The following is a 72089-nucleotide window of genomic DNA, read 5'->3' as shown; positions in this document are numbered from 1 at the left end:
TAATAGAATCTAATACAAAAGAAAATTAAGCCACAGTACTGTATATCTAAATCAATTAAAAAAAACATAACATTTGAGCAAAGAGCAAAAGACTTCACATCTACGATATATGTAATACACTATTATTAACACTTTTTTCTGTTATGTTGTGTTTTTTTTTTGTATATTTTTTTCTGAGAGTTTCTCTCTGATCCATCATGTTTGAATACAGCTTCAGGTAATATGTTAAAAAACATAGGCGATATATAAAAGACAGAACTAGACAGCTCTGGTGCTGAACAAGCAACTGAATTAGCTACTCTTGCCAAAAGCACATTTATTGAAAATGCGTCTGAAGGCAGAATAAGTATCCTTCCTTAGAACAGCAATATAAGATTATGCAATGAATATGAATAATACCACTATATAAGAGGAGATTCTGAATGAATTTGAACATATGGTTTATATAGTATATTTAACTGAACATTCATTAAAATAATAATCTGTGTAGCTTTTCTGCTAGTGACATACACTACATTTATGCTAAGTTTGCTGACCAATATTAAAGGCTTCACTTTCATCCATCTCAGACGTTGATGGCATAAAGACAAATGTATATGATAATTAGAAACAGAAAGATTATTTAAAAATAAACATGGATGGATGGATAGATAGATTGTCAGGGACACTCCCGTGACAGGTGCCAGAAGATCAGAGAGACTGGCAACACGTGGGTTAATCTGACTGGTTCCTTGTGGATCATTTGTGTCTGTGTTGCTTTGGTAATGACCACACCTCTTGCAGGTGTTGTTGGTTTGGTCATTTAGCTTCCCCTATTTATTACTGCTTTTGGGGGTGCGGCTTATAGCTTCAGTTTCTGGACTCTGGGCTAGCTGGTTGTTGGATCTTGGTTGAGCTCCTGGCGCTGCCTTTGCTCCAAGTGAAGTTAAGTGTCGTCTTCCCTAATTGTATTGTTTTTGTTGTATTTCCCTGTCTTATGTATCTAGGCCTGAGGGAGACTCCTGTTCATACTTCTGGTGGAGGAATAGGCTGTCTTAAGTCCTGTCACTATACCAGGGCTCTACAGGGTGTGTTAGTTCTCTAGGTTCCTGTATATGAACTTCCCTACCAACGAGGTCAGTTCATACTGATAGGTAACAAGGACTTGCAATAGGGTTGTTCTAGGAGGTGACCTTCTCCTTTAACCTAGTTTCCAGGCCTAGTTACTATCCCCTTTCCTCCACCCACACCGCATCTGTGACATTATAAACAAGACATTATAAACCGAATAAACGTCATATTTGTTTGTCTGTATCAGTTCAGCCATGGATGCTATCACTGCACTGGCCGAATAGCTGCAGGGGCTGTCTCTGGAGGTAGCTGACCTCCACACGACCATTTCACAGATTCAGAGACCACAGGCAGCTGATCCTAGTGGTGGTTACCAGGACTGTCCTGAAGCTAAGGTTGCCCTCCTGGATAGATTCTCGGCGGGGGGGGGGGGGAGTGGTAATTTCATTCGGTTCAGGGAAGCATGCAAATTGTATTTTTAACTATGTACAGTTGTGTTAAAAATTATTCAACCCCCAATGTTGTAAAGGGTTTTAGGGAATTTAGTGTACATTTGTAATTGTTTTCAGAATGAAATCTTACAAGGACTTTTTAAAGAACCAAATGCAACTAAAATGACATCAATTGTTTTTGTAATACAGTATTAAATGTTTTTTTGTGATTTCTTCATTGACACAATTATTCAACCCCTTAAAGACTACCACTCTTAAGAACGGAGGTTCATTCAAGTGTTTTCGATCAGGTATTGAAAACACCTGTGGATGTCAAGGAGCAGCAATCAAGCATAATAAGCACCAATTAGGCAGATTTAACCACTTAAGGGCCACAGGTTTATACCCCCCTAGTGACCAGGCCCTTTTTTACAAATCGGCACTCCACAACTTTAGCGGTTTAGTGCTCGGTCATGCAACTTACCACCCAAATGAATTTTACCTCCTTTTCTTCTCACTAATAGAGCTTTCATTTGGTGGTATTTCATTGCTGCTGACATTTTAACTTTTTTTGTTATTAATCGAAATTTAATGATTTTTTTGCAAAAAAATGAAATTTTTCACTTTCAGTTGTAAAATTTTGCAAAAAAAACGACATCCATATATAAATTTTTCTCAAAATTTATTGTTCTACATGTCTTTGATAAAAAAAAAAATGTTTGGGTAAAAAAAAAAATGGTTTGGGTAAAAGTTATAGCGTTTACAAACTATGGTACAAAAATGTGAATTTCCGCTTTTTGAAGCAGCTCTGACTTTCTGAGCACCTGTCATGTTTCCTGAGGTTCTACAATGGCCAGACAGTACAAACACCCCACAAATGACCCCATTTCGGAAAGTAGACACCCTAAGGTATTCACTGATGGGCATAGTGAGTTCATCAAACTTTTTATTTTTTGTCACAAGTTAGCGGAAAATGATGATTTTTTTTTTCTTACAAAGTCTCATATTCCACTAACTTGTGACAAAAAATAAAAACTTCTATGAACTCACTATGCCCATCAGCGAATACCTTGGGGTGTTTTCTTTCCAAAATGGGTTCACTTGTGGGGTAGTTATACTGCCCTGGCATTCTAGGGGCCCGAATGTGTGGTAAGTAGTTTGAAATCAAAATCTGTAAAAAATGGCCGGTGAAATCCGAAAGGTGCTCTTTGAAATGTGGGACCCTTTGCCCACCTAGGCTGCAAAAAAGTGTCACACATCTGGTATCTCCGTACTCAGGAGAAGTTGGGCAATGTGTTTTGGGGTATTATTTTACATATACCCATGCTGGGTGAGATAAATATCTTGGTCAAATGACAACTTTGTAAAAAAAAATGGGAAAAGTTGTCTTTTGCCAAGATATTTCTCTCACCCAGCATGGGTATATGTAAAATGACACCCCAAAACACATTGCCCAACTTCTCCTGAGTACGGAGATACCAGATGTGTGACACTTTTTTTGCAGCCTAGGTGGGCAAAGGGGCCCACATTCCAAAGAGCACCTTTCGGATTTCACCGGCCATTTTTTACAGATTTTGATTTCAAACTACTTACCACACATTTGGGCCCCTAGAATGCCAGGGCAGTATAACTACCCCACAAGTGACCACATTTTGGAAAGAAGACACCCCAAGGTATTCCGTGAGGGGCATGGCGAGTTCCTAGAATTTTTTATTTTTTGTCACAAGTTAGCGGAAAATGATGATTTTTTATTTTATTTATTTTTTCTTACAAAGTCTCATATTCCACTTTCAACTTGTGACAAAAAATAAAAACTTCCATGAACTCACTATGCCCATCACGAAATACCTTGGGGTGTCTTCTTTCCTAAATGGGGTCACTTGTGGGGTAGTTATACTGCCCTGGCATTTTAGGGGCCCAAATGCGTGCAAAGTAGTTTGAAATCAAAATCTGTAAAAAATGGCCGGTGAAATCCGAAAGGTGCTCTTTGGAATAAGGGGCCCCTTTGCCCACCTAGGCTGCAAAAAAGTGTCACACATCTGGTATTGACGTACTCAGGAGAAGTTGGGCAATGTGTTTTGGGGTGTCATTTTACATATACCCATGCTGGGTGAGATAAATATCTCGGTCAAATGCCAACTTTGTTTAAAAAATGGGAAAAGTTGTCTTTTGCCAAGATATTTCTCTCACCCAGCATGGGTATATGTAAAAAGACACCCCAAAACACATTGCCCAACTTCTCCTGAGTACGGGGATACCAGATGTGTGACACTTTTTTTCAGCCTAGGTGGGCAAAGGGGCCCACATTCCAAAGAGCACCTTTCAGATTTCACCAGCCATTTTTTACAGATTTTGATTTCAAACCATTTCTCACGCATTCGGCCCCTAAAATGCCAGGGCAGTATAACTACCCCACAAGTGACCCCATTTTGGAAAGAAGACACCCCCAGGTATTTCGTGATGGGCATAGTGAGTTCATGGAAGTTTTTATTTTTTGTCACAAGTTAGTGGAATATGAGACTTTGTAAGAAAAAAATAAAAATCATCATTTTCCGCTCATTTGTGACAAAAAATAAAAAATTCTAGGAACTTGCCAAGCCCCTCACGGAATACCTTGGGGTGTCTTCTTTCCAAAATCTGGTCACTTGTGGGGTAGTTATACTGCCCTGGCATTCTAGGGGCCCTAATGTGTGGTAAGTAGGTAAATGACCTGTGAAATCCGAAAGGTGCTCTTTGGAATGTAGGCCCCTTTGCCCACCTAGGCTGCAAAAAAGTGTCACACATCTGGTATCTCCGTATTCAGGAGAAGTTGGGCAATGTGTTTTGGGGTGTCTTTTTACATATACCCATGCTGGGTGAGATAAATATCTCGGCAAAAGACAACTTTTCCCATTTTTTATACAAAGTTGGCATTTGACCAAGATATTTCTCTCACCCAGCATGGGTATATGTAAAAAGACACCCCAAAACACATTGCCCAACTTCTCCTGAGTACGGCGATACCAGATGTGTGACACTTTTTTGCAGCCTAGATGCGCAAAGGGGCCCACATTTCTTTTATGAGGGCATTTTTAGACATTTGGATCCCAGACTTCTTCTCACGCTTTAGGGCCCCTAAAATGCCAGGTCAGTATAAATACCCCACATGTGACCCCATTTTGGAAAGAAGACACCCCAAGGTATTCAATGAGGGGCATGGCGAGTTCATAGAATTATTTTTTTTTTGGCACAAGTTACCGGAAATTGATAAAAAAAAAAATTTCTCACAAAGTCTCCCTTTCCGCTAACTTGGGACAAAAATTTCAATCTTTCATGGACTCAATATGCTTCTCAGTGAATACCTTGGGGTGTCTTCTTTCCGAAATAGGGTAACATGTGGGGTATTTATACTACCCTGGCATTCTAGGGGCCCTAAAGCGTGAGAAGAAGTCTGGAATATAAATGTCTAAAAAATTTTACGCATTTGGATTCCGTGAGGGGTATGGTGAGTTCATGTGAGATTTTATTTTTTGACACAAGTTAGTGGAATATGAGACTTTGTAAGAAAAATAAATAAATTTCCGCTAACTTGGGCCAAAAAAATGTCTGAATGGAGCCTTACAGGGGAGTGATCAATGACAGGGGGGTGATCAATGACAGGGGGGTGATCAGGGAGTCTATATGGGGTGATCACCCCCCTGTCATTGATCACCCCCCTGTCAGGCTCCATTCAGATGTCCGTATGTGTTTTGCGGATCCGATCCATGTATCCGTGGATCCGTAAAAAACATACGGACATCTGAATGCAGCCTTACAGGGGGGTGATCAATGACAGGGGGGTGATCAATGACAGGGGGGTGATCAGGGAGTCTATATGGGGTGATCACCCCCCTGTCATTGATCACCCCCCTGTCATTGATCACCCCCCTGTCAGGCTCCATTCAGATGTCCATATGTGTTTTGCAGATCCGATCCATGTATCCGTGGATCCGTAAAAAAACATACGGACATCTGAATGCAGCCTTACAGGGGGTTGATCAATGACAGGGGGGTGATCAATGACAGGGGGGTAATCAGGGAGTCTATATGGGGTGATCACCCCCCTGTCATTGATCACCCCCCTGTCATTGATCACCCCCCTGTCAGGCTCCATTCAGATGTCCGTATGTGTTTTGCGGATCCGATCCATGTATCCGTGGATACGTAAAAAACATACGGACATCTGAATGCAGCCTTACAGGGGGGTGATCAATGACAGGGGGGTGATCAATGACAAGGGGGTGATCAATGACAGGGGGTTGATCAGGGAGTCTATATGGGGTGATCACCCCCCTGTCATTGATCACCCCCCTATAAGGTTCTATTCAGATGTCCGTATGTGTTTTGCGGATCCGATCCATGTATCAGTGGATCCGTAAAAATCGAACGGACGTCTGAATGGAGCCTTACAAGGGGGTGCTCAATGACAGGGGGGTGATCAGGGAGTCTATATGGGGTGATCACCCCTGTCATTGATCACCCCCCTGTAAGGCTCCATTCAGACGTCTGTATGTGTTTTGCGGATCCCATCCATGTATCCGTGGATCCGTAAAAAACATACGGACATCTGAATGCAGCCTTACGGGGGGTGATCAATGACAGGGGGGTGATCAATGAAAGGGGGGTGATCAGGGAGTCTATATGGGGTGATCACCCCCTGTCATTGATCACCCCCCTGTAAGGCTCCATTCAGACGTCCGTATGTGTTTTGCGGATCCGATCCATGTATCAGTGGATCCGTAAAAATCATACGGACGTCTGAATGGAGCCTTACAGGGGGGTGATCAATGACAGGGGGGGGATCAGGGAGTCTATATGGGGTGATCACCCCCCTGTAAGGCTCCATTCAGACGTCTGTATGTGTTTTGCGGATCCGATCCATATATCCGTGGATCCGTAAAAAACATACGGACATCTGAATGCAGCCTTACAGGGGGGTGATCAATGACAGGGGGGTGATCAATGACATGGGGGTGATCAGGGAGTCTATATGGGGTGATCACCCCCGTCATTGATCACCCCCCTGTAAGGCTCCATTCAGACGTCCGTATGCGTTTTGCGGATCCGATCCATCTATCAGTGGATCCGTAAAAATCATGCGGATGTCTGAATGGAGCTTTACAGCGGGGTGATCAATGACAGGGGGGTGATCAATGACAGGGGGTGATCAGGGAGTCTATATGGGGTGATCAGGGGTGATCAGGGGCTAATAAGGGGTTAATAAGTGACAGGGGGGGTGTAGTGTAGTGTGGTGCTTGGTGCTACATATTGCTGAGCTACCTGTGTCCTCTGGTGGTCGATCCAAACAAAAGGGACCACCAGAGGACCAGGTAGCAGGTGTATTAGACGCTGTTATCAAAACAGCATCTAATATACCTGTTAGGGGTTAAAAAAAATCACATCTCCAGCCTGCCAGCGAACGATCGCCGCTGGCAGGCTGGAGATCCACTTGCTTACCTTCCGATCCTGTGAACGCGCGCGCCTGTGTGCGCGCGTTCACAGAAAATCTCGGCTCACGCGAGATGACGCCAATCGGCGTTAGCGTAGCATGGGAGAGCCGCCGCAATGACGCCTTTTGGCGTTAGCTTAGCGGTAAGTGGTTAAAAGGACTGTGATACTCAGCTCCTTCTAGACGTTTACTGGTGTGTTTACAAACATGGTGAAGTCAAGGGAATGGTCCAGGAAGACAACAGAAGAGGTGATTTCTCTTCGACAGGAAGGGCAATGGCTATAAGAAGATTGCAAAGATGCTAAACATACCAAGAGACACCATAGGAAGCATCATTCGCAAATTCAAGGCAAAGGGCACTGTTGAAACGCTACCTGGTCGTGGCAGAAAGAAGATGCTGACTTCGACTGCTGTGTGCTACCTGAAGCGCAAAGTGGAGAAAAGTCCCCGTGTGACTGCTGAGGAACTGAAAAAAGATTTGTCAGATGTGGGTACTGAAGTTTCAGCTCAGACAATAAGGCGCACACTGCATAATGAAGGCCTCCATGCCAGAACTCCCAGGCGCACCCCCTTGCTGTCTCCAAAGAATAAGAAGAGTCGACTGCAGTATGCCAAAAGTCATGTGGACAAACCACAAAAGTTTTGGGATAGTGTTCTGTGGACTGATGAAACAAAATTAGAACTGTTTGGGCCCATGGATCAACTCTATGTTTGGAGGAGGAAGAACAAGGCCTATGAAGAAAAGAACACCTTGCCTACTGTGAAGCATGGCGGGGGGGTCAATCATGCTTTGGGGCTGTTTTGCTTCTACAGGTACAGGGAAGCTTAAGCGTGTGCAAGGTACCATGAATTCTCTTCAGTACCAGGAGATATTGGATGAAAATGTGATGCAGTCCGTCACAAACCTGAGGCTTGGGAGACGTTGGATCTTTCAACAGGACAATGATCCCAAGCATACCTCCAAGTCCACTAGAGCATGGTTGCAGATTAAAGGCTGGAACATTTTGAAGTGGCCCTCGCAGTCACCAGACTTAAATCCGATTGAGAACCTCTGGTGGGACTTAAAGAAAGCAGTTGCAGCGCGCAAGCCTAAGAATGTGACTGAACTGGAGGCTTTTGCCCATGAAGAATGGGCGAAGATACCCGTAGATCGCTGCAAGACACTTGTGTCAAGCTATGCTTCACGTTTAAAAGCTGTTATAACTGGAAAAGGATGTTGTACTAAGTACTAAGATTGAATGTCATTTGGGGGTTGAATAAAACTGATAATGATGTGAACACAGAAAGTACATTTGTGGTTATTTCATTATAAATGTTATGTTATATTTGTCTGACTTACAAATGCCTCTTTGATTTAATTGTAAACAAGATGACTGAAATGATCAAAATCAATGTCAAACTGGCCAAAACACTCAATTTCAGTGGGGGTTGAATAATTTTGAACACAACTGTACACACTCATCTGGGGATGAGAGTCAGAGAGTGGGTGTGATTATTTTGTTACTTAACCCCTTAAGGACTTGAAAAAAAAATGGGTTAAGCAGCACTCCAGGTCCCAATCTGGGGACAGTTGTCAGTAGAAATATAGATTAGATGGTGCCCGCGGATGGGGATCCTGGCTGGGGGTCCCATAAGGTTACAAATAAATAGAAAATACACAGCACTCCTCAGTTCTGGTGAAAAAGCTGGTTACTTTATTGGTAACAGCAGCATATAGAAAGCAAAATTTCAACCATCTTTGGTCTTTCTCAAGCTATGTATCTCATAGCTTGATAAAGGCCAGAGATGGTTGAAATGTTGCTTTCTATATGCTGCTGTTACCAATAAAGTAACTGGCTTTTTCACCAGAACTGAGGAGACCCTAAGGACTTGGCCATTTTTTGCAAATCTGACCAGTGTCACTTTAAGTGCTGATAACTTTAAAACTAGGGATGAGCGAACCCGAACTGTATAGTAAAAGTCCGGGTTCGGGTTCGGTGTTCGGCGCTTTCTTGGCGCTTTTTGAAAGGCTGCAAAGCAGCCAATCAACAAGCGTCATACTACTTGCCCCAAGAGGCCATCACATCCATGCCTACTATTGGCATGGCTGTGATTGGCCAGTGCAGCATGTGACCCAGCCTCTATATAAACTTGGGTCACGTAGCGCTGCACGTCACTCTGCTGTTACAAGTGTAGGGAGAGGTTGCAGCTGCGACGTTAGGGCGAGATTAGGCAGTGATTAACTCCTCCAAAACACTTAAGATAGTGATCGATCTACAGCTGTGTATCATTGAACTGCTGCTATTCAATTGCTCACTGTTTTTAGGCTGCCCAGGCGTTTTTCAGTCACTTTTTTTCTGGGGTGATCGGCGGCCATTTTGTGGCTTGTGGTGCGCCAGCACAAGCTGCCACCAAGTCCATTTAACCATCAATAGTGTGGTTATTTTTTGCTATATCCTACATCAGGGGCAAGCTGTCACCAAGTCCATTTAACCATCAATAGTGTGGTTATTTTTTGGCTATATCCTACATCAAGGGCAAGCTGCCACCAAGTCCATTTAACCATCAATAGTGTGGTTATTTTTTGGCTATATCCTACATCAGGGGCAAGCTGCCACCAAGTCCATTTAACCATCAATAGTGTGGTTATTTTTTGGCTATATCCTACATCAGGGGCAAGCTGCCACCAAGTCCATTTAACCATCAATAGTGTGGTTATTTAAATCTATCCCTAAAAGGGTATATTAGATTCAAGGTGCTGATAGGGTCATTCTCAATAACTTCACACACACGCTACTGTGCATATCCAAGTCTAATTCTGTCCGTAAACGTATATCTGTCACCCAGCGCCTAAATAATAGGCCTAAAATTTATATTCAGCTAAATCTGTGGCTATTGCTGTAGCTGCTCAAGTTATTTTGTGTCCGTCAAAGCACAGTTTTTGTTCTGGGTTGAAATACAATTCCCAACCTAGCAATTTTCTAAAGTAGTGGTTTCTGCTGTATCAGGCCTACTATAAATCTATCCCTAAAAGGGTATATTAGATTCAAGGTGCTGATAGGGTCATTCTCAATAACTTCACACACACGCTACTGTGCATATCCAAGTCTAATTCTGTCCGTAAACGTATACCTGTCACCCAGCGCCTAAATAATAGGCCTCAAATTTATATTCAGCTAAATCTGTGGCTATTGCTGTAGCTGCTTAAGTTATTTTGTGTCCGTAAAAGCACAGTTTTTGTTCTGGTTTGAAATACAATTCCCAACCTAGCAATTTCCTAAATTAGTGGTTTCTGCTGTATCAGGCCTACTTTAAATCTATCCCTAAAAGGGTATTTTAGATTCAAGGTGCTGATAGGGTCATTCTCAAATCTCAATAACTTCACACACGCTACTGTGCATATCCAAGTCTAATTCTGTCCGTAAACGTATACCTGTCACCCAGCGCCTAAATAATAGGCCTCAAATTTATATTCAGCTAAATCTGTCATTACTGCTGTGCCTGTATTAGTGTAATACGGTACCTAAATAGATAGCCAGATAGTGTTAGGTGTCTGTAAAAAAAGGCCTGAAATTGGATTCAATACATTGGGCCAAAAAATATTTTTCTTATTGTGGTGAACGGTAACAATGAGGAAAACATCTAGTAAGGGACGCGGACGCGGACATGGTCGTGGTGGTGTTAGTGGACCCTCTGGTGCTGGGAGAGGACGTGGCCGTTCTGCCACAGCCACACGTCCTAGTGTACCAACTACCTCAGGTCCCAGTAGCCGCCAGAATTTAAAGGGATATTTGGTGGGGCCTAGTGTTGAGCGAACAGTTCGAGCATAGTTCGGGTCCGTACCGAATTTTGGGGTGTTCGTGACACGGACCCGAACCCGAACTTTTTCGTAAAAGTTCGGGTTCGGGTTCGTCGTTCGGCATGTATTTTGGCGCATTTTGAAAGGCTGCAAAGCAGCCAATCAACATGCATCATACTACTTGCCCTAAGATGCCATCGCAGCCATGCCTACTATTGGCAAGGCTGTGATTGGCCAAGTGCAGCATGTGACTCAGCCTCTTTATAAGCTTGTGCGCACGTCGGGACGTGCTCACTCCCGATGTGAATAGAACAGGGATAGACGCAGCTGATGCTAGGGCGAGAATAGGCAGGGATAATTGAATAACTGGAAGCTAATTTCTCTCCTCCACCTGTGATTCATCTGAACAACTGCAGCTGAGCTGCTTTTTTGATAGGGATTGGCTATTTTTAGAGTGGCCAGAGTGATTTTTCCATCCACATGTACCTGGGCTGACCGCCGGCCGCCATTTTGCGACTTGTAGTGCTGCAGCAGAAGCTGCCACAGTGTGCATTCCAAAGCTCCAAACAAGTCAGACATCTACACCTGGGATTCAGACCAATAGCGATTTAGCAGCACAGTCCAAGGCTATTTTTTTTAAAGGTTGTGCAGACCATTTTGTGGCACATGTTACTGGGCTGATAGGCGGCGGCCATCTTGGGACTAGTGCTGCAGCACAATCTCTCCCAACGTCCATTAATCACTTGTAATAGTGGTCTGTGCCATAGAAATCCTACATCAGGGACTTGGGTGTGCTTGTGTCACCCCTACTAATACCAGTCCACCTGTAATCCATACAGTGAAAAGCCATAAAGTATTCCAGTGAGGGAATTTTTTTTTTATTTAAAAAAGGCCAAGTTAGTTTATCTGGCGTTCAATATACTAGATACAGTTAGGCCTGCGTTTCATACATCTGGAATTAGCAAACTAATGTGCTGGGGTTGGGAAAACATATATGTACCCATACTAGAATCTGTCAAAGAAAGCGGTACTCACATATAACAGTCATTCCATCTGTAATCCATACAGTCAAAAGACTGAAAGTATTCCAGTGAGGGAATTTTTTTTATTTAAAAAAGGCCAAGTTAGTTTATCTGGCGTTCAATATACTAGATACAGTTAGGCCTGCGTTTCATACATCTGGAATTAGCAAACTAATGTGCTGGGGTTGGGAAAACATATATGTACCCATACTAGAATCTGTCAAAGAAAGCGGTACTCACATATAACAGTCATTCCATCTGTAATCCATACAGTCAAAAGACTGAAAGTATTCCAGTGAGGGAATTTTTTTTTTATTTAAAAAAGGCCAAGTTAGTTTATCTGGCGTTCAATATACTAGATACAGTTAGGCCTGCGTTTCATACATCTGGAATTAGCAAACTAATGTGCTGGGGTTGGGAAAACATATATGTACCCATACTAGAATCTATCAAAGGAAGCGGTACTCACATATAACAGTCATTCCATCTGTAATCCATACAGTCAAAAGACTGAAAGTATTCCAGTGAGGGGATTTTTTTTATTTAAAAAAGGCCAAGTTAGTTTATCTGGCGTTCAATATACTAGATACAGTTAGGCCTGCGTTTCATACATCTGGAATTAGCAAACTAATGTGCTGGGGTTGGGAAAACATATATGTACCCATACTAGAATCTGTCAAAGAAAGCGGTACTCACATATAACAGTCATTCCATCTGTAATCCATATAGTCAAAAGACTGAAAGTATTCCAGTGAGGGAATTTTTTTTTTATTTAAAAAAGGCCAAGTTAGTTTATCTGGCGTTCAATATACTAGATACAGTTAGGCCTGCGTTTCATACATCTGGAATTAGCAAACTAATGTGCTGGGGTTGGGAAAACATATATGTACCCATACTAGAATCTGTCAAAGAAAGCGGTACTCACATATAACAGTCATTCCATCTGTAATCCATACAGTCAAAAGACTGAAAGTATTCCAGTGAAGGAATTTTTTTTATTTAAAAAAGGCCAAGTTAGTTTATCTGGCGTTCAATATACTAGATACAGTTAGGCCTGCGTTTCATACATCTGGAATTAGCAAACTAATGTGCTGGGGTTGGGAAAACATATATGTACCCATACTAGAATCTGTCAAAGAAAGCGGTACTCACATATAACAGTCATTCCATCTGTAATCCATACAGTCAAAAGACTGAAAGTATTCCAGTGAGGGAATTTTTTTTTTATTTAAAAAAGGCCAAGTTAGTTTATCTGGCGTTCAATATACTAGATACAGTTAGGCCTGCGTTTCATACATCTGGAATTAGCAAACTAATGTGCTGGGGTTGGGAAAACATATATGTACCCATACTAGAATCTGTCAAAGAAAGCGGTACTCACATATAACAGTCATTCCATCTGTAATCCATACAGTCAAAAGACTGAAAGTATTCCAGTGAGGGAATTTTTTTTTTATTTAAAAAAGGCCAAGTTAGTTTATCTGGCGTTCAATATACTAGATACAGTTAGGCCTGCGTTTCATACATCTGGAATTAGCAAACTAATGTGCTGGGGTTGGGAAAACATATATGTACCCATACTAGAATCTGTCAAAGAAAGCGGTACTCACATATAACAGTCATTCCATCTGTAATCCATACAGTCAAAAGACTGAAAGTATTCCAGTGAGGGGATTTTGCTTATAAAAAATAATATATTTCATTGTGGTGCGAGTTGAATCGCAACAATGAAGAAAAATACTATTAAGGGACGAGGACGCGGTCGTGGTGGTGTCCGTGGAGCCTCTGTTGCTGGTAGAGGACGTGGCCGTTCGGCCCCAGGCGCACACAGTAGGGAACGAACTCCCTCAACTAGCCGGCAGAATGTACCGCAATATCTCGTGGGGCCCAATGCCGCTCTTAGGATGTTAAGGCCTGAGCAGGTACAGGCATTAATCGATTGGGTGGCCGACAGTGCTTCCAGCACGTTCACCACATGGTCTTCCACCCAGTCTTCTGCGGAAAGCGCACAGGTGGCACCTGAAAACCAAGCCCATCAGTCTGTCACATCACCCCCAAGCATATCAGGGAAACGGTCTGAGCCACAAGTTATGCAGCAGTCTCTTCTTCTGTTTGAAGACTCTGCTTCCAGGGTTTCCCAGGGGCGTCCACCTAGCCCTTCCCCAGTGGAGGAAGACATACCATGCACTGACGCACAACCACTTATGTCTCCAGATGAAGAGGACATGGGAATACCACCACAGCAGAGTCACCGACTCTCTGATGATGACGAAACACAGGTGCCCACTGCCGCGTCTTTTTGCAGTGTGCAGACTGAACAGGAGGAGGTCAGGGAGGGAGACTGGGTGGAAGACGATGCAGAGGACGATGAGGTCTTAGACCCCACATGGACTGAAGGTCGTGGCGATGACTTTCACAGTTCAGAGGAAGAGGTAGTGGTGAGACCGAGACAACAGCGAAGCCAAAGAGGGAGCAGGGGGCCAAAGCAGACGAGCCGCCGCCCCCAGAGTTCGCCTGCTACTGGACATCGCCAACAGGGACCCAGCCCCACAAAGGCAGCTTCAAAGAGTTCCCTGGCATGGCACTTCTTTAAACAATGTCCTACCGACAAGACCCGAGTGACTTGCACGCTCTGCCATCAGAGCCTGAGGCGAGGCATTAACGTTCTGAACCTCAGCACAACCTGCATGACCAGGCATCTACATGCAAAGCATGAACTGCAGTGGGGTACACACCTTTTAAACCAGGCACTCGCTGAGGCTCCCCCTGCTCCCTCTACCGCTGCTGCCTCGGCTTCCGCCTCGAGAGGAATGTTGCCACCTGCCGAGCAGCAAACAGAGGATGTGCCACCGACACCACCACCACCGCCACCGTCAACTAGCGTCTCCACTATATCACACAGCAGCGTTCAGCTCTCAATATCTCAAACCTTAGAGAGGAAGCGCAAATTCCCCCCGAGTCACCCTCGAGCCCTTGGCCTGAACGCCAGCATTTCTAAACTGCTGGCCTTTGAAATGCTGTCATTCCGGCTGGTGGACACAGACAGCTTCAAACAGCTGATGGCCATGGCTGTCCCGCAGTATGTGGTTCCCAGCCGCCACTACTTCTCCAAGACAGCCGTGCCTTCCCTGCACATGCAAGTGTCCGATAAAATCAAGTGTGCACTGCGCAACGCCATTTGTGGCAAGGTCCACCTAACCACAGATACGTGGACCAGTAAGCACGGCCAGGGACGCTATATCTCACTAACTGCACACTGGATGAATGTAGTGGCGGCTGGGCCCCCGGCGGACAGTTCCTTGGCGCACGTCCTTCCGCCCCCTAGGATCGCAGGGCATCATTCTCTGCCTCCTGTAGCCTCCTCCTCCTACTCGGCTTCCTCCTCCACTGCTTCCACCAGCTCATCCGGTCAGCCACACACCTTCACCACCAACTTCAGCACAGCCCGGGGTAAACGTCAGCAGGCCATTCTGAAACTCATATGTTTGGGGGACAGGCCCCACAGCGCAAAGGAGTTGTGGCGGGGTATTGAACAACAGACCGACGAGTGGTTTCTGCCGGTGGGCCTCAAGCCAGGCCTGGTGGTATGCGATAATGGGCGAAATCTCGTGGCAGCTCTGGGACTAGCCGGTTTGACGCACATCCCTTGCCTGGCGCATGTGCTGAACTTGGTGGTGCAGAGGTTCATTCACCACTACCCCAACATGTCAGAGCTGCTGCATAAAGTGCGGGCCGTCTGTGCGCGCTTCCGCCGTTCACATCCTGCCGCTGCTCGCCTGTCTGCGCTACAGCGGAACTTCGGCCTTCCCGCTCACCGCCTCATATGCGACGTGCCCACCCGGTGGAACTCCACCTTGCACATGCTGGAGAGACTGTGCGAGCAGCAGCAGGCCATAGTGGAGTTTCAGCTGCAGCACGCTCGCGTCAGTCGTACTGCCGAACAGCACCACTTCACCACCAATGATTGGGCCTCCATGCGAGACCTGTGTGCCCTGCTGCGCTGTTTCGAGTACTCCACCAACAAGGCCAGTGGCGATGACACTGTTATCAGCGTTACAATACCACTTCTATGTCTCCTTGAGAAAACACTTAGGGCAATGATGTTAGAGGAGGTGGCCCAGGTGGAGGAGGAGGAGGAGGATGAGGGCTCGTTTCTAACACTTTCGGGCCAGTCTGTTCGAAGTGGCTCAGAGGGAGGTTTGTTTAAGCAGCAGAGGACAGGTTCACAAGTCGCCAGCCAAGGCACTGTACTGGAGGACGAGGAGGATGAGGAGGAGGAGGTGGAGGGGGACGAGGATGACGCAAGTTCACAGCGGGGTGGCAGCCCAGGCCCATCACTGGTGCGTGGCTGGGGGGATACGGTGGACGATGACGATACGCCTCCCACAGAGGACAGCTTGTCCTTACCCATGGGTAGCCTGGCCCACATGAGCGAATATATGCTCCAATGCCTGCGCAACGACAGCAGAGTTGCCCACGTTTTAACGTGTGCAGACTACTGGGTGGCCACCCTGCTGGATCCCCGGTATAAAGACAATGTGCCCACTTTAATTCCTGAACTGGAGCGCGACCGTAAGATGCGCGAGTACAAGCGCACGCTGATAGAGGCGCTCTTGAGAGCATTCCCACATGTCACAGGGGAACAGGTGGAAGGTGAAGGCAGAGGAGTGGCAAGAGGTCGCCAACGCAGCTGTGTCACGGCCAGCTCATCTGAGGGCAGGGTTAGCATGGCAGAAATGTGGAAAAGTTTTGTCTCCACGCCACAGCTATCTGCACCGACACCTGATACGGAACGTGTTAGCAGGAGGCAGCATTTCACTAACATGGTTGAACAGTATGTCTGCACACCCCTCCACATCCTGACGGATGGTTCGGCCCCATTCAACTACTGGGTTTTGAAATTGTCCACGTGGCCAGAGTTAGCATGTTATGCCTTGGAGGTGCTTTCCTGCCCGGCGGCCAGCGTTTTATCTGAACGCGTATTCAGCACGGCAGGGGGCGTCATTACTGACAAGCGCAGCCGCCTGTCCACAGCCAACGTGGACAAGCTGACCTTCATAAAGATGAACCAGGCATGGATCCCACAGGACCTGTCCCTCCCTTGTGCAGAGTAGTCCTTATTAACTGCCTAAAACATGTCTTGTTGTGCTACGGGCCACTTCTTTATTTGATACAAATTTTATGAAACCCACAGTTGAATGAAACTCTTCTCTGTCTGGGCGCCGGGGCCTAACCAGATGAAAGTGGCCGGTTAAACTAACGGGTGACATGAAGCCATAACCTCTGCCATGCTACCTCTGTCTTCTGTCTGGGTGCTGAGGCCTAAGTCAAATAAAGCGGTCTTCTGCTGTGCTGGGGGATATGAAGCTAATCTCTGACCTCTCTCCTCTGTCTGGGTCCAAAGGCCTAAATCACTGAAAGAGGCCTTCTCCTGTGGTGTGTGATATGATGCCAGAATATGTGCTGTGGGGCCTCTCTCCTCTTCCTGGGTGCAGGGGTCAAATAAACTAAATTGTGGCCTACTCCTGTGGTGGTTGATATGATGCCTGATTCTCTGATGTGGAACCTCTCTCCTCTGTTTGGGTGAAGGGGTCAAAGTAACTAAATGGTGGCTTCTCCTGTGGTGGCTGATATGATGCCAGAATATGTGCTGTGGTGCCTCTCTCCTCTTCCTGGGTGCAGGGTTCAAAGTAACTAAATGGTGGCTTCTCCTGTGGTGGCTGATATGATGCCAGAATATGTGCTGTGGGGCCTCTCTCCTCTTCCTGGGTGCAGGGGTCAAAGTAACTCAATGGTGGCTTCTCCTGTGGTGGCTGATATGATGCCAGAATATGTGCTGTGGTGCCTCTCTCCTCTTCCTGGGTGCGGGGGTCAAAGTAACTCAATGGTGGCTTCTCCTGTGGTGGCTGATATGATGCCAGAATATGTGCTGTGGTGCCTCTCTCCTCTTCCTGGGTGCGGGGGTCAAAGTAACTCAATGGTGGCTTCTCCTGTGGTGGCTGATATGATGCCAGAATATGTGCTGTGGTGCCTCTCTCCTCTTCCTTTGTGCAGGGGTCAAAGTAACTAAATGGTGGCTTCTCCTGTGGTGGTTGATATGATGCCTGATTCTCTGCTGTGAAACCTCTCTCCTCCATCTGGGTGTAGGGGTCAAAGTCTTTCAAAGTCGCCTTCTCCTGTGCTGATTGATATAAAGCTGATGGTTGTGCCATCTGACATGGTTGCCAGGGTCTGATTCAATGGGGGCCTACTCCTGTGGTGGGTGATCTAAATGCCTGATTCTCTGCTGTGAAACCTCTCTCCTCCGTCTGGGTGTAGGGGTCAAAGTCTTTCAAAGTCGCCTTCTCCTGTGCTGATTGATATGAAGCTGATGGTTGTGCCATCTGACATGGTTGCCGGGGTCCCATTAAATTGGGGCCTACTCCTGTGGTGGGTGATCTAAATGCCTGATTCTCTGCTTTGAAACCTCTCTCCTCCGTCCGGGTGTAGGGGTCAAAGTCTGTCAAAGTCGCCTTCTCCTGTGCTGATTGATATAAAGCTTATGCTTGTGCCATCTGACATGGTTGCCGGGGTCTGATTCAATGGTGGCCTACTCCTGTGGTGGGTGATCTAAATGCCTGATTCTCTGCTGTGTAACCTCTCTCCTCCGTCTGGGTGTAGGGGTCAAAGTAACTAAATGGTGGCCTACTCCTGTGGTGGGTGATATGATGCCTGGTTCTCTGCTGTGGGACCTCTCTCCTTTGTCTGGGTGCTGTGGTCAAAATAATAGTAAGTGACCTTCTCCATTGGTGGGTGACTTGAAGCCTGATTCTGTGCTATGGGACCTCACTCCAATTAATATTGTTTAATTTTTATTTATTTTATGTTAACTCATCATTTCCCTATCTACATTTGTTTGCAGGGGATTTAACTACATTTTGCTGCCTTTTGCAGCCCTCTAGCCCTTTCCGGGTGTGTTTTACAGCCTTTTTAGTGCCCAAAAGTTCGGGTCCCCATTGACTTCTATGGGGTTCGGGTTCGGGATGAAGTTCGGGTCGAGTTCGGATCCCGAACCCGAACATTTTTCGAAAGTTCGGCCGAACTCGTCGAACCCGAACATCCAGGTGTTCGCTCAACTCTAGTGGGGCCCAATGCCGTTCTAAGGATGGTAAGGCCTGAGCAGGTACAGGCATTAGTCAATTGGGCGGCCGACAGTGGATCCAGCACGTTCACATTATATCCCACCCAGTCTTCTGCAGAAAGCGCACAGATGGCACCTGAAAACCAAGCCCATCAGTCTGTCACATCACCCCCATGCATATCAGGGAAACTGTCTGAGCCTCAAGTTATGCAGAGGTCTCTTATGCTGTTTGAAGACTCTGCTGGAAGGGTTTCCCAAGGGCATCCACCTAGCCCTTCCCCAGCGGTGGAAGACATAGAATGCACTAACGCACAACCACTTATGTTTCCTGATGATGAGGACATGGGAATACCACCTCAGCACGTCTCTGATGATGATGACGAAACACAGGTGCCAACTGCTGCGTCTTTCTGCAGTGTGCAGACTGAACAGGAGGTCAGGGATCAAGACTGGGTGGAAGACGATGCAGGGGACGATGAGGTCCTAGACCCCACATGGAATGAAGGTCGTGCCACTGACTTTCACAGTTCGGAGGAAGAGGCAGTGGTGAGACCGAGCCAACAGCGTAGCAAAAGAGGGAGCAGTGGGCAAAAGCAGAACACCCGCCGCCAATAGACTCCACCTGCTACTGACCGCCGCCATCTGGGACCGAGCACCCCAAAGGCAGCTTCAAGGAGTTCCCTGGCATGGCACTTCTTCAAACAATGTGCTGACGACAAGACCCGAGTGGTTTGCACGCTGTGCCATCAGAGCCTGAAGCGAGGCATTAACGTTCTGAACCTTAGCACAACCTGCATGACCAGGCACCTGCATGCAAAGCATGAACTGCAGTGGAGTAAACACCTTAAAAACAAGGAAGTCACTCAGGCTCCCCCTGCTACCTCTTCTGCTGCTGCCGCCTCGGCCTCTTCTGCTGCTGCCGCCTCGGCCTCTTCCTCCGCCTCTGGAGGAACGTTGGCACCTGCCGCCCAGCAAACATGGGATGTACCACCAACACCACCACCTGCGTCACCAAGCATCTCAACCATGTCACACAGCAGCGTTCAGCTCTCCATCTCACAAACATTTGAGAGAAAGCGTAAATTCCCACCTAGCCACCCTCGATCCCTGGCCCTGAATGCCAGCATTTCTAAACTACTAGCCTATGAAATGCTGTCATTTAAGCTGGTGGACACAGACAGCTTCAAACAGCTCATGTCGCTTGCTGTCCCACAGTATGTTGTTCCCAGCCGGAACTACTCCAAGAGAGCCGTGCCTTCCCGCTCACCGCCTCATATGCGACGTGCCCACCAGGTGGAACTCCACCTTGCACATGCTGGACAGACTGTGCGAGCAGCAGCAGGCCATAGTGGAGTTTCAGCTGCAGCACGCACGGGTCAGTCGCACTGCGGAACAGCACCACTTCACCACCAATGACTGGGCCTCCATGCGAGACCTGTGTGCCCTGTTGCGCTGTTTCGAGTACTCCACCAACATGGCCAGTGGCGATGACGCCGTTATCAGCGTTACAATACCAATTCTATGTCTCCTTGAGAAAACACTTAGGGCGATGATGTAAGAGGAGGAGGCCCAGGAGGAGGAGGAGGAAGAGGGGTCATTTTTAGCACTTTCAGGCCAGTCTCTTAGAAGTGACTCAGAGGGAGGTTTTTTGCAACAGCAGAGGCCAGGTACAAATGTGGCCAGACAGGGCCCACTACTGGAGGATGAGGAGGACGAGGATCAGGAGGAGGTGGAGGAGGATGAGGATGTAGCATGTTCACAGCGGGGTGGCACCCAACGCAGCTCGGGCCCATCACTGGTGTACCTGTGCACACCCCTCCACGTACTGACTGATGGTTCGGCCCCATTCAACTTCTGGGTCTCCAAATTGTCCACGTGGCCAGAGCTAGCCTTTTATGCCTTGGAGGTGCTGGCCTGCCCGGCGGCCAGCGTTTTGTCTGAACGTGTATTCAGCACGGTAGGGGGCGTCATTACAGACAAACGCAGCCGCCTGTCTACAGCCAATGTGGACAAGCTGACGTTTATAAAAATGAACCAGGCATGGATCCCACAGGACCTGTCCATCCCTTGTGCAGATTAGACATTAACTACCTCCCCTTAACCATATATTATTGTACTCCAGGGCACTTCCTCATTTAATCCTATTTTTTATTTTCATTTTACCATTATATTGCGGGGCAACCCAAAGTTGAATGAACCTCTCCTCTGTCTGGGTGCCGGGGCCTAAAAATATCTGACAGTGGCCTGTTCCAGTGGTGGGTGACATGAAGCCTGATTCTCTGCTATGACATGAAGACTGATTCTCTGCTGAGTCGCTGACATAAAGCCTGAATCTCTGTTATGGGACCTCTCTCCCCTGTCTGGGTGCCGGGGCCTAAATTATATGACAATGGACTGTTCCAATGTTGGGTGATGTGAAGCATGATTCTCTGCTATGACATGAAGACTGATTCTCTGCTGACATGAAGCCTGAATCTCTGTTATGGGACCTCTCTCCTCTGCCTGGGTGCCGGGGCCTAAATATCTGACAATGGACTGTTCCAATGTTGGGTGACGTGAAGCCTGATTCTCTGCTATGACATGAAGACTGATTCTCTGCTGACATGAAGCCAGATTCTCTGCTATGGGACCTCTATCCTCTGCCTGGGTGCCTGGGCCTAAATATGTGACAATGGACTGTTCCAGTGGTGGGTGACGTGAAGCATGATTCTCTGCTATGACATGAAGACTGATTCTCTGCTGAGATGAAGCCTGAATCTCTGTTATGGGACCTCTCTCCTTTGTCTGGGTGCCGGGGCCTATATTATATGACAATGGACTGTTCCAATGTTGGGTGACGTGAAGCATGATTCTCTGCTATGACATGAAGACTGATTCTCTGCTGACATGAAGCCAGATTCTATGTTATGGGACCTCTCTCCTCTGTCTGGGTGTCGGGGCCTAAAAATATCTGACAGTGGCCTGTTCCAGTGGTGGGTGACATGAAGCCTGATTCTCTGCTGACATGAAGCCAGATTCTATGTTATGGGACCTCTCTCCTCTGTCTGGGTGCCGGGGCCTAAATTATATGACAATGGACTGTTCCAATGTTGGGTGACGTGAAGCATGATTCTCTGTTATGACATGAAGACTAATTCTCTGCTGACATGAACCCTGAATCTCTGTTATGGGACCTCTCTCCTCTGCCTGGGTGCCGGGGCCTAAATATCTGAGAATGAACTGTATCAGTGGTGGGTGACGTGAAGCCTGATTCTCTGCTATGACATGAAGACTGATTCTCTGCTGACATGAAGCCAGATTCTCTGCTATGACATGAAGACTGATTCTCTGCTGACATGAAGCCAGATTCTATGTTATGGGACCTCTCTCCTCTGCCTGGATGCCAGGGCCTAAATATCTGACAATGGACTGTTCCAGTTTTGGGTGACGTGAAGAATGATTCTCTGCTATGACATGAAGACTGATTCTCTGCTGACATGAAGCCTGATTCTCTGCTATGGGACCTCTCTCCAATTGATATTGGTTAATTTTTATTTATTTTATTTTTATTTTTATTCATTTCCCTATCCACATTTGTTTGCAGGGGATTTAACTACATTTTTCTGCCTTTTGCAGCCCTCTAGCCCTTTCCTGGGCTTTTTCACAGCCTTTTTAGTGCCGAAAAGTTCGGGTCCCCATTGAATTCAATGGGGTTCGGGTTCGGGACGAAGTTCGGGTCGGGTTCGGATCCCGAACCCGAACATTTCCGGGAAGTTCGGCCGAAATTCTCGAACCTGAACATCCAGGTGTTCGCTCAACTCTATTTAAAACGCTTTGACTTATGGATGCAATTCTGAGAATATTTTTTCGTCACATATTGTACTTCATGACACTGGTAAAATGAAGTATAAAAAATTTCTTTTTTATTTATAAAAAAATACCAAATTTCCCTTTTTTTTTAAAAAAAAATAGCAAATATCCAAGTTTCAATTTCTCTACTTTTATAATACATAGTAATACCTCCAAAAATAGTTATTACTTTACATTCCCCATATGTCTACTTCATGTTTGGATCATTTTGGGACTGATATTTTATTTTTTGAGGATGTTACAAGGCTTAGAAGTTTAGAAGCAAATCTTGAAATTTTTCAGAAATTTTCAAAAATCCAATTTTTAAGGACCAGTTCAGGTCTGAAGTCACTTTGCGAGGCTTACATAATAGAAACCACCCAAAAATGACCCTATTCTAGAAACTATACCCCTCAAGGTATTCAAAACTGATTTTACAAACGTCGTTAACCCTTTAGGTGTTCCACAAGAATTAATGGAAAATAGAGATACAATTAAAAAATTTCATTTTTTTGGCAGATTTTCCATTTTAATAATTTTTTTGCCAGTTACAAAGCAAGGGTTAACAGCCAAACCAAACTCAATATTTATGGCCCTGATTCTGTAGTTTACAGAAACACCCCATATGTGGTCGTAAAGCGCTGTACGGGCACACGGCAGGGCGCAGAAGGAAAGGAATGCCATACGGTTTTTGGAAGGCAGGTTTTGCTGGACTGGTTTTTTTGACCCATTTGAAGCCCCCCTGATGCACCCCTAGAGTAGAAACTCCAAAAAAGTGACCCCATTTTAGAAACTATGGGATAGGGTGGCAGTTTTGTTGGTACTAGTTTAGGGTGCATATAATTTTTGGTTGCTCTATATTACACTTTTTGTGAGGCAAGGTAACAAGAAATAGCTGTTTTGGCACCGTTTTTATTTTTTATTTACAACATTCATCTGACAGGTTAGATCATGTGATATTTTTATAGACCAGGTTGTCACGGATGCGGCGATGCCTAATATGTATACTTTTTATGTAAGTTTTACACAATGATTTCTTTTTTTTTTTTTTAAATCATGTTTTAGTGTTTCCATAGTCTGAGAGCCATAATTTTTTAAATTTTTGGGCGATTACCTTGGGTAGGGTATGATTTTTGCTGGATGAGATGACTGTTTTATTGGCACTATTTTGGGGTGCGTGTGACTAGAGTTGAGCGAACACCTGGATGTTCGGGTTCGAGAAGTTCGGCCAAACTTCCCGGAAATGTTCGGGTTCGGGATCCGAACCCGAACCGAACTTCGTCCCGAACCCGAACCCCATTGAAGTCAATGGGGACCCGAACTTTTGGGCACTAAAAAGGCTGTAAAACAGCCCAGGAAAGAGCTAGAGGGCTGCAAAAGGCAGCAACATGTAGGTAAATCCCCTGCAAACAAATGTGGATAAGGAAATGAATTAAAATAAAAATTAAAAAAATAAAAATGAACCAATATCAATTGGACAGAGGTCCCATAGCAGAGAATCTGGCTTCACGTCAGCAGAGAATCAGTCTCTTCATGCCATAGCAAAGAATCTGGCTTCATGTCTGCACAGAATCAGTCTCTTCATGTCATAGCAGAGAATCTGGCTTCATGTCAGCACAGAATCAGTCTTCATGTCATAGCAGAGAATCAGGCTTCACGTCACCCACCACTGGAACAGGCCACTGTCACACATTTAGGCCCCGGCACCCAGACAGAGGAGAGCGGTCCTGTAACAGAGAATCTGGCCTTATGTCGGCACAGAATCTGTCTTCATGTCATAGCAGAGAATCAGGCTTCACGTCACCCACCACAGGAAAAGGCCACTGTCACACATTTAGGCCCCGGCACCCAGACAGAGGAGAGCGGTCCCGTAACAGAGAATCTGGCCTTATGTCAGCGCAGAATCTGTCTTCATGTCATAGCAGAGAATCAGGCTTCACGTCACCCACCACTGGAACAGGCCACTGTCACACATTTAGGCCCCGGCACCCAGACAGAGGAGAGCGGTCCCGTACCAGAGAATCTGGCCTTATGTCAGCACAGAATCTGTCTTCATGTCATAGCAGAGAATCAGGCTTCACGTTACCCACCACTGGAACAGGCCACTGTCACACATTTAGGCCCCGGCACCCAGACAGAGGAGAGCAGTCCCGTAACAGAGAATCTGGCCTTATGTCAGCGCAGAATCTGTCTTCATGTCATAGCAGAGAATCAGGCTTCACGTCACCCACCACTGGAACAGGCCACTGTCACACATTTAGGCCCCGGCACCCAGACAGAGGAGAACGGTCCCGTAACAGAGAATCTGGCCTTATGTCAGCACAGAATCTGTCTTCATGTCATAGCAGACAAATAGGCTTCACGTTACCCACCACTGGAACAGGCCACTGTCACACATTTAGGCCCCGGCACCCAGACAGAGGAGAGCGGTCCCGTAACAGAGAAGCTGGCCTTATGTCAGCGCAGAATCTGTCTTCATGTCATAGCAGAGAATCAGGCTTCACGTCACCCACCACTGGAACAGGCCACTGTCACACATTTAGGCCCAGGCACCCAGGCAGAGGAGAGAGGTCACGTAGCAGAGAATCTGGCCTTATGTCAGCACAGAATCTGTCTTCATGTCATAGCAGAGAATCAGGCTTCACGTCACCCACCACTGGAACAGGCCACTGTCACACATTTAGGCCCCGGCACCCAGACAGAGGAGAGCGGTCCCGTACCAGAGAATCTGGCCTTATGTCAGCACAGAATCTGTCTTCATGTCATAGCAGAGAATCAGGCTTCACGTTACCCACCACTGGAACAGGCCACTGTCACATATTTAGGCCCAGGCACCCAGGCAGGGGAGAGAGGTCGCGTAACAGAGAATCTGGCCTTATGTCAGCACAGAATCTGTCTTCATGTCATAGCAGAGAATCAGGCATCACGTCACCCACCACTGGAACAGGCCACTGTCACACATTTAGGCCCCGGCACCCAGACAGAGGAGAGCGGTCCCGTAACAGAGAATCTGGCCTTATGTCAGCGCAGAATCTGTCTTCATGTCATAGCAAAGAATCAGGCTTCACGTCACCCACCACTGAAACAGGCCACTGTCACACATTTAGGCCCAGGCACCCAGGCAGAGGAGAGAGGTCGCGTAACAGAGAATCTGGCCTTATGTCAGCACAGAATCTGTCTTCATGTCATAGCAGAGAATCAGGCTTCACGTCACCCACCACTGGAACAGGCCACTGTCACACATTTAGGCCCCGGCACCCAGACAGAGGAGAGCGGTCCCGTAACAGAGAATCTGGCCTTATGTCAGCGCAGAATCTGTCTTCATGTCATAGCAGAGAATCAGGCTTCACGTCACCCACCACTGGAACAGGCCACTGTCACATATTTAGGCCCAGGCACTTAGGCAGAGGAGAGAGGTCGCGTAACAGAGAATCTGGCTTCATGTCAGCACAGAATAAGTCTTCATGTCATAGCAGAGAATCAGGCTTCACGTCACCCACCACTGGAACAGGCCACTGTCACACATTTAGGCCCCGGCACCCAGACAGAGGAGAGGGGTCCCGTAACAGAGAATCTGGCCTTATGTCAGCACAGAATCTGTCTTCATGTCATAGCAGAGAATCAGGCTTCACGTCACCCACCACTCACTGTCACATATTTAGGCCCAGGCAACCAGGCAGAGGAGATAGGTCGCGTAACAGAGAATCTGGCCTTATGTCAGCACAGAATCTGTCTTCATGTCATAGCAGAGAATCAGGCTTCACGTCACCCACCACTGGAACAGGCCACTGTCACACATTTAGGCCCCGGCACCCAGACAGAGGAGAGCGGTCCCGTAACAGAGAATCTGGCCTTATGTCAGCACAGACTCTGTCTTCATGTCATAGTAGAGAATCAGGCTTCACGTCACCCACCGCTGGAACAGGCCACTGTCACACATTTAGGCCCCGGCACCAAGACAGAGGAGAGCGGTCCCGTAACAGAGAATCTGGCCTGATGTCAGCACAGAATCTGTCTTCATGTCATAGCAGAGAATCAGGCTTCACGTCACCCACCACTGGAACAGGCCACTGTCACACATTTAGGCCCTGGCACCCAGACAGAGGAGAGCGGTCCCGTAACAGAGAATCTGGCCTTATGTCAGCGCAGAATCTGTCTTCATGTCATAGCAGAGAATCAGGCTTCACATCACCCACCACTGGAACAGGCCACTGTCACATATTTAGGCCCAGGCACCCAGGCAGAGGAGAGAGGTCGCGTAACAGAGAATCTGGCTTCATGTCAGCGCAGAATAAGTCTTCATGTCATAGCAGAGAATCAGGCTTCACGTCACCCACCACTGGAACAGGCCACTGTCACACATTTAGGCCCCGGCACCCAGACAGAGGAGAGGTTCATTTAACTTTGGGTTGCCCCGCAATATAATGGTAAAATGAAATTAAAAATAGTATTGAATGAGGAAGTGCCCTTGAGTAGAATAATATATTGTTAAGGGGAGGTAGTAATATCTAATCTGCACAAGGGATGGACAGGTCCTGTGGGATCCATGTCTGGTTCATTTTTATGAACGTCAGCTTGTCCACATTGGCTGTAGACAGGCGGCTGCGTTTGTCTGTAATGACGCCCCCTGCGGTGCTGAATACACGTTCAGACAAAACGCTGGCCGCCGGGCAGGCCAGCACCTCCAAGGCATAAAAGGCTAGCTCTGGCCACGTGGACAATTTGGAGACCCAGAAGTTGAATGGGGCCGAACCATCAGTCAGTACGTGGAGGGGTGTGCACAGGTACTGTTCCACCATGTTAGTGAAATGTTGCCTCCTGCTAACACGTTCCGTATCAGGTGGTGGTGCAGTTAGCTGTGGCGTGGTGACAAAACTTTTCCACATCTCTGCCATGCTAACCCTGCCCTCAGAGGAGCTGGCCGTGACACAGCTGCGTTGGCGACCTCTTGCTCCTCCTCTGCCTTCGCCTTGGGCTTCCACTGGTTCCCCTGTGACATTTGGGAATGCTCTCAGTAGCGTGTCTACCAACGTGCGCTTGTATTCGCGCATCTTCCTATCACGCTCCAGTGTAGGAAGTAAGGTGGGCACATTGTCTTTGTACCGGGGATCCAGCAGGGTGGCAACCCAGTAGTCCGCACACGTTAAAATGTGGGCAACTCTACTGTCGGCACTGCAGCATGTATTTGCTCATGTGTGCCAGGCTGCCCAGAGGTAAGGACAAGCTGTCCTCTGTGGGAGGCGTATTGTCATCGTCCTGTGTTTCCCCCCAGCCACGCACCAGTGATGGGCCCGAGCTGCTTTGGGTGCCACCCCGCTGTGAACATGCTTCATCCTCATCCTCCTCCACCTCCTCCTCATCCTCGTCCTCCTCGTCAGCCAGTAGTGGGCCCTGTCTGGCCACATTTGTACCTGGCCTCTGCTGTTGCAAAAAACCTCCCTCTGAGTCACTTTGAAGAGACTGGCCTGAAAGTGCTAAAAATGACCCCTCTTCCTCTTCTTCCTCCTGGGCCACCTCCTCTTCCATCATCGCCCTAAGTGTTTTCTCAAGGAGACATAGAAGTGGTATTGTAACGCTGATAACGGCGTCATCGCCACTGGCCATGTTGGTGGAGTACTCGAAACAGCGCAACAGGGCACACAGGTCTCGCATGGAGGCCCAGTCATTGGTGGTGAAGTGTGTCTGATCCGCAGTGCGACTGACCCGTGCGTGCTGCAGCTGAAACTCCACTATGGCCTGCTGCTGCTCGCACAGTCTGTCCAGCATGTGCAAGGTGGAGTTCCACCCGGTGGGTACGTCGCATATGAGGCGGTGAGCGGGAAGGCCGAAGTTACGCTATAGCGCAGACAGGCGAGCAGCGGCAGGGTGTGAACGCCGGAAGCGCGAACAGACGGCCCGCACTTTATGCAGCAGCTCTGACATGTCGGGGTAGTTGCGAATGAACTTCTGCACCACCAAATTCAGCACATGCGCCAGGCAAGGGATGTGCGTCAAACCGGCTAGTCCCAGAGCTGCAATGAGATTTCGCCCATTATCGCACACCACCAGGCCAGGCTTGAGGCTCACCGGCAGCAACCACTCGTCGGTCTGTTGTTCTATACCCCGCCACAACTCCTGTGCGGTGTGGGGCCTGTCCCCCAAACATATGAGTTTCAGAATGGCCTGCTGACGTTTACCCCGGGCTGTGCTGAAGTTGGTGGTGAAGGTGTGTGGCTGACTGGATGAGCAGGTGGAAGAAGAGGAGGAGGAAGCTGAGTAGGAGGAGGAGGAGACAGGAGGCAAAGAATGTTGCCCTGCGATCCTTGGCGGCGGAAGCTCTCCGCCTGGGGCCCAGCCGCCACTACATTTACCCAGTGTGCAGTTAGGGAGATATAGCGTCCCTGGCCGTGCTTACTGGTCCACGTATCTGTGGTTAGGTGGACCTTGCCACAGATGGCGTTGCGCAGTGCACACTTGATTTTATCGGACACTTGTTTGTGCAGGGAAGGCACGGCTCTCTTGGAGAAGTAGTGGCGGCTGGGAACAACATACTGTGGGACAGCAAGCGACATGAGCTGTTTGAAGCTGTCTGTGTCCACCAGCCTAAATGACAGCATTTCATAGGCCAGTAGTTTAGAAATGCTGGCATTCAGGGCCAGGGATCGAGGGTGGCTAGGTGGGAATTTACCCTTTCTCTCAAATGTTTGTGAGATGGAGAGCTGAACGCTGCCGTGTGACATGGTTGAGATGCTTGGTGACGCAGGTGGTGGTGTTGGTGGTACATCCCATGTTTGCTGGGCGGCAGGTGCCAACGTTCCTCCAGAGGCAGAGGAAGAGGCCGAGGCGGCGGCAGCAGCAGCAGAAGAGGCCGAGGCGGCGGCAGCAGCAGAAGAGGCCGAGGCGGCAGCAGCAGAAGAGGCAGCAGGGGGAGCCTGAGTGACTTCCTTGTTTTTAAGGTGTTTACATCACTGCAGTTCATGCTTTGCATGCAGGTGCCTGGTCATGCAGGTTGTGCTAAGGTTCAGAACGTTAATGCCTCGCTTCAGGCTCTGATGGCACAGCGTGCAAACCACTCGGGTCTTGTCGTCAGCACATTGTTTGAAGAAGTGCCATGCCAGGGAACTCCTTGAAGCTGCCTTTGGGGTGCTCAGTCCCAGATGGCGGCAGTCAGTAGCAGGCAGAGTCTCTTGGCGGCGGGTGTTCTGATTTTGCCCACTGCTCCCTCTTTTGCTACGCTGTTGGCTCGGTCTCACCACTGCCTCTTCCTCCGAACTGTGAAAGTCAGTGGCACGACCTTCATTCCATGTGGGGTCTAGGACCTCATCGTCCCCTGCATCGTCTTCCACCCAGTCTTGATCCCTGACCTCCTGTTCAGTCTGCACAATGCAGAAAGACGCAGCAGTTGGCACCTGTGTTTCGTCATCATCAGAGACGTGCTGAGGTGGTATTCCCATGTCCTCATCATCAGGAAACATAAGTGGTTGTGCGTTAGTGCATTCTATCTCTTCCACCCCTGGTGAAGAGCTAGGTGGATGCCCTTGGGAAACCCTGGCAGCAGAGTCTTCAAACAGCATAAGAGACTGCTGCATAACTTGAGGCTCAGACAGTTTCCCTGATATGCATGGGGGTGATGTGACAGACTGATGGGCTTGGTTTTCATGCACCATCTGTGCGCTTTCTGCAGAAGACTGGGTGGGAGATAATGTGAACGTGCTGGATCCACTGTCGGCCACCCAATTGACTAATGCCTGTACCTGCTCAGGCCTTACCATCCTTAGAACGGCATTGGGCCCCACCAAATATCCCTGTAAATTCTGGCGGCTACTGGGACCTGAGGTAGTTGGTACACTAGGACGTGTGGCTGTGGCAAAACGGCCAAGACCTCTCCCAGCACCAGAGGGTCCACTAACACCACCACGACCATGTCCACGTCCACGTCCGCGTCCCTTATTAGATGTTTTCCTCATTGTTCCCGTTCACCACAATTTTGAGAATGGCAAATTTGGGAATAGTTTTTCAACCCAGAAAAAAAAAAAGGGCTTTTACGGTCGCTACAAATAACTTGACCAGCTAAAACAGTACAGATTTGCTTGAATAGAAATGTGAGACCTGTTTTTTTTTGCACTGTGTGACAGGTTAAGGTTTAATCTCAGAATCAGACTTCTATCTGCACGGTAGCGTGTGTCTTAGGTTTTTCTGAATGACACTATCAGTACCTTCAATGTAAGATATCCTTTTTGGGATAGATTTCAAGTAGGCTTCAAATACCAGAAACTAGTTATTTTGAGAATGGCAAATTTGGGAATAGTTTTTCAACCCAGAAAAAAAAAAGTGCTTTTACGGTCACTACAAATAACTTGACCAGCTAAAACAGTACAGATTTGCTTGAATAGAAATGTGAGACCTGTTTTTTTTTGCACTGTGTGACAGGTTAAGGTTTAATCTCAGAATCAGACTTCTATCTGCACGGTAGCATGTGTCTTAGGTTTTTCTGAATGACACTATCAGTACCTTCAATGTAAGATATCCTTTTTGGGATAGATTTCAAGTAGGCCTCAAATACCAGAAACTAGTTATTTTGAGAATGGCAAATTTGGGAATAGTTTTTCAAACCAGAAAAAAATATGTGCTTTTACGGTCACTACAAATAACTTGACCAGCTAAAACAGTACAGATTTGCTTGAATAGAAATGTAAGACCTGTTTTTTTTTTGCACTGTGTGACAGGTTAAGGTTTAATCACAGAATCAGACTTCTATCTGCACGGTAGCGTGTGTCTTAGGTTTTTCTGAATGACACTATCAGTACCTTCAATGTAAGATATCCTTTTTGGGATAGATTTCAAGTAGGCCTCAAATACCAGAAACTAGTTATTTTGAGAATGGCAAATTTGGGAATAGTTTTTCAACCCAGAAAAAAAAAAGTGCTTTTACGGTCACTACAAATATCATGACCTGCTAAAACAGTACAGATTTGCTTGAATAGAAATGTGAGACATGTTTTTTTTTGCACTGTGTGACAGGTTAAGGTTTAATCTCAGAATCAGACTTCTATCTGCACGGTAGCGTGTGTCTTAGGTTTTTCTGAATGACACTATCAGTGCCTTCAATGTAAGATATCCTTTTTGGGATAGATTTCAAGTAGGCCTCAAATACCAGAAACTAGTTATTTTGAGAATGGCAAATTTGGGAATAGTTTTTCAACCCAGAAAAAAAAAAGTGCTTTTACAGTCACTACAAATAACTTGACCAGCTAAAACAGTACAGATTTGCTTGAATAGAAATGTGAGACCTGTTTTTTTTTTGCACTGTGTGACAGGTTAAGGTTTAATCACAGAATCAGACTTCTATCTGCACGGTAGCGTGTGTCTTAGGTTTTTCTGAATGACACTATCAGTACCTTCAATGTAAGATATCCTTTTTGGGATAGATTTCAAGTAGGCCTCAAATACCAGAAACTAGTTATTTTGAGAATGGCAAATTTGGGAATAGTTTTTCAAACCAGAAAAAAAAAAAGTGCTTTTACGGTCGCTACAAATAACTTGACCAGCTAAAACAGTACAGATTTGCTTGAATAGAAATGTGAGACCTGTTTTTTTTTGCACTGTGTGACAGGTTAAGGTTTAATCTCAGAATCAGACTTCTATCTGCACGGTAGCGTGTGTCTTAGGTTTTTCTGAAGGACACTATCAGTGCCTTCAATGTAAGATATCCTTTTTGGGATAGATTTCAAGTAGGCCTCAAATACCAGAAACTAGTTATTTTGAGAATGGCAAATTTGGGAATAGTTTTTCAACCCAGAAAAAAAAAGGGCTTTTACGGTCGCTACAAATATCTTGACCAGCTAAAACAGTACAGATTTGCTTGAATAGAAATGTGAGACCTGTTTTTTTTTGCACTGTGTGACAGGTTAAGGTTTAATCTCAGAATCAGACTTCTATCTGCACGGTAGCGTGTGTCTTAGGTTTTTCTGAATGACACTATCAGTACCTTCAATGTAAGATATCCTTTTTGGGATAGATTTCAAGTAGGCCTCAAATACCAGAAACTAGTTATTTTGAGAATGGCAAATTTTGGAATAGTTTTTCAACCCAGAAAAAAAAATGTGCTTTTACGGTCACTACAAATAAATTGACCAGCTAAAACAGTACAGATTTGCTTGAATAGAAATGTGAGACCTGTTTTTTTTTGCACTGTGTGACAGGTTAAGGTTTAATCTCAGAATCAGACTTCTATCTGCACGGTAGCGTGTGTCTTAGGTTTTTCTGAATGACACTATCAGTACCTTCAATGTAAGATATCCTTATTGGGATAGATTTCAAGTAGGCCTCAAATACCAGAAACTAGTTATTTTGAGAATGGCAAATTTGGGAATAGTTTTTCAACCCAGAAAAAAAAAAGGGCTTTTACGGTCGCTACAAATAACTTGACCAGCTAAAACAGTACAGATTTGCTTGAATAGAAATGTGAGACCTGTTTTTTTTTTTGCACTGTGTGACAGGTTAAGGTTTAATCACAGAATCAGACTTCTATCTGCACGGTAGCGTGTGTCTTAGGTTTTTCTGAATGACACTATCAGTACCTTCAATGTAAGATATCCTTTTTGGGATAGATTTCAAGTAGGCCTCAAATACCAGAAACTAGTTATTTTGAGAATGGCAAATTTGGGAATAGTTTTTCAACCCAGAAAAAAAAGTGTGCTTTTACGGTCACTACAAATAACTTGACCAGCTAAAACAGTACAGATTTGGTTGAATAGAAATGTCAGGTCTATTTTTTAGGCGCTGGGTGACAGGCTCAACTTGCCCCTGATGTAGTATATGGCCAAAAAATAACCACACTGTTGATGGTTAAATGCACTTGTGTGACACAGGCTCAGCCTGCACCAGATGTAGTATATGGCCAAAAAATAACCAGACTGTTGATGGTTAAATGCACTTCGGTGACACAGGCTCAGCCTGCAGCTGATGTAGGATATAGCACAAAATAACCACACTATTGATGGTTAAATACACTTGGTGATAGCTTGTGCTGGCGCACCACAATTCACAAAATGGCCGCCGATCACCCCAGAAAAAAAGTGATCTAAAAACGCTCTGGGCAGCCTCAAAAAAGTGAGCAAGTCAAAATTAGCACTTCAATGATCCACAGATGCAGATCGATCACAGAATGAAGTCTTTTGGAGGAGTTAATCTGCCTAATCTCGCCCTAACGTCGCAGCTGCAACCTCTCCCTATGCTTCAATCAGCAGAGTGACGTGCAGCGCAACGTGACCCAAGCTTATATAGAGGCTGGGTCACATGCTGCACTGGCCAATCACAGCCATGCCAAAAGTAGGCAAGGCTGTGATGGCCTCTTGGGGCAAGTAGTATGATGCTTGTTGATTGGCTGCTTTGCAGCCTTTCAAAAAGCGCCAAGAAAGCGACGAACACCGAACCCGAACACAGACTTTTACGAAAATGTTCGGGTTCGGGTCCGTGTCACGGACACCCCAAAATTCGGTACGAACCCGAACTATACAGTTCGGGTTCCCTCATCCCTACGTGTGACTTTTTGATCGCTTGCTATTACACTTTTTTGATGTAAGGTGACAAAAAATGGCTGTTTTTACACCGTTTTTTATTTTATTTTTTTACGGTATTCATCTGAAGGGTTAGGTCATGTGATATTTTTATAGAGCAAGTTATTATGGACGCTGCGATACCTAATATGCATACTTTTTTTTATTTATGTAAGTTTTACACAATGATTTCATTTTTGAAGTAAAAAAATCATGTTTTAGGCTGGTTTCACACGGGCGTTGCGGGAAAAGGTGCGGGTGCGTTGCAGGAACATGCGCAATTTTTATGCGGACATCCTGTTGCGATTAACCCCCGCCGTGCCGCAATCGCGATTTAAAGTTAGGACGTACCGGTATGTCCTGAGTCCTTAAGGACTTGGGAAATAGGGCATACCGGTACGTCCTAAGTCCTTAAGGGGTTAAAGGGGACGCCCAGTCTTGGGCTTTTTCTCTTCTGACCGGATAACAGTCCCTCCAATCGGTAGATGAATTTTTCAGAGCTTTAGGTCTCATCTATGATGACCCTGTGAGACTGAGAAACAGCTCCCATTGTTTGAACATTGTTTGTGTGTGGATTAAATATTCTGGACTGATGTTTTGCTGTTTGGCCACAAGATTCTGCTGTTTCTTAGGCACAGCTGACTGACTGCATATATATTTCCTTATTTATGAGAGGTGTGGTTCTAGAGAACATGAGGAAGGATCTGCAGCCATCTTAGGAGCGAGCTGAGATCTGAGGAGCTGTGTGTGAGTAGAGAAGTTAATGGATCTAGGAGTGAGAGGACCTCCTCAGTGACCACACCTGCAGCTAAGTGAAACGGAGTCATCGTACAAGACCCAGATCCTGTCCAGAATTGTTTCCAGGAGGGCTGACAAGAGGTAAGGAACAAGCTGCATACCCTATGGGACCAGGTTTTCTGGGGAGACTAGCTATTCGGTTCATAGACATCATTGGATAAAGAGCAGACCCAGGTCGGTAAGATCGTGCACACATCTCACTGCGCATTTTGGTATCTAGAGATTTAGACCAGGCCTGTAGTTAGATAGTTAGGGTATCTGCTTTGTGTCAGGCCTAAAGTGTTGCTACTGTACTACAAGGACTCCATTACTAAGGGACATTTCACATTTGAGAGCTGATAAATACCCCCACAAACTCTATCCAGTTCAGCGTTTTGCTTAGGAGAAATAATAAGGCACGTGCTACCGGATTAGTTATGGGAGGGGGAATAATATAAAGCACGTTAAGCTTGTGAACTGCTGTGTTGCACAGTAGGCCAGCCCGTACTAAGCACCCAATCAATTGTTCGTGTTTGTTTCAGGGTAATAATAGGTACGACGAGGCAGTTTTAGTTGTGCCCCCCAGTAGGTAAATTACCACAAAATTTCCGCTGGTATCCATCAGGGGGTGCCGTGCTGTGCAACACAGAGGTGTCAGCCATTGGGCTGGGTGTATGTAAATGTATTTATTGTTCTCAGCATTTGTGGTTGAGTTTATTATCATGTGTTAGTAAAATTCAGTTTTTGCAAAAGCTGGTGTCAGAGTTGCTTTCCTCGTTCGTGACTTTCCTGTATCCTGGGGAGCCCACCAGGGTAAATGGCCTACAACCCAGATCAGACCTCCCTGGATGAGACCAAGTTACTCAACCTGTGCCAGGGAGAGTGTTCTGCGGAGATCTATTGCTCTGAGTTTAGGATGTGGGCTATGGATACTGAGTAGAATGATCTGGCTCTCCGTAGTCAGTTCTGTCAGGGATTATCTGAGTGGCTGAAGGACGCTCTGGACTTTCATGAGAATCCTGAGTCTTTAGAAGCCACTATGTCTCCTGCTGTATGTATTGACAGATGCCTGAGAGAGATATTGAAGGGCCCACTCTCTCAGGATGTTCTATTACATAACGTATTGTCTTCCTCTAACACTTTGGGTGAAGCTACTCCTGAGTTTGGGTCGGGAGACGAACCCATGCAGTTAGTGGGAGCTACCCCCGGATCCACTGGTAATAGGAAGGGAGTGTGTTTTTTCTCCGGAAAAAAGAGACATTTTATCAATGTATGTCCAGCCATGCAACGGCAAAAAGGAGAGAAAAAATACATTTAATTCTCATTTGATTCTTGGAGGAGTTAGGGGAGAGTCAGAAAATCTGCATTTGTCTTTTACTAGTAGTACCCGATTTGTTCTGACTGCCGAGGTGGCGCTAGAGTCCAAGACTGTGGGGATTGATGTGTTTATCGACAGTGGGGCAGGGGTGAACCTGATTGATGCTCAGTTTGTCCGTATGCACGGGTTGTCACCAAGTGTATTAGATAAAACATTCCCGTATTCGCTATTGATTCTGCACCTCTTGCTCAAAAATGTTTGTCTCAAGTGGTGCATGACAACCGATTAAGAGTGGGTGATTTTTATCAAGAATTTATCTCGTGTTTTTTGTTGCAAGGTCTCCCTGCTCCGGTGGTTGTGGGTTTATCGTGGTTAAGCAAGCACAATCCAACTATTGATTGGCAGGCTAGGCAGATTCTGGATTGGGGTGATTATTGCCTTGATAATTGTCTTAATACATCTTTTTCTGTTGTAACTACCAAGAATTTTCCCTCTTTTATATTTGAGTTTACACTGTATGGAGGCACCCACAAGGTAAACGTTACACTGTTTTCTGAGTGGATGCCAGGAGTAACCTCCACATCGGGAATATGATTGTCCTATCAATCTTATTCCCGAAGCTAAGTTGCCTAAATCTAGGTTGTATAACCTTTCTAAACCTGAAAGACATGCCATGATAGAGTATATTACTGAGAGTTTGGCCAAAGGACATACAGTTGTGTTCAAAATAATAGCAGTCTGACATCACTAACCTGATCAATTATTGTTTTTGGTAGAAATGATATCTCTACATGGCAAATAATTTACTATCAGGTGTAGTAGAGTAATAGAAATCCAACAGACCCAACAGTCATGATGACATACAGTTGTGTTCAAAATTATTCAACCCCCACTGAAATTGAGTGTTTTGGCCAGTTTGACATTGATTTTGATCATTTCAGTCATCTTGTTTACAATTAAATCAAAGAGGCACTTGTAAGTCAGACAAATATAACATAACATTTATAATGAAATAACCACAAATGACTTTTCTGTGCTCACATCATTATCAGTTTTATTCAACCCCCAAGTGACATCTAATCTTAGTACAACATCCTTTTCCAGTTATAACAGCTTTTAAACGTGAAGCATAGCTTGACACAAGTGTCTTGCAGCGATCTACGGGAATCTTCGCCCATTCTTCATGGGCAAAAGCCTCCAGTTCAGTCACATTCTTAGGCTTGCGCGCTGCAACTGCTTTCTTTAAGTCCCACCAGAGGTTCTCAATCGGATTTAAGTCTAGTGACTGCGATGGCCACTTCAAAATGTTCCAGCCTTTAATCTGCAACCATGCTCTAGTGGACTTGGAGGTATGCTTGGGATCATTGTCCTGTTGAAAGGTCCAACGTCTCCCAAGCCTCAGGTTTGTGACGGACTGCATCACATTTTCATCCAATATCTCCTGGTACTGAAGAGAATTCATGGTACCTTGCACACGCTGAAGCTTCCCTGTACCTGTAGAAGCAAAACAGCCCCAAAGCATGATTGACCCCCCGCCATGCTTCACAGTAGGCAAGGTGCTCTTTTCTTCATAGGCCTTGTTCTTCCTCCTCCAAACATAGCGTTGATCCATGGGCCCAAACAGTTCTAATTTAGTTTCATCAGTCCACAGAACACTATCCCAAAACCTTTGTGGTTTGTCCACATGACTTTTGGCATACTGCAGTCGACTCTTCTTATTCTTTGGAGACAGCAAGGGGGTGCGCCTGGGAGTTCTGGCATGGAGGCCTTCATTACGCAGTGTGCGCCTTATTGTCTGAGCTGAAACTTCAGTGCCCACATCTGACAAATCTTTTTTCAGTTCCTCAGCAGTCACACGGGGACTTTTCTCCACTTTGCGCTTCAGGTAGCACACAGCAGTCAAAGTCAGCATCTTCTTTCTGCCATGACCAGGTAGCGTTTCAACAGTGCCCTTTGCCTTGAATTTGCGAATGATGCTTCCTATGGTGTCTCTTGGTATGTTTAGCATCTTTGCAATCTTCTTATAGCCATTGCCCTTCCTGTGAAGAGAAATCACCTCTTCTTTTGTCTTCCTGGACTATTCTCTTGACTTCACCATGTTTGTAAACACACCAGTAAATGTCTAGAAGGAGCTGAGTATCACAGTCCTTTTAAATCTGCCTAATTGGTGCTTATTATGCTTGATTGCTGCTCCTTGACATTCACAGGTGTTTTCAATACCTGATCGAAGACACTTGAATGAACCTCTGTTCTTAAGAGTGGTAGTCTTTAAGGGGTTGAATAATTGTGTCAATGAAGAAATCACAAAAAAAAACATTTAATTTAAACTGTATTACAAAAACAATTGATGTCATTTTAGTTGCATTTGGTTCTTTAAAAAGTCCTTTGGCAGATATCATTTAGTATCTTTGCAAAAAATGTGTCAATTTCCAATTGCACCCTCACCACAATTGGCACTTCTTTTTATAGGTATTGAGACCATTCCTTTTGATTTTAGAACTGTTTTTGGTCATATATGTATTGCAACACGCCAACTTATCGCCGCCCATTGGAAATCTAATCAGATTCCCAACAACCTTGATGTTATTAAAAAGGTCGAAGAAAACTGTTGGTATGAAGGAGTAGCTGCTTCCGCTCTTTTTAAAAAAGGAAAATTTTATAAACAATGGGGAACCTGGCTGAAGAGCATCTTTCATGCCAATTCCAATCTAGCAAATTCCTTAGCTATATAACTAGGCTCTAACTGGCTTCCAACAAGACTTCGCAGCCTGTTTATATTATTTTGTAAATGTCATACTTGAGATATATTAAATACCTGTGAAATCTCTATACTACTTAATCTAGTTTTTAGTATTACCACTAAATACTGATGTCTTCTATGAAAATGTACTTTTTACAATAGGTATGATCAGTATATCTGGTTCGTTCATTCTGTATTATTTTATTATCCTATGAAGTTGATTGGAGAGGGGAAAACATATAAATGAAAAGTACCATTCGAATGGATAGAAGAATAGCCAAAATGGCAAGGACTCAGCCAACAACAGCTCCAGGAGAATAAAAGAAGGTCTAAAGTTATCTGTGAGTACTGTTACAATTAGAAGACGCCTATGTGAAACGAAGCTATCTGCAAGTAGCCCCCGCAAAGTCCCACTGTTGAAATAAATTGGGGTTAAAATTTGCCAAAGAGCACATTGACTGGCCTAAAGAGAAATGTCGCAACATTTTGTGGACTGATGAAAGTAAGATTGTTCTTTTTGTGTCTAGTGGCTAGAAGCAGTTTGTCAGACGACCCCCAAACACTGAATTGAAGCTACAGTACACTGTGAAGACAGTGAAGCATGGTGACGCAAGCATCATATGGGAATGTTTCTCATACTACGGTGTTGGGCCTATTTATCACATAACAGTGATTATGGGTCAGTTTGAATTAGGGTTAGACGATATCAAAAATATTCCCACGATAATGATATTAAGAAATTTATCGCGATAACGATATATATCGCGATAAATGCCTATTTAGAAGAAAAAAACACTTGGGGCCACAAGGAGACATTATACTGTATGGGGGCAGCCACAAGGAGACGATACACTGTATGGGGCAGCCACAAGGAGACGTTACACTGTATGGGGGCAGCCACAAGGAGACGTTACACTGTATGGGGCAGCCACAAGGAGACGTTACACTGTATGGGGGCAGCCACAAGGAGATGTTACACTGTATGGGGGCAGCCACAAGGAGATGTTACACTGTATGGGGGCAGCCACAAGGAGACGTTACACTGTATGGGGGTAGCCACAAGGAGACGTTACACTGTATGGGGGCAGCCACAAGGAGACGTTACACTGTATGGGGGCAGCCACAAGGAGATGTTGCACTGTATGGGGGCAGCCACAAGGAGACATTACACTGTATGGGGGCAGCCACAAGGAGACGTTACACTGTATGGGGAAGCCACAAGGAGACGTTACACTGTATGGGAACAGCCACAAGGAGACGTTACACTTTATGGGGCAGCCACAAGGAGACGTTACACTGTATTAGAACAGCAACAAGGAGACATACTGTATGGGGCAGCCACAAGGAGACGTTACACAGTATGGGGGCAGCTTCAAGGAGACATTATACTGTATGGGAACAGCCACAAGGAGACGTTATACTGTATGGGGGCAGCTACAAGGAGACGTCACACTGTATGGGGGCAGCCACAAGGAGACATTACACTTTATGGGGGCAGCCACAAGGAGACGTTACCCTGTATGGGGGCAGCCACAAGGAGACGTTACACTGTATGGGGGCAGCCACAAGGAGACGTTACACTGTATGAGGGCAGCCACAAGGAGACGTTACACTGTATGGGGGCAGCCACAAGGAGATGTTACACTGTATGGGGGCAGCCACAAGGAGATGTTACACTGTATGGGGGCAGCCACAAGGAGACGTTACACTGTATGGGGGTAGCCACAAGGAGACGTTACACTGTATGGGGGCAGCCACAAGGAGACGTTACACTGTATGGGGGCAGCCACAAGGAGATGTTGCACTGTATGGGGGCAGCCACAAGGAGACATTACACTGTATGGGGGCAGCCACAAGGAGACGTTACACTGTATGGGGAAGCCACAAGGAGACGTTACACTGTATGGGAACAGCCACAAGGAGACGTTACACTTTATGGGGCAGCCACAAGGAGACGTTACACTGTATTAGAACAGCAACAAGGAGACATACTGTATGGGGCAGCCACAAGGAGACGTTACACAGTATGGGGGCAGCTTCAAGGAGACATTATACTGTATGGGAACAGCCACAAGGAGACGTTATACTGTATGGGGGCAGCTACAAGGAGACGTCACACTGTATGGGGGCAGCCACAAGGAGACATTACACTTTATGGGGACAGCCACAAGGAGACGTTACCCTGTATGGGGGCAGCCACAAGGAGACGTTACACTGTATGGGGGCAGCCACAAGGAGACGTTATACTGTATGAGGGCAGCCACAAGGAGACGTTACACTGTATGGGGAAGCCGCAAGGAGACGTTACACTGTATGGGAACAGCCACAAGGAGACGTTACACTGTATGGGGCAGCCGCAAGGAGACGTTACACTGTATGGGGCAGCCACAAGGAGACGTTACACTGTATGGGGCAGCCACAAGGAGACGTTACACTGTATGGGGAAGCCGCAAGGAGACGTTACACTGTATGGGAACAGCCACAAGGAGACGTTACACTGTATGGGGCAGCCGCAAGGAGACGTTACACTGTATGGGGCAGCCACAAGGAGACGTTACACTGTATGGGGCAGCCACAAGGAGACGTTACACTGTATGAGAACAGCAACAAGGAGACATACTGTATGGGGCAGCCACAAGGAGACGTTACACTGTATGGGAACAGCCACAAGGAGACGTTACACAGTATGCGGGCAGCCACAAGGAGACGTTATACTGTATGGGGACAGCCAGGCAGCCACAAGGAGACATTATACTGTATGGGGGCAGCCAGACAGCCACAAGGAGACATTATATTGTATGGGGGCAGCCAGGCAGCCACAAGGAGACATTATACTGTATGGGGGCAGCCAGGCAGCCACAAGGAGACATTATACTGTATGGGGGCAGCCAGGCAGCCACAAGGAGACGTTAATTGTTATACTTTTATATGTCATTTTTCACCATTTCGGGTCTCTGTAACTAGTCGATTGACTTCTAGTAACAACAAAAACATTACAGGGTTAATTCTGTACCAGAACGAGTGGTTTATAGTAATCTTGTGTATCATCTCCTACTAGAAGGTGTATTGCAGGCTGTAAGCAGAAGTGTTGGTGGCGCTCCTGTCCTGCTCTGCGGAGCCTCGCCTGTCATCTGATTCAGACGTCAGTGGGCGGAGACTGCATTATGGGAGCCTGCATGGAGTAGAATCATGCTGGGGCGGGCGGCCGCGGACTCAGATTTTAAAGCGGTCAGCCAGGAGGCCGGGCGGGCGCTCGCAGCGTGACTCACTACGTCACGCACCTGCGCCACCTGCTTCATTCATAAAGTGGGCGGAGCAGGCACATGACGTAATGAGTTACGTTGCCGAACGCCCGGCCTCCTGACTGCTACAAAGTTAGTAGAAAGTAAAGCGCTGGATTTCAGATGATATTTGAGTAGTTTAACAATACCTACAAGTTAGATATGATACTACTGTGAGCGGGGCCCGGTGTAGTAGAATACAGTGACTGCATCGGGCCCCGCTGCCATTACAGAACCAGATGCCGGCCCCCAGCCCCTCCTCCCTCTCAGTCGATACACCCGACGGCCGCAGCATTCACCCCATAAGACGCACTGCTATTTTTTTTTGGGGGGGGGAGTGCGTCGTATAGGAAAAATACAGTAATCACATTACTGTCCCTGATCCTTACCCTCTTCCTTTGATTCCCGATTTGTTTAACCAGTTTATTGGCGCCAAGGTGTTCTCCAAGTTTTACCTAAGGGGGGCATATAATCTGGTTAGGATCAAGGAAGTGAATGATTGGAAAATGGCTTTTAATACTCCCGAGGGGCACCTTGAGGACCTGGTCATGCCAATGCTCCTGCGGTGTTCCAACACTTTGTGAATGACATTTTTCTGGTGGGGAGGTTTGTAGTCATGTATTTAGATGACATTCTAATTTGTTCTCCAGACGTGGAAACACATCAGGATCATGTGAGACAGGTGTTACAGATACTAAGGGACAATAAATTGTATGCAAAATTAGAGAAAATTAGAGAAAAGGTGCAGTTTTTGGGTAACCTGCTGTCATCTTCAGGTTTTCGAATGGATCCAGAGAAAGTTTGTGCTGTATTGGACTGGGATCGACCCGAAAATCTGAAGGCTCTTATGTGTTTTTTAGGGTTCACCAACTTTTACCGAAAATGTATTCAGAATTATTCAACAATAGTAAAACCCTTAACTGATCTGACTTAGGGCTCTTTCACACCTGCGTTCTTGTCTTCCGGCATAGAGTTCCGTCGTCGGGGCTCTATGCCGGAAGAATCCTGATCAGGATTATCCTAATGCATTCTGAATGGAGAGAAATCCGTTCAGGATGCATCAGGATGTCTTCAGTTCCGGTACGGAACGTTTGTTGGCCGGAGAAAATACCGCAGCATGCTGCGCTTTTTGCTCCGGCCAAAAATCCGGAACACTTGCCGCAAGGCCGGATCCGGAATTAATGCCCATTGGAAGGCATTGATCCGGATCCGGCCTTAAGCTAAACGTCGTTTCGGCGCATTGCCGGAGCCGACATTTAGCTTTTTCAGAGTGGTTACCATGGCTGCCGGGACGCTAAAGTCCTGGCAGCCATGGTAAAGTGTAGCGGGGAGCGGGGGAGCAGTATACTTACCGTCCGTGCGGCTCCCGGGGCGCTCCAAAGTGACGTCAGGGCGCCCCAAGCGCATGGATCATGTGATCGCATGGCACGTCATCCATGCGCATGGGGCGCTCTGACGTCATTCTGGAGCGCCCCGGGAGCCGCACGGACTGTAAGTATACCGCTCCCCCGCTCCCCGCTCCTACTATGGCAACCAGGACTTTAATAGCGTCCTGGCTGCCATAGTAACACTGAAAGCATTTGGAAGATGGTTCCGTCTTCAAATGCTTTCAGTACACTTGCGTTTTTCCGGATCCGGCGGGCACCTCCGGCAACGGAAGTGCACGCCGGATCCCAACAACGCAAGTGTGAAAGAGGCCTAAGAAAGGGACAGATATCTCAGTGTGGTCTGATTTGGCATTGCAAGCCTTTCTTGCGATTAAGGAATGCTTCTCTTCTGCCCCTATATTTGTGCAGCCAGATGTATCACAACCTTTCATTGTGGAAGTGGACATGTCTGAGCTGGGGGTAGGAGCAATTTTGTCACAAGGCCAATCATCTGGTAAATGGTGACCATGTGAATTTTTCTCTAAAAAACTCTCTAACGCTGAGAGAAATTATGATGTGGGTAAAAGAGTTACTGGCCATTAAATTGGCTTTTGAAGAGTGGCATAATTGGTTGGCAGGGGCGATTCATCCGATCACGGTGTACGCAAATCGAAGGTGACGAAGTGGAATTCGATTAGAATTTAAGGAAAATTTTGATTTGCAACGAATGCAAATTTCCTTGCGCTTTGTGGTAACAAATTGCAATTTTCCTAAAATGGCGGCTACACGTGTGAGGACTGAGAACATGGGGCAAGGAACTCTGGGAAGGCGGGATAACCCAGAATGATATGCCTGCATGCAGCCAATCAGCAGCCAGCCAGCCCTGTGATGTCACAGCCCTATAAATACGGCAGCCATTTTAGATTCTGCCATTTTCCAGCGTTCAGAGTGCAGGGACTTGTGAAGGCGCTAAGGACAGAAAGTGGAAAAGCGATTGTGGAAAAAATAAACAGGAAAAAGATTTATAAGTGCAGTGAAAGGATAGGAATATTTCACAGCATCTTAGTGCAGGGAGAGACGTCAGAAGGCGCTAGGGACATTGATAGGAAAGTGATTTAACCCCTTAAGGACTCGGCCCTATTTCACCTTCTGGACCTTTTGCAAATTTGACCAGTGTCACTTTAAGTGCTGATAACTTTAAAACGCTTTGACTTATCCAGGCCATTCTGAGATAGTTTTTTTGTCACATATTGTACTTCATGACATTGGTAAAATGAAGTTAAAAAAAATCATTTTTATTTATAAAAAAATACAAAATTTACCAAAAATTTGTAAAAAATTGCAAATTTCCAAGTTTCAATTTCTCTACTTCTATAATACATAGTAATACCTCCAAAAATAGTTATTACTTTACATTCCCCATATGTCTACTTCATGTTTGGATCATTTTGGGAATGATATTTTATTTTTTGGGGATGTTAAAAGGCTAAGAGGTTAAAAGCAAATCTTGAAATTTTTCAGAAATTTTTAGGGATCAGTTCAGGTCTGAAGTCACTTTGCGAGGCTTACATAATAGAAACCACCCAAAAATGACCCTATTCTATAAACTACACCCCTCAAGGTATTCAAAACTGATTTTGCAAACTTTGTTAACTCTTTAGGTGTTCCACAAGAATTAATGGAAAATAGAGATACAATTTCAAAATTTCCCTTTTTTGGCAGATTTTCCATTTTAATAATGTTTTTCCAGTTACAGCCAAACAAAACTCAATATTTATGGCCCTGATTCTGTAGTTTACAGAAACACCCCATATGTGGTCGTAAACTACTGTACGGGCACACAGCAGGGTGCAGAAGGAAAGGAATGCCATACGGTTTTTGAAAGGCAGATTTTGCTGGACTGTTTTTTTTTTACACCATGTCCCATTTGAAGCCCCCCTGATGCACCCCTAGAGTAGAAACTCCATAAAAGTGACCCCATCTAAGAAACTACACCCCTCAAGGTATTCAAAACAAATTTTACAAACGTTGTTAACCCTTAAGGTGTTCCACAAGAGTTATTGGCAAATGGAGATGAAATTTCAGAATTAAAATTTTTTGGCAAATTTTCCATTTTAATCCATTTTTCCCAGTAACAAAGCAAGGGTTAACAGCCAAACAAAACAATATTTAAGGCCCTGATTCTGTGGTCGTAAACAGCTGTACAGGCACACGGCAGGGCGCAGAAGGAAAGGAATGACATATGGTTTTTGGAAGGCAGATTTTGCTGGACTTTTTTTTTGACATCATGTCCCATTTGAAGCCCCCCTGGTGCACCCCTAGAGTAGAAACTCCAAAAAAGTGGCCCCATTTTAGAAACTACGGGATAGGGTGGCAGTATTGTTGGTACTAGTTTAGGGTACATATGATTTTTGGTTGCTCTATATTACACTTTTTGTGAGGCAAGATAACAAGAAATAGCTGTTTTGGCACCGTTTTAATTTTTGGTTATTTACAACATTCATCTGACAGGTTAGATCATGTGATATTTTTATAGACCAGGTTGTCACGGATGCGGCGATACCTAATATGAATACTTTTTTTTTATTTATGTAAGTTTTACACAATGATTTCATTTTTGAAGCAAAAAAAATCATGTTTTAGTGTTTCCATAGTCTGAGAGCCATAATTTTTTCAGTTTTTGGGCGATTACCTTGGGTAGGGTATTATTTTTGCGGGATGAGATGATTTATAGAGGTGGTCGATACAAACGCAGAGATACCAAATATGTGTACTTTTTTATTTATTTATGTAAGTTTTACACAATACCAGCTTTATTAAAACAAAAAAAATATGTTTTAGTGTCTCCATATTCTGAGCCATAATTTTTTTTATTTTTTGGGCGATTGTCTCAGGTAGGGGCTCATAGTTTGTGGGATGAGGTGACGGTTAGATTGGTACTATTTTAGTGGACAAAACGCCTTTTTGATCGCTTGCTGTTGTACTTTTTGTGATGTAAGGTGACAAAAAAATTGTTTATTTAGCACAGTTTTTATTTTTTATTTTTTACGGTGTTCATCTGAGGGGTTAGGTCATGTGATATGTTTATAGAGCCGGTCGATACGGACACGGCGATACCTAATATGTATATTTTTTTTTCCCGTATTTGTTACCAATTTTCTTTTACTTTATTTGGGGAAAATGACATTTTTGTTTATTTTTACTTGAAACTTTTAATTTTTTGGGGTGAAAACTTTATTTTTTCAACTTTTTTTTTCACTTTATTTTTTGTCCCACTTTGTGACTTTTGGGGGGTCTAATCCTTTACAATGCATTCCAATACTTCTGTATTGGAATGCATTGGCTGTATGAGTAAGGGTCCATTCACACGTCCGTAATTTGGGTCCGCATTCGTTCCGCAATTTGCGGACCCATTCACTTTCAATGGGGCTGGAACGGATGCAAATCCACATTTCCTGGATCCGCATCTGCCGTTTCGAGATCCGCATCCGTTTTTTCGGGATCCGTTTTTTCGGGATCCGCAATTTTGTTCCTGGAAAAAATAGAACATGTCCTATTTTTGTCTGCAATTGCGGACCAGAAAATACATTTTCTATTATAGTGTCTGTGATGTGCGGATCCGCAAATTGCGGATCGCACATTGCAGGTGTGCGTGTTTTGCGTATCCGCAATTTGCGGATCCGCAAAACACTTACGGACGTGTGAATGGACCCTAATACAGTGTGTATTACTCATACAGCTTCCGGCCTTTGAGATCCAGGGGGCTGGATCTCACAGGCTCTTCACCGGAAGGCAGCGCAGATGCCTCAGGAAGGCATCGCGCTGCCTTCCATGCCATCGGGTCCCCCCCACAGCCCCATGTTGAAATTGTATAGGGGCGTATTTCAGAACAACAAGAAAAATAGATACGCACTGCACTGTTGCAGTTATTTCTGGTGCAAGCATAGAGGGGCGTAGTTCCGTACAACAAGAAAAATATATTCTCAGTTCACTTCTGCAGTTATTTCTATTAAAAGCGAATAGGGGCGTATAACATTTAAAAAAAGAAAAATATATATGCACTGCACTGTTGCAGTTATTTCTGGTGAAAGCATATAGGGGCGTAGTTCAGTACTGCAAGAAAAATTTATACGCACTTCACTCTTTAATTGTTTTCTTGTCAAAGCGTATAGTGGCCTATTTCAGTCCAACAAGAAAAATATATTCTCAGGTCACTTCAGCAGTTATTTCGTGGATTATTTTGTGGTTATTTTATCGCACCTCTCAATCAGTATTTTGTGGATCAGTTTTATCGCACCTCTCAATCAGTACTCAATCTATATAACCGTTTCCACAAAATACTGATTGAGGTGTGCAATATACCTGCTTCTACAAAATTCTGATTAAGGGGTTCTATATAGCTGCTTCCACAAAATACTGATTGAGGGGTGCGATATACCTGCTTCCACAAAATACTGATTTAGTGGTTTGCTATACTACCTGCTTCCACAAAATACTGATTTAGGGGTGCAATATATCTGCTTCCACCAAAGTTTGATTCCAGGGTTCTATATATGGGTTTCCACAAAATACTGATTGAGGGGTGCGATATTCCTGTTTCTATAAAAGGGGTTCAATATACCTGCTTCCAAGAAATACTGATTGAGGGGTGCGATATACCTGCTTCCACAAAATACTAATTAATGGGTTTTATATACCTGCTTCCACAAAATACTGATTGAGGGGTGCAGTATACCTGCTTCCACCAAATATTGATTTAGATGTTCTAAATACCTGTTTTCACAAAATACTGATTGAAGGATAGGATATACCTGCTTCTACAAAATACTGATTAAGGGGTTCTATATACCTGCTTCTACAGAATACTGATTAAGGTGTGTGATATACCTGCTTCCACCAAATATTGATTGAAGCCTGCGATACACTGGCTTACACAAAATACTGATTGAGGGGTGTGATATACCTACTTCTATAAAATAGTGATTAAGAGGTTCTATATACCTGCTTCCACAAAATACTGATTAAGGGATGCAATATACCTGCTTCCACAAAATACTGATTGAGGGGTGTAATATACCTGCTTCCACAAAATACTGATTGAGGGGTGTGATATAGCTTCTTCCACCAAATATTGATTGAAGACTGGCATGCTGGATGTGGAGGTCCTGGGCTGGTGTGGTTACACATGGTCTGCAGTTGTGAGGCAGGTTAGATGTACTGCCAAATTCTCTGAAACGCCTTTGGAGATGGCTTATGGTACAGAAATGAGCATTCATTGCATGGGCAATAGCTCTGGTACACATTCCTGCAGTCAGCATGCCAATTGCACGCTCCCTCAAACGTTGTGACATCTGTGGCATTGTGCTGTATGATCAAACTGCACATTTCAGAGTGGTCTTTAATTGTGGGCAGTCTAAGGCACACCTGTGCAATATTCATGCTGTCTAATCAGCACCTTGATATGCCACACCTGTGAGGTGGGATGGATTATCTCGGCAAAAGAGAAATGCTCACTAACACAGATTTAGACAGATTTGTGAACAATATTTGAGAGTCATGGATCATTTGTGTATGTAGAAAATGTTTCAGATCCTTTAGTTCAGCTCATGCAAAATGGGAGCAAAACCCAAAGTGTTGCATTTATATTTTTGTTCAGTGTATATAATACAGTAAATTGGGGTAGGGCTAATATCGTTATAGTATATAGATTCTAGTGTATTAACTGTGTCCTGCATTTACCAGTAGATAAATGATCCTTGGGAAAGACAGTCCTCACCCCTGACCACAAGGACCAGGTAGCGCTTTGTCAGTACATGGCGATCTACCCTCTACGCCCCACTGACACTAAGGCCTCTTTCACACAGGCATCCCCGATTTGCTCCGGATGCGTCCCAGGTGCATTGCGCGAGTGCAATGCATTTTGCACGCACGTGATAAAAAACTGAATGTAGTACCCAGACCCAAACTTCTTCACTGAAGTTCGGGTTTGGGTTCGGTGTTGTGTAGATTTTATTATTTTCCCTTATAACATTGTTATACGAGAAAATAATAGCATTCTTAATACAGAATGCTTAGTAAAATGTGCCTTGAGGGGTTAAAAAAAAATAATAAATTAATTCACCTCATCCACTTGATCGCGCAGCCGGCATCTTCTTATTTCTTCTTTTTTCAGGACCTGCAAAAGGACCTTTGATGACGTAATTGCGCTCACCATGTGGTGAGCGTGGTGATGTCAGCGCAGGTAAGGATCTTCTATCTTCATTCAGAAAGACCTGCGCTGATGTCACCGCGCTCACCATGTGGTGGGCGCAATTACATCATCAAAGGTCCTTTTGCAGGTCTCGAAAGAAGAAGAAAGAAGACGATGCCGGCTACGCGAACAAGTGGATGAGGTGAGTTAATTTCTTTTATTTTTGAACCCTCAATTGACATTATATTTGGCATTCTGTATTAAAGAATGATATTTTCCCTTATAACACTGTTATAAGGGAAAATAATACAGTGAATAGACTTTAATGTGATCCGGGGTTGCTCATGCCTATCATCTCCTAGCAACCATGCGTGAAAATCGCACCACATCCTCACTTGCTTGCGGATGCTTGCGATTTTCATGCTGCCCCATTCATTTCTATGGGCCTGCATTGCGTAAAAAACACAGAATTTTCACGCAACGCACAAGTGATGGGTAAAAATCACTGCTCATCTACACAGCCCCATTGAAGTGAATGGGTCTGGATTCAGTGCAATGCGTTCACCTCATGCATTGCACCCGTGCGGAATTCTTGCCCGTATGAAAGGGGCCTAAGGCTGGGTTCACATCCCATTTTTGGCATCCATTTAATGCATACCAAAAATGTATACGTTAACAGATGCCTCAGACTGATGCCGTACAGTGGCGTCCGTTCACCATACATTTCCATTGTAAAAAAAAACATATACATTACCGTATGCATTTTTTTACTGGACTGCAGGATTCAAAAACGTGGAGTGCTGCACATTTGTATACATCAAACCGACAGGAAAAATGTCATGTGAACCCACTGGGGGGGTAAACTAAAATTTTCTCCTCCAGGCCCGGCAAAGCAGTGACATCATGATGTGTGTCTCACTGCTGCAGCGAGCCTGAGGAGAGAAGGACCCCAGGGAGTTGCAGTTAGTGAATGACAAGACCGCCGGCTCCACTGTGCTCCAGCAATGATAGGTATGTGAGGGGGCCACTGGGCGGGGTCATTATACTGTGAGGGCCCCTTACACAGTATAATGACCCCCAGTGCCCCCAATTTAGTATAATGATCCACAATGACCCTCCATTCAGAATTATGACCACCAGAGACCTCATTCCATATAATGACCCCCAGTGAAAACCATACCGTTCAACCCCCAGTGCCCCCTCCATACAGTATAACCCCCAGTGCGGGGGCTACTGGGGCTCATTATTCTGAATAGGGGCGACTGGGGGTTATTATTCTGAAAGGAGGGCCACTGTGGGGTCATTATACTGTGTGTGGGGCCACTGGAGGTCATTATTCTGTGTTTGTGGGCATTGGGCGGTCATTAAACTGTCTGAAGGGCCACTAGTGGTCATTATACTGTATAGGGGCCACTGGTGGTCATTATACCATGTAGGAGCCACAGAGGGACATGTAAATGTACAAAAATGCCTTAAAGGGGTTATCCGAGTTAATAAAAAAATAAAAAAAACTCTTAAAACCCATCTGGATATACATATAATTTGGTTAAGCTAGATTTCATCAAGTTAAAACCCATATTTACACCTTTTCATGGTTCTGTTATTGCTTTGTTTACATGCTGAAGTACATGCTGAGGGGGCGTATAACAACAAAGCCTGAGCTCTGCCTCATGAATATTTGTGGGCGTGAACAATCTGACCTTCCCCTCACCCTGCTCTGCACATCCTAACTTTGCATAAACCAGTCACATGATCATCTCCTAGCTCACACAGACAGATCATCCTGTCACATTGCAGAAACACAGGCTCTATGTATCTAAGCTCTATGGCAGCTCTGTGTATCTAAGCTCTATGGCAGCTCTGTGTATCTAAGCTCTATGGCATCTCTGTGTATCTAAGCTCTATGGCAGCTCTGTGTATCTAAGCTCTATGGCAGCTATGTGTATCTAAGCTGTATGGCAGCTATGTGTATCTAAGCTCTGTATCTAATCTATATGGCAGCTCTATGGATCTAAGCTATATGGCAGCTCTGTGTATCTAAGCTCTATTGCAGCTCTGTGTATCTAAGCTCTATGGCATCTCTGTGTATCTAAGCCCTGAGGCAGCTCTGTGTATCTAAGCTCTGAGGCAGCTCTGTGTATGTATCTAATATAGCTTAGATAGATATAGGGGTCATATATGACACCTATATCTATCTAAGCTATATTACAGCCATATCTATGTTGACTATATACACTGCTCAAAAAAATAAAGGGAACACTTAAACAACACAATGTAACTCCAAGTCAATCACACTTCTGTGAAATCAAACTGTCCACTTAGGAAGCAACACTGAGTGACAATCAATTTCACATGCTGTTGTGCAAATGGGATAGACAACAGGTGGAAATTATAGGCAATTAGCAAGACACCCCCAATAAAGGAGTGGTTCTGCAGGTGGTGACCTGACCACTTCTCAGTTCCTATGCTTCCTGGCTGATGTTTTGGTCACTTTTGAATGCTGGCGGTGCTTTCACTCTAGTGGTAGCATGAGACGGAGTCTACAACCCACACAAGTGGCTCAGGTAGTGCAGCTTATCCAGGATGGCACATCAATGTGAGCTGTGGCAAGAAGGTTTGCTGTGTCTGTCAGCGTAGTGTCCAGAGCATGGAGGCGCTACCAGGAGACAGGCCAGTACATCAGGAGATGTGGAGGAGGCTGTAGGAGGGCAACAACCCAGCAGGACCGCTACCTCCGCGTTTGTGCAAGGAGGAACAGGAGGAGCACTGCCAGAGCCCTGCAAAATGACCTCCAGCAGGCCACAAATGTGCATGTGTCTGCTCAAACGGTCAGAAACAGACTCCATGAGGGTGATATGAGGGCCTGACGTCCACAGGTGGGGGTTGTGCTTACAGCCCAACACCGTGCAGGACGTTTGGCATTTGCCAGAAAACACCAAGATTGGCAAATTCGCCACTGGCGCCCTGTGCTCTTCACAGATGAAAGCAGGTTCACACTGAGCACATGTGACAGACGTGACAGAGTCTGGAGACGCCGTGGAGAATGTTCTGCTGCCTGCAACATCCTCCAGCATGACCGGTTTGGCATTAGGTCAGTAATGGTGTGGGGTGGCATTTCTTTGGAGGGCCGCACAGCCCTCCATGTGCTCGCCAGAGGTAGCCTGACTGCCATTAGGTACCGAGAGGAGATCCTCAGACCCCTTGTGAGACCATATGCTGGTGCGGTTGGCCCTGGGTTCCTCCTAATGCAAGACAATGCTAGACCTCATGTGGCTGGAGTGTGTCAGCAGTTCCTGCAAGGCGAAGGCATTGATGCTATGGACTGGCCCGCCCGTTCCCCAGACCTGAATCCAATTGAGCACATCTGGGACATCATGTCTCGCTCTATCCACCAACGTCACGTTGCACCACAGACTGTCCAGGAGTTGGCAGATGCTTTAGTCCAGGTCTGGGAGGAGATCCCTCAGGAGACCGTCCGCCACCTCATCAGGAGCATGCACAGGCATTGTAGGAAGGTCATACAGGCACGTGGAGGCCACACACACTACTGAGCCTCATTTTGACTTGTTTTAAGGAGATTACATCAAAGTTGGATCAGCCTGTAGTGTGTTTTTCCACTTTAATTTTGAGGGTGACTCCAAATCCAGACCTCCATGGGTTAAAAAATTTGATTTCCATATTTTTTTTTGGTGTGATTTTGTTGTCAGCACATTCAACTATGTAAAGAACAAAGTATTTCAGAAGAATATTTAATTAATTCAGATCTAGGATGTGTTATTTTTGTGTTCCCTTTATTTTTTTGAGCAGTGTACTATGTAGTCACTGTCCCCCCTCCCCCCATACACAATGCAGTGTCCCCCACCCCTCCATACACACAATATACACAAAGCAGTGTCCCCCACCCCTCCATACACAATATACACAATGCAGTGTCCCCCACCCCTCCATACACACAATATACACAATGCAGTGTCCCCCTCCCCCACCCCATACACACAATGCAGTGTCCCCCACCCCTCCATACACACAATGCAGTCTCCCCCACCCCTCCATACACACAATACACACAATGCAGTGTCCCCCTCCCCCACCCCATACACACAATGCAGTGTCCCCCACCCCTCCATACACACAATACACACAATGCAGTGTCCCCCTCCCCCACCCCATACACACAATGCAGTGTCCCCGACCCCTCCATACACACAATGCAGTGTCCCCCACCCCTCCATACACACAATACACACAATGCAGTGTCCCCCACCCCTCCATACACACAATACACACAATGCAGTGTCCCCGACCCTTCCATACACACAATGCAGTCTCCCCCACCCCTCCATACACACAATGCAGTGTCCCCCACCCCTTCATACACACAATGCAGTCTCCCCCACCCCTCCATACACACAATGCAGTGTCCCCCACCCCTCCATACACACAATGCAGTCTCCCCCACCCCTCCATACACACAATGCAGTGTCCTCCACCCCTCCATACACACAATACACACAATGCAGTGTCCCCCACCTTCCTCTCCCTGGGAAACCTAAGAGCTCAGGCAGAAGCACATGTCTTTACTCTCCAGTGTAAACAGCAGGGAGGGCGGGTCTTTCATCTGATTGGCTGTCCTGACTTGCCTTCTCCCTTTTATTGTCTGAGCTGCTTGTCTTTTATTCCTGCTCCTGGATCACAGCAATAACGCGACTGGCAGCACCTGGGTAACCCTTTCCTAATCAGATCTCTCCTGTACACTCTTTCAGTGCAACACAGGAGCTTCTGTTTTTCACAGTAATGACAGCCCTGCTGCTCTATTGATATGCTAATGAGATCGCGGCAGCCGGATACAGGGTGAGAGGGGGCGGGCACCAAAGGCTCTGACGTCTCGTTTACAGAGCTGGGCCACTCCCTCAAGCAGGGAGAAGCTTGTAAACGAGACGTCAGCACCAGAGAAGGGTTGATGACGTCGGGGGTCACATGACCCAAATCAGCAGTGTGGAAACAAAATCAATAAAGTGAGTACATTAGAAATGTATCTTTAATGATGTATAAAGCAGCCCTAACACATATTTTCTTAAGTCGGATAACCCCTTTAAGGGGCCCCACTGGGATTTATCGCCCAAGGGTCCACATGAACCTGAAGCCGGCCCTGCCTCCAGCCACATAATAACAAGTTATTTTCTGTCAGGTGAATGCCTATTTTTTGGGGCCTGTACTCCTGTGGCCTAAAACAAAATGTTTCTAGGCTCCAGCAGGGCACATTTTTGAGAATTTTCCTTTAAGACGCATAAAAAATGGCCCCTGATTAAAATACATATTTTTTCTGGGAATTTTTGCCAATGATCCCCCTCTGATATGTTACTGTCCATACTGTGCGATTATTTGTGCACTACTAGTAAGTATTTGGTGGCTGCAAATATGACCTAAAGGTTTTTCAGGTTCGCCTGCCATTAAAATCAATGGGACCCGCCGCAAATGCGTGGTTTGCCAACATTTGATCGCAAAAGCGCGTTCGGGAACTGTCCCCGCCGATGATCGTCCATCACTACTCCCCAGCAGCTAAATGTAGAGCAGAACATGAACCAGCAGGTGGTGGCATACTTGGAGTGCACCCTGCAAGCCGACCTTGAAGATCTGCTGGTCTACTGGGCAGCCAAACTGGATTTGTGGCCGCAACTTTCCGAGTTTGCCCTGGGAAAGCTGTCCTGCCCGGCCAGTAGTTTGGCATCAGAGCGGGTGTTTAGTAAGGCAGGGGCCATAGCTACCCCAAGAAGAACTCGCCTGTCCACCCAAAATGTGAAGAGGCTGACCTTTGTCAAGATGAATCGGGCATGGATCAGCCATGATTTTCCCCTCCAATTCCTGATGCATCAGACTAGATCATCCATGGTGCCACACCAACACTTTGACAAAAGAGACAGATTTCTTCTGGCTACCTGCCTCAGCTACTATTTTGATGCTGCCACCCTCCTGATGCCACACATCTGATACCAAGTGCTCCTTCTTTAACCCACCATCTTCAGCGGGTACTGGTATTGTCACCTACCTCCACACTATGGCACCTTGCAACTCTGTGGCCTCCTGATGCTGCTGCCATCTCCACACTATGTCACCCTGCCACTCTGTGGTCTTCTGATGCTGCTGCCACATCCACACTCTGTCAATGTGCCACTGTGTGGCCTCCTGATGCTGCCGCCACCTACAGACTCTGTGATTTTTCCACTCTGGGGTCTCCTCATGCTGCATCCACCTCACCATCATGTCACCTTGCCACTCTGTGGTCTCCTTATGCTGCTGCTACCTCCACACTATGTCACCTTGCCACTGTGTCTTCTGATGCTGCCACCACCTCCACACTATGTCACCTTTGCACTCTGTGGCCTCCTGATGCTGCCACCACCTCCACACTCTGTCATTGTGCACTCTGCAATGCTGGCAGCACTCATACGTCTATTTTAAAAAGAAAACCTCTGGATCTGATGCTGACCAACTTCTTTGGTCAACCATGGTGAGGTATGTTCTGTGTTAAACGGCTATATGGTCTTTACCACCATGCTGCAGCTTAGTTTCAGGGTGTTTGCAATCTTCTTATAGTCTAGGCCATCTTTATGTTACACACCTGCTCCTCATTCACACTTGAGACTTTGTAACAGTAACGAAAGTATTTTGAGGGGACACCAAATTTGCACTGTTATAAAAGCTGTACACTGACTACTTTACATTGTAGCAAAGTGTCGTATTTTCAGTGTTGTCGAATGAAAAGATATAATAAAATATTTACAAAAATGCGAGGGTGTACTCACTTATTTGAGATACTGTATATTAGCAAAAATGCTATGTATTTGCAAATAGATCAAAGTCATATGTTCTGTCTTCACTTGAAGAGTTAAATGTGAAATATACCGGTATATTATTTTTTACATTTGTTTCAAAGATCACTTGTTTAATCTGTAAGTACCCCAATATCTTTCAACCTCAATTTTTTATATGACTCGTAGGGTCACTTGATATTGTATTTCAAAAGCAATTACAGTAAATAAAACTGAGAAAGATCCCCATGGGGTAGCTGGAGGTACCTGAGAGTGAAGCTCCTTTTTTCCTCACCGCTCTAGAGCCTCATACAGCAGCTGCTTTCTTTTTGACAATTCGTCACTCCTGAAAAATGTTTGCAAGCACTTTGGATAATTTCCAATTCATTCTTGCAGGAAATGAGGGTTTGCTTCCTCACTTGGGATACCTGCTGCTAGGTTTATTCACTAATAAGCATGATAAATGTTTTACCCTTTGATCAGTGCTAATTTAACAAGTAAGCTCCAATGAAAAAGAAAGTCTTTGAGACTCAGGGGCTTGGGATGGCATACGAGTTAGAAAGAAATATGATTGATTATATAGCTGAAAGAAATTTCCATAAAAACTTTTATCATGCTGCTATTTTTTTCCAACAAACAATTAAATCAAACATGAACGATATCTTACCTCAAAAGAAAAATGAAATAAAAAAAAGTCTTAGCTTCAGAGGACTATTCTTATATATACACACACACACACACACACACACACACAGACAATTTAATTAGCCGCTTTTCCTTGGTTATCATTTTCTCTTTCAAAAATCCCCTTGCTTCGTGCTATATTAATGTACCTTCTATCTGGATATATAAGCAGGAATGTATGTTTCATGGGAAAAAAGCTATGTGGACATGTTTTGTCAGTGTTTTTTTCTGATATATATATATATATTAGCAGAAGTACCCCGCTTCGCACAGGTATATTTCATCTTTTTTATTTAATGTTTGTGTGTGTCGTTAAAAGATATTGATAGTATCCACTATATCCACTATAACAGTGACATCTACAGTACCCCCCCCCTTTAACAGTGACCTCCACAGCATCCCACCCCTTTAACAGTGACCTCCACAGCATCTTGCCCCCTTAACAGTGACCTCCACAGCATCAAACCCCCTTAACAGTGACCTCCATAGCGGACCGTCCTCTTAACTGTGACTTCCACAGCAGCCTGCCCCTAGGGTGGCCAGAGCTCCGGTTTTAGGCCAGATAGTCCGGCTTTCAGACTACCTGTTGTCTGTCCGGCGCAGGGCCTGGATAGACACAGAGATGTCCTTTTAAACAGCTCACTCTCAGACAGCAGCACTGTGCTGTCTGAGCGTGAGCTGCAGGGAGATAGTCACCCTCCCTCCCACCCCTACAGCTGACAGAAGTTGATTTTTACCTTTTTTTTTTTTTTTTTAATACCCGTCGGCTGCAGAGTGAGAAGAGGCGTGGCTTGGCGAGACCGGGAGTGGGTTTTTTAAGTACAACTTTTGAGGTTGGCCTTAATGGCCACCCTACCTGCCCCTGAAATGTGTCCTCCAGAGCACTCTGCTCCTTTAACAGTGTCATCCACAGTGCCCTGCCCCTTTAAAGCTGACCTATAGCAGTGAAGAAAAATGGCTGGGTTGTTAAGGAAACCTGGTGAAAAACTGTGTGTATGTGAGACGAAGGAGACGAAGGGCCTGCGAGCTTCTATTGGCTGATCATGTGATCTGTGTCAGGAGGCGCAGGGAGCTGTGAGTGAATCGCTGCGTGGCTGAATTCACCCTCCCTGGTCTACTTCTGGGCCCTGCTCTGCACTTTGTTCTGACAGCATACTGTGTCAGGATGTAGTGCATGTAGGCATGCACTATGACCTAAAGCTGTGAAATGTCTGGTCACAGTGCAGTACAGGCCAGAAGAAGACCAGGGAGTGGTGAGTGAGTGGTAGCATCCTTCTGAAGCAAGCGAGGTAAGTTTTTTATTATGTCTGATCTGACGTCTGATGGAGCTCAAATCTGATGCTGATGGGGTCAGATCTGAGGTTGATGGGGTCTGACCTGACGTCTGATGGGGGTATGAATACTTTTTAAAGGCCATTACTGTCACTGTTACTGCCATTGCTGCTGTCACCCTCCCCACTCTGGCATAGCGCCACTATTATCACTGCTACTGCCACTACTGCTGCTGCCACCCACTCTGTCACGGGGCCACTATTTTCACTGTTACTGCTACTGCTGCTGCCACCCTCCCCACTATGTCATGGGGCCACTACTGTCACTGCTACTACCATTGCTGCTGCTGCCACCCTCCTCACTTTGTCATGGGGCCACTACTGTAACTACTACTGCCACTGCTGCTGCAGCTGCCAATCTCTCCACTCTGTCATGTGGCCAATACTTAAATATTGGTGCACTGCACAGTTATGTACACGGCAATGAATTGTAGAAGAGTCTGTAGTTCAGCAGTCTACTTCGCTCTCCCTCCACTCTCCCTGCATTTTAACCACCTCCTGTCCATAAATAGACTAAAAACGCCCGGGAGGTGGTTCTATATTTCTGAATGGAAGTTCCTGAATGTCGATTTAGAAACTGCAGCTGCAAGCTAACGTGAAGCTGCAGATCGGGTTGCCCGCTGTCAGTGACAGCAGGGCAACCCTTAGAGAAGGCAGAGACAGTGCCCAGTTGTCCATGCCTTCTAGATCGCTGTATACACAGCGCTCACCGAGCGCTGTGTATACAATGCAGGAAGCGTGTCATGTGATTGCCGGGGCCGGAGAGTGCAGGAGCTGTGATCAGCTCTGCACTGAGGCTGTACAGCGCTGTATTGGGCTGTACAGCCTCTCTGGGGGGTGTATTTCTCCTGTAACTGGGGCTACTATGTCAGCCCTAGTTACAGGAGAAATCAACTGTAAAAAAATAAATAAAAGGGAAGTTAAATGTCCCCCAGAGGTCTAGTACGACCTTATGGGGGGGACAAAAAGTGTAAAATAAAAATTACAGTGTTAAAAATAAAAATAAAGGGGGGGAGCCTGGACACAGAGGTGGATGGCAGCGTGAAGCTTCAGCTCCTCCACACTTAGGCACAAGAAAGCCAGAAAAGAAGCAAGACCTGAACAAAAATTGTGAAATATGGCAGAGATAGAGGCACTGACCCTTCCGACACACCAAGATCGCACAAAGGACAGCAGGAAATGCAGCGATTCCTCAAGAAGAAAGCAGCAAACTCACCAGGCTTAAGCGCTAAGATGGCGGCCGCTGTAGCGCGGGCTGAAGAGGAGGAAGAGTCGGAAGCTCCCCCGTTTCAAAAACCTTCCTTACTAAGGTATACTGGGTCAAGCGCTTGAAAGAGCTATTAAACCTGTCCTCAATGAACTGTCCGATATTAAAACCGAACGAAAGCAAATAGGCCACAGGGTGGAGGCTTTAGAAACAACTGCCCAAGATGTAGTAGCACACTCAGCAAGCATGGCGGAACATGTAGAGCTACACACGGCAGAACTCAATAGAGTCATGATTTTACTTGAGGACCAAGAGAATCGCAGCAGAAGAAGAAACATAGGCATAAAGGGCCTGCCAGAGTCCTGGGCGAACGAATCGCTGCGCAAAGTAACAATGGAGATTTTTACTGACTTAGTCGGCCAAGAAACAGCCTCGTCCATTGTAATTGAGCGTGTACACAGGGCACTAAAGCCAGCTCCAAAACCCTCTGAGAAGCCTAGGGACGTAGTATGTGGCATCTTGTCATACGTCGACACAGCCCGTATTCTAGCTGCAGCAAGAGAACAAGACCGGATCTTATATGAAGGTGCAGAAATTGCTATATACCAAGATATAGCACCCTCCACATTAGCAAATTGCTGAATCATGAAACCTTTGCTGGATGTTTTAAGAAACCAGAAAATACCATACTCCTGGATGTACCCATTTGGACTTTCCATTCTCAAGAATGGAAAAAGAATAGCAATCCATACACCGGAGGACTTAAACAAAGCATGGTCGATCCTGGGCCTTCAGTCTATAGAGGTCCGCACCTGGATGCCCATAGGACACCCAACATCGCTTCCACACTTACCGAAAATTGAGTCCTGGAAGAAGATCCCCATTACCAAGGCGAACAAAATGATGAGAAGCATGAGTCGACCATCCTCACCTCTGCCGTGACTAATTAAAGAATCAGACGTTCTTTCAGTGCACCAGTTAGACGTGGCCACCTAGCTAAATTTAACCCTCTTGTCTAACTCAGGACAGGGATGTGGTAACAGGCCCAAGGTCTAATAGGTTAACAAGTGGCAATTCGCCATAATGCATTATGACCCACCACTAACCCATAGAGAGAGAAGAGAAAAAAAGTTGATGCCCTTATTTCCCTCAGAAATGACGCTACTTATATTGCCTAGATTTATAGTGTAACTGCGACTTAGCTTCAGCTTATTCCCCCCCCCCCCTCCATTATCTCCCACCCCCTCTTCTCCTTGGGAAACCCTCTTGCCTTGGCCCATTAGCTCTGCAGGGACTTAGAATGACCTATGGGATAATAATGCATTAATGTAATATAATGTTCTTAATGGTTCAGGTTACTTTACAATGTTCAATGATTGCTCTGGCTTTCAGCCTGAGGTAGGCTGTAAGGCTATAAGTTAAATACAAATACCCCTATCTACCGCCCCACAACACAAGTTCATATCTGGGACTTTGGCAGAAGGTTTTTGTCCTCTCTTGAGTCACAGATATTTGGGAGAGTTTGTAGTTATTGACGGACCCTCCCTTATTATTCAATATATTACATCTATAGGGGTTTACTGTATTCAGACAGACATAGTTGTGTCTATTGAGGCTGACTGTGTGGATACGCCAGTATAATCTACACCAAAAGGCTACATAGTTAGTCTGCTTTTATTGATATATTTCATTTACTTTTACATCTACTGTTCATAATTTGTGAAGGTCTTAGTGTTTATTTGTCTTTCTTCCCCTCATACCCAATTTCCTATCCCCACCAGCCAGATTTCTTCCTACACAGGATACTTTAGTAACCGTAAGGGAGTTCCTCTCAAACAGTAACACGAGTTATAATACCAATTTTTCAAGAGGGACCACATTATGAGTGACTTAAAGGTCCCAACTTTTAACGTAAAAGGGTTAAACTCCCCTGCTAAGCGTAGTCAACTGATGCTCACGCTCAAGAAATTGCACACGCATATCATATTCCTTCAAGAAACACATTTCCGCCAGAGTAAAATACCAAAAATGCATACTCATCCTTATAAACAATGGTTCCACGGCACACACCCATCCATTGCCTCCAAGGGGGTATATCTATAGCTATACATCATACTATCCCGTTCACCATGAAACAACAACTATCAGACGCAGAAGGCAGGTTATTAATACTTAAAGGAGACATAGGCAACCGTAGATTCACTTTTGCCAACCTATACGCTCCTAACACAGCCACAGTCCCATAGTTAATAAAAAGTCTGAACACAATCAAAACATTTGCAGAAGGACAGATAATCATAGGGCAGATCTTAATCTAACCCTTAATCCTTCAATAGACTCATCCACCACAAAAACGCATATTTCGCAAAAACATATTGGTAAACTGCATAAGAAATTACAAGAACTACATATAGTAGACGTGTGGAGATGTCTCAACCCCACAGTTAAAGATTTCTCTTTCTATTCCAATCCACACAAATCCTACCAGAGACTCGACTATAATTACCTCTGCCTCTCTTTTGCCCCTCTTTAGCGCCTCTGGGATAGGAAACATCACGATCTCAGACCACGCTCCATGCACAGCGAGTCTCACCTTGGCCTCCCTGCCTAAGAGAGATTGGAATTGGAGGCTGAACGAATCGCTTCTGAACGGCAAACAGAACTCGGATCAGGTTAGGTCACATTTGGAGACTTTCTTTGCAGTCAACTCTCCTGCACACAGCAAACAGTCATTTGGGAAACGCACAAAGCATACATAAGAGGAATTTTCATAGCCCTGGGTTCCAAGGTCAAAAAAGAACAACAAAAAGAGATAGATTCACTCCTCGCTCAAATAGCGACCCTAGAGAAACTAAATAAGCAGTCTACAAGTAGGGCCTTCCAGGAAGATCTGAAAAACCTTAGACTCAAACTACACAACCTATTATTCAGAAAAGCTGCAAAGCAGATGTTATACTTTCAGCATAAAATTTATGCACATGGCAATAAAGGGGGGAAAATGATGGCCTCATTACTTAAAAAAAAACTAAACAAGTGACACACATACCCAAAATCAAAGACGTAAAGGGAAACACCCACTCAGACACCCCTTCTATAGCAAAAACCTTTCAAAAGTTCTAAGCGGAATTATATAACCTTAATAAAAATGAAAACAGTAATAGCGAAAATGCTAGGAAAGAGAACATCACTAAATTCCTTGGCTCCCTGAACATACCCTCTCTCTCAGCTGAAGAAGCATCCTACTTACTAAATCCGATTTCACCAGAGGAGATTAGAAGCATAATAAAAAGCTTTGCCCCAGGTAAAAGCACAGGTCCAGATGGACTCCCCTTGGCTTACTACAAAAAGTTTGAAGATCTCCTCATCCCCAAACTTACAGAAGTTTGCAACTCCCTTCTACAGGGAGAATCATTGACACGACAAACACAAGAATCCTTTGTAACACTGATACATAAAGAGGGTAAGGACCCACAACAGTGTGGCAGCTATAGACCTATCTCGCTATTGAACCTTGACTTAAAAATCTGGGCGAAAATAATGGCTACCAGATAGGTCCGGAACAGGCGGGGTTTATAAAGGGGAGAGAGGGTAGGGACAACTCTCATATTGCCCAAACGAAAAAACTATCACTAGTGTTATTGGGGATTGACGCTGAAAAAGTGTTCGATAGGGTGAATTGGAGTTACATGAGAGCAACTCTCAATAAATTTGCCCTACCAGAGCCCTTTATTGACGCTATATTCACTCTATACGAGCAGCCAAATGCTAGGTTGAGAGTTAATAGCACACTCTCACCAACGTTTGAGATTACGAACGGCACTAGACAGGGCTGTCCTCTGTCCCCATCCTTGTTTATTCTAGTGGCCGAGACGTTTTTACAAGCGGTCAGGCAGCACCCAGAAATAGCAGGTATGAAATATAGAGAGAAAGAGCTAAAATGCACGGCATTCGCAGACGACCTCCTTTTCATTGTAACAAACCCTAAGGTGGGATTAATCAGTTTAGAGAAGAGGTTAGAGGAATTTGGTAAACTCTCAGATTTCAAAGTAAACACGGCTAAATCGGAGATCCTAAACATTACACTCCCAGAGGAAGAAGCAGCACATCTGAAGAGAGTATCCCCATTCTGCTGGTCCAAAGGACCCATTAAATACTTGGGAATAAAAATCCCACAGAATTTAGGAGATCTTTTCAAACACAACTATATACCTTTAAGAGACTCCATCAAACAACTACTTCAAAAGTATAACATACCATTTCTGTCGTGGATGGGCAGGAAAAACATCATTAAAGCGTATATAATGCCCAAGATCCTCTACACTATGCAAATGGTACCCATACACCTCACACTGCGATTTTTTTATAGATATGAAGCGTATATTTTCCAGCTTTCTATGGGCAGGGAGGAGGCCGCGTATATCATATAAAATAGGAACAAGGCGGCTCACCTCCAATCCGAATGGAGTTAGGTGCTCACGAAAATGTTTACCCCAAAAAACAAACGAAAAGTAAATATATGTGAAAAACGGGCACTCAGATCATAAGCAGTTGCATCGGAAAAGTTTATATAAACATGCCATTATACATTTAAAATAACATTTAAAAATAACATTAAAACATATTTATGTAAAAACAAAAACAAAATTCGATATATTTTCAATCGATATTATAGTCGGCTTTGATGGTATAAATCGATGTAATGATCGACTCTTAGGACTGATATGAATTAGTCAGTTGAAATGTTCAAAAGAAACGATCTTTGAAGGCATCGACTATTTGAAAAAGTCTCAAGAGTATTGATTATTTGAAAAAGGCCACAAGGGATACTAGAGAAGCAGCAAAACACAAAGCTTTTAGCAATTTTTTCAAATAGTATTCCCAATGTTTAGCATGTAAAACCACTTATATTTCCTTTGTTAGCAGGTTGATGAGCATATGGAAAGAGGTATGTAAGCAGTCTCTTTGTAGTGTCTTCATCACTGCCAGTGGTTTTTGTTTGACAAAATAGACCGCACGCTTAGTCAGCAATATTTTCTTTTCCCATTAGCTTAACATGGATATAGGCTTCAGTCGAAACTCTCAAAGTTTTCGAATGGTGATCCCGAATTTTTCAAATGGTAATCACGTACCTGGAGGCGTCTCACGTGGCGTCCCACGTGATTTCTATACGTCACCTCTTTACAGATTGCAGCGCGCTGTTTCCTTCGGATTGAAGTCTGTAAATGCTGTAGTCAAATTATCAGAATTGCCATACGCGTTTCGAGGTTTACACACCTCTTTGTCAGTGTCTGTTGTCAGTCTTATGTGTAACAGTCCATATTTTATGTGGTTTTCATAGGGTGTGGTTCAAACACCCATTGGTCCAAACTTAATTCGGGAGGGGTGGTTTTCAGCAATCCCAGCTGCTCTATAATGTGGCCTTTCCCATCTCATTAATCGACATTTTGAACATAGGCATTTAAAATACATTGGTTTAAAAATAATAATGGTAGTAGTTCAAAATATCCGACTAATATTAAGGAGATAAGTATAATTATAAAATCAGCAGACAGCTATATGTACATATTTTGTGCAAAGAGTGTAAATAGACCGCACAAGTAATATAGATTTTAAAACTAGTGTAGTCTTATAATTGCCAACATATATAGAAAAACCTCTCATATTTGTCCCCTGATTTTTTCTTGAGGTATTCCAGGGTATTCCACTCAAACCTCCTCGCCTTCAATATATTATTCAGGGGGCGTAGTGGAGCACCCAGCGAGGGTTTTCATCTCAGTTGGAATTGAAAATAACATAAAATGCATGGAAAACGCAGAAAAACCGCATCAAAACCGCAGTTGCGATATTTGAGTAATTCGTATGAACCTATTTTCTTAAAGTTCGTATAGAAAGTTTCATATAGAAAATTTTGTATAGAAAATTTAAATCAAGGAACAGTTCCCCATGGAGAGTCTTATTAGGGCAATAGCTATTTAAAATATCCCCGAAAGAATAAATTTGAAGGAAAAATGTATATACACATATCCCTTCGAATGAATCTACTTTTTTTTTTTTTTGTATAATCTTTATTTTCAGAATATTTAACAAATATTTCCATTTAACAACATGACAATGGCAGGTAAGAATATGGACATTCACCTTCAAGAAGTACCCTTTAGTCCTCAATGAACATACATTACAAAGTTTCTGTCACCTCTATATCTGAATGCATGAAAAATTAGTTGGTAAAGACATACATGTACAAATGTAATGCAACCAATAATGACAGGTTATATGACTCGAGCCCAGAAAAACATTGACTAATAATCAACCAGTAATGTAACCCTTGTGCCACTCAGACCACTTATCCCATGTCAAAAGAAACTTATCATGTTACAAGGTTTCCCAACTAGTCAATTCCTCTAGGTGATAAATCTCCCTAACTTTATTTACCCATTCTCTCATACTAGGTATCTCCTTAGATAGCCAATATTTCGGGATGAGTAATTTTGCTGCAGCAATTAGCTGTGCAGGTAATGAGATGCTAGTTAATTTGTAATTGCTGTCAGGCAAGTTTAGGAGCGCCACTAAGGGTGTGATGGGGGAGCTAATTCTGCAAATTTTTTGAACCTCTTTAGAGATGAAATCCCAAAATTCCATGATCTTCGGACATGACCACCATACGTGAAACATTGTACCTTTATCCTCCCCACATCTCCAGCAATCTGCGGTTATTGATGGATTCATAGTATGTAACTTATCAGGTGTTTTGTACCATCCTGTGACTATTTTAAAGGAGTTTTCCTGGATTTTTATGCACCGCGAATAACCATGTGAATGGGCCAAAACCCTACTAACAGTCTCCTCATCCATCTGTTGACCCATCTCCTTTTCCCACCTCTCAATATACAGTGGGATGCGAAAGTTTGGGCAACCTTGTTAATCGTCATGATTTTCCTGTATAAATCGTTGTTTGTTACGATAAAAAATGTCAGTTAAATATATCATATAGGAGACACACACAGTGATATTTGAGAAGTGAAATGAAGTTTATTGGATTTACAGAAAGTGTGCTATAATTGTTTAAACAAAATTAGGCAGGTGCATAAATTTGGGCACTGTTGTCATTTTATTGATTCCAAAACCTTTAGAACTAATTATTGGAACTCAAATTGGCTTGGTAAGCTCAGTAACCCCTGACCTACATACACAGATGAATCCAATTATGAGAAAGAGTATTTAAGGGGGTCAATTGTAAGTTTCCCTCCTCTTTTAATTTTCTCTGAAGAGTAGCAACATGGGGGTCTCAAAACAACTCTCAAATGACTTGAAGACAAAGATTGTTCACCATCATGGTTTAGGGGAAGGATACAGAAAGCTGTCTCAGAGATTTCAGCTGTCTGTTTCCACAGTTAGGAACATATAGGATTTAGAACTGCGTGACAATTCAAGTAAAGCTGTGTCATAGCTGTAATACTATTCAATAAGTGTAAGTATAAATGTGAGTGTGAAGGGGGGGTAATAGGACAACAATTATAAGTCCTGATCGGCCTAGATCCTCTATTAGCCTAGACAGATAAACCGTCATGGCTATCGAACACCCATATTTTCCTTAGGAATATGCCTAAGATAGTGGATGAGGTTTCAAGGAGGTAATATCTGGGATCCAATAACCCGAGAGAACATTGAACAGAGCAAATAATTAGCCATAGAGCCCAACAATCATATATCTAACAAATCAACAGATATGCAGATGTGATAAGAAAATGTGAGCAGCAACTCAGTCAGCAGTCACCAACCGCATGTGACAAAACGACTGGGATAAGCTTAAACCATTCTTAGCGGCCCGTCATCAGAAAAATCAAGTGACCAGTCCTTCATGAACTGCTTTTCTGTTGCGCCCCATTCTTTGCTGCTTCGGCTTCATCCAAGGTGAAATCTTAGGTAGCGGCGGTAATTCTTCTTCTGGTGCAACTGGTAGCCAAGAAGGGACTTCCACTGGCGGCAATTCGGTCATATCCCAGAAAGGTATCAGGTCAGCAGGTGAGCGAACTGTGAACCGACGGTTGCCTGCAGAAATCAAGAGGCCAAACGGAAACAACCATTTATATGGTATCTTTGAGGAGCGCAGCAGGTCAGTCAGTGGCTTAAGCAATCTTCGCTTTTGGAGTGTGGAGGTCGCCAGATCTTGGAAAAACTGTATGCTTTTGCCTTGAAGCTGTATCTCCTTTCTCTCCCTTGCCGCTTGTAGAATGTCCTCTGTGTCACGATAACTTAGCAGTCCACAAATAATGTCTCTTGGATTATCCGAGGGCCCGGGTTTTGGTCTCAGAGCTCGGTGGACTCTCTCAATTACCATGCTCTTAGCTCTTTCTGAGCCTAGTAGGGAAACGAATAGTGAGTCCATTACTTCAAACAGGTTTTCTCCATTCTCAGCTTCAGGAAGGCCCCTGATTCTAATATTATGCCTCCGGTTCCTGTTTTCTTGATCTTTCATTTGCAGGAGTAAGCTGTTCATGGCTCTGGTATGTGAGCCTAGAGAGCCTTTTACTGCTGTATTGAAAGTAATTATAGCTTCTTGGGCCTGCTCTAAGGATTCCACCCTGTCCCCAATATGGCGGACCTCTTCTTTAATAGTGGCAAGATCGGCTGCCAACGGGGCTAGAGCCCTTTGCAGAGCACTTTCAAAAAAGTCTCTGGTAAGCACCGCCGAGTCTCCCTCTGAATGCGGTCTGCTTACCTCGGCAGCTTCATTCTGTGCTGCTGCTCCCCATGTGTCACCGACAGCTCCTTCTTCTTCCCCACGTTTCGGCGCCATCTTATTACAGCGCGCGGGCACCTGAGAAGCCGGCTTCTGGAGGTACTTCTCCATATCTGACTGTTGTGGTGGATCTTTCTTGTGATCAGCAGCGGGTCTAGGTGGGTCTCTGGGTTGAATCTTCATCCTTGTAGCTGGGTGATGCTTAGAAAAAGGCTATAAACTAGATCTAGTGGCAGGAGCTTTCTCTTCAAGCTACCGCCATCGAGCTCGGTCAGGCCACGCCCCTTGAATGAATCTACTTTCGAAGCATCTATTTAAAAAAAACTTTCATGGGTTCCTCCAGGTTCTCGAAAATTTCTCGAAGTAAGCCTTGAATATTATATTGGACAATCCACAGATTTTTTTCATTCAGTGAAATACTGGATATATTTCTCCAGCAGGAACAATAATCGATTGACTGTGTAGAAAGGGGCCCGAGACCCCTCCCCCGAGGGGGCATGAAGGTGCTGATAAACAGCCAGACACTCCATGCCACATCGGAAGGGGGGGAACCGAGCCCGTAATCACAGGAAACTAAAAATTTCAAGTTCCGCGTTTAGACCCTTCGGAACAAGTGAGTCAAATTCGTATATTCTTTTGGACTCAAGTCTACACATAGCGGAGATATGGTCTGCTCCACGCCATGGTTTTTTCACCTTCTCAATGGCTGTAAAGGTTAAACCTGATGGATCTTGGTTATGTTTATCTTTGAAGTGTCGGGAAAGGCAGTGTTGTTCATACCCCTTCCTAATATTATTAATATGTTCGGACAATCTTTATTTCAAAGTACGTTTTTGTTCGCCCTATATACTGTTTAGAACATCGACATTGAATCAGATAAATAACATCTGTGGAGTTGCATGATAGGTGTTCTTTAATGTCAATATGGAATGAGTTGACAGTGGATTGGACTTTAACAGTTTTCTTAGGGAATTTTGTGGTCCTGCAGTTCTTGCAAGTACCACATCTATAGAATCCCTTAAAGTCCAACCAATGACTGTCTTGTTGTGTTTTTGACTTCTTACAGGTGGGTGCAACCTTAAGGCCCAAGTTTGGTGCCTTAGTGTATGTAATTTTGGGGGTCGGGCTCAAAAGGGGGCCTATTGTTTTATCAACTGGAAGATGATGCCAGTATCTTTTAATTATCCTTTCTATTTTTTTGTTTTGATTATTGAAAGGTAATATCAAGCGGGGTAGTTCATCATGTTCAGCGTTGTTTATTTTATTTGTTTTGGGTAGGAAAAATGTACCCCTATCCATCCTTTCCACCTTCTGTATTGATCTGTCTATTATCTTTGGTGGGTATTCTTTGGCGAGGAAGTGTTCTTTTAATTGATCAGCCTCAATCATAAATTGCTCTTGGTTCGTACAATTTCTTTTTAGGCGTCTAAATTGACTAGTTGGTATATTAGTCAGCCAATTAGTCAAGTGAAAACTGTTAAAGTCCAATCCACTGTCAACTCATTCCATATTGACATTAAAGAACACCTATCATGCAACTCCACAGATGTTATTTATCTGATTCAATATGGATGTTCTAAACAGTATATTTTGGGGCGAACAAAACGTACTTTGAAATAAAGAGTGTCCGAACATATTAATAATATTAGGAAGGGGTATAAACAACACTGCCTTTCCCGACACTTCAAAGATAAACATAACCAAGATCTATCAGGTTTAACATTTACAGCCATTGAGAAGGTGAAAAAACCATGGCGTGGAGGAGACCATATCTCCGCTATGTGTAGACTTGAGTCCAAAAGAATATACAAATTTGACTCACTTGTTCCGAAGGGTCTAAACGCGGAACTTGAAATTTTCCTGTGATTACAGGCTCGGTTCCCCCCTTCCGATGTGGCATGGAATGACTGGCTGTTTATCAGCACCTCCATGCCCCCTCGGGGGAGGGGTCTCACACCCCTTTCTACACAGTCAATCGATTATTGTTCCTGCTGGAGAAATATATCCAGTATTTCACTGAATGAAAAAATCTGTGGATTGTCCGATATAATATTCAAGGCTTACTTCGGGAAATTTTCGAGAACCTGGAGGAACCCTTGAAAGGTTTTTTTAAATAGATGCTTCGAAAGTAGATTCATTCGAAGGGATATGTGTATATACATTTTTCTTTCGAATGTATTCTTTCGGGGATATTTTAAATAGCTATTGCCTTAAATTTTCTATACAAAATTTTCTATATGAAACTTTCTATACGAACTTTTACAAAATAGGTTCATATGAATTACTCAAATATCGCAACTGTGGTTTTGATGCGGTTTTTGTGCGTTTTCCATGCGTTTTATGTTATTTTCAATTCCAACTGAGATGAAAACCCTCGCTGGGTGCTCCACTATGCCCCCCGAATAATATATTGAAGGCGAGGAGGTTTGAGTGGAATACCCTGGAATACCTCAAGAACAACTCAGGGGACAAATATGAGAGGTTTTTCTATATATGTTGCCAATTATAAGACTACACTAGTTTTAAAATCTATATTACTTGTGCGGTCTGTTTACACTCTTTGCACAAAATATGTACATATAGCTGTCTGCTGATTTTATAATTATACTTATCTCCTTAATATTAGTCGGATATTTTGAACTACTACCATTATTATTTTTAAACTAATGTATTTTAAATGCCTATGTTCAAAATGTCCTATGAAAACCACATAAAATATGGATTGTTACACATACAGACTGACAACAGCCACTGATAAAGAGGTGTGTAAATCTCGAAACGCGTATGGCAATTCTGATAATTTGACTACAGCATTTACAGACTTCAATCCGAAGGAAACAGCGCGCTGCAATCTGTAAAGAGGTGACGTATAAAAATCACGTGAGACGCCACCAGGTACGTGATTACCATTTGAAAAATTCAGGATCACCATTCGAAAACTTTGAGAGTTTCGACTGAAGCCTATATCCATGTTAAGCTAATGGGAAAAGAAAATATCGCTGATTAAGCGTGCGGTCTATTTTGTCAAACAAAAACCACTAGCAGTGGTGAAGACACTACAAAGAGACTGCTTACATACCTCTTTCCATATGCTCATCAACCTGCTAACAAAGGAAATATAAGTGGTTTTACATGCTAAACATTGGGAATACTATTTGAAAAAATTGCTAAAAGCTTTGTGTTTTGCTGCTTCTCTAGTATCCCTTGTGGCCTTTTTCAAATAATCGATACTCTTGAGACTTTTTCAAATAGTCGATGCCTTCAAAGATCGTTTCTTTTGAACATTTCAACTGACTAATTCATATCAGTCCTAAGAGTCGATCATTACATCGATTTATACCATCAAAACTGACTATAATATCGATTGAAAATTCATCGAATTTTGTTTTTGTTTTTACATAAATATGTTTTA

Source organism: Bufo bufo, chromosome 2, assembly GCF_905171765.1.
Source record: "Bufo bufo chromosome 2, aBufBuf1.1, whole genome shotgun sequence".
In the NCBI taxonomy this organism is placed as follows: domain Eukaryota; kingdom Metazoa; phylum Chordata; class Amphibia; order Anura; family Bufonidae; genus Bufo; species Bufo bufo.
The sequence above is the reverse complement of the archived record's forward strand: the minus strand, read 5'-3'. Positions refer to the sequence as shown.